Below are 62,170 nucleotides of genomic sequence, written 5' to 3'. Positions count from 1 at the left end.
ATTAATGTACAGTTCACTATCACTAGTTGTTTATTGAAAAGTTCACTATGACTAATTATTTAATGTCCTGTTCACTATCATTAATTATTTTATGTACATTCACTATCACTAATTATTTCATGCACATCTCACTATCAGCATTTGTGTATCAAATGTACTATAATATCAGTACTGTGTTGGATTCTGAAGATCTTTAGAAGTGATGTCACATCAATTTACACATCCCCAGAGATATTGTTGTATTGCATAAAATAGATACAGGTCATACTACTACTTAAACTATTGTTTACAATAAAAATAATAACAGGAATAGTATTAATAATAATAATAATAGTCATTATCAATAATAATATAAGGTTCATTTTACTAGTAGTTGTTTTGGCTCTAATTTCGAAGAGTTAAATGGAAATACGATTGCTTGCTAGTACTACTAGAGGTTGATTTACTAAAACTGGAGGGTGCAAAATCTGGTATAGCTCTGCATAGTAACCAATCAGATTCCATTTTTTTTTTTTTTTTTGTCAAAGCTTAATTAAACAAGCTGAAGTTAGAAGCGGATTGGTTACCATGCACAGTTGTGCATGTAGATTGTTAACAATTAGTATTATCAAGACTACTATCACTATTACTACATCTATTAGCACTACTACTAATATATGTGTGTGTGTGTTAACACCAACACATGTATAAGTCAGTTTTTCTAAGTACTTGCTCTGCAGCCTTTCATAATTACAAACTTGAGTCTTTACTACTACTAGAAAACATGATAACATCAATAATAAAAATAAAATGAACACTAACAAAAGTAATATTAATATACGCATTAGTTTATTGTACTGCAGCTCTATGAGTTGTACAAGTACCAATGAATATAGGTTTATTGCATAAAACAGGTACATCTCCTATACTTACATAACTATTTACAATAATAACAATAGGAATCATAATAATGTTCATCATAATAGTAGTAATAAAAACAATAACACACATTTGTTATCCAGTGTACGAATGTAATTATTTATAGTTACAAACCTGCTGTATGCACATTAATGCCACTATTAATGATTTCAAATAATATTATAAATATTAGCAAGTCTATTAATGATAAAGTGTAACAATTAGAAATGATCTCAGTGTAGCAATCTGAGAACAGCCATTCATACATGCAGACATTTTCGTCCAATCCCAATATATAGATTGTCTTCCTACTGTATGAGGTCATCTTAGTGACCGGCTCTGACAATCCATGTCCACCTTGACTCTTGAAACTGCTGTGACGTCAGCGGTGTAGAGAGTGAACAAACATGGCACATGTCACCTGTGATCGCCCATTGTTTATCTGAGAGGTGTGATGTCATAGTCCCCATAATGAGTAGAGTGGTTAGCTCAGCAAACGGAGAGTGATCACAGAGTGCAGGGACAATGAAATGATAGAGGATCCTGGAAAAGGACAGCAGATGGGCTGTGTAGAAAACAAGGTTTATTAGTGATGGAGCAGCGATCAGCCGTTTGCCACTAGTGGATATGTATGCCTATATTAGGTGAGCTGTCTCTTTGGCTTATGACGTCAGCGGGTCTCCGGTGACCAATGAGTAGAGGTGGCCCCTCCTCTGTGTGTCTTATGGTGAGGCAGAGAGGAGTAGAGGCAGCACTTAGTAGGTGAGCACGCTGCCATGGTCTGAGTGTGCCTGTCCTGTTCTACATCTGAGGAGGCTTCATGACTCTTCCCCGCTGCTGCCATCATGTTTGCTAGTCCAGTGACTTCTACTCCATTCTCTGTCAAAGACATCCTGAACCTGGAGCAACATCACACTGGCCTGGCAGCCATGGACATCTCTCCTAGGATGGACTCATCTTCCTGCATGTTGTCCAGCTTCAAGCAGGAGTCATACCCGGGTACCCCATGTCTGTCCGAGCTCAGTGATGACCTGACTCAGAGGGACACCTCCAAGGGTTCCTCTCCTTTCCCAGGATCCTTCTACGTCAAAAACTACCTGGAGATGGACTCCTCCAAGGAGCACAAGGAGGACAAAAAAGGTAATACAATAACCTCATGTGTTTATTCATATCATTGAGGGATCGGCTGAGCTAGGCCTAAAGATCCCATCTACAGAATATACAAAGAAAGCGATCCACCCCGATCCTGCACCTTACGATATCAGATGATGGCCGACATCACCACCCGCTACCGAATATCCGACCGCTGAGCCCTTCTAATTATTAATATTACCTTCATTGGACATTGTACAGTGAGCCATGCTGCAGGGAATAAAGAGAAAATGGCAATAATCCAGTCTAGGTTTGGTTTTCCTTTATCTAATTGCTATTTGGCATAGAATATTCTGTTTAGTAACTCAAACACGGTCCTGGAATCTGTATTATATTTATTCATTTATACATTTGCTAATAGATGTCCATAAATATTTTCGTTTCTTCATCAATACACATTATTATTTTAAATTATATATATTAATAAAATATATATTATATATAATTATTTTTACTAATATACACTATTATCTTTTATAAAATGTATATATATATATATATATATATATAGTATATACTGTATATATATATATACATACAGTATATACTGTATACTGTAATGTATACATTTATATATATATATATATATATATATATAATTTCAATTTATATAGGTATGGATATACATATATATATATATATATATATATATATATATATATCATAGCAATAATAGCAGCAATAGAACAATATTTTTTTCTTGGTGTGTGTATATATATATATATATATATATATATATATATATATATATATATATATATATATTTATTTATTACAGGTACTTTAATACCGTAGTCAATTTACACAGTGCTTAACACATAAATTGTACGTTCAAATCAGTTCCTACCTTTAAGGAGCTTACAATCAAACTAAACTAGTCCCTAACTCACATTCATACATACACATACATTTGGACAGGAGCCAATTAACCCCCTCATCATGCCTTTGGGATGTAGGAGCAAATAGTATATAATAGTATATAATATCTATCTATCTATCTATCTATCTATCTATCTATCTATCTATCTATCTATCTATCATATATATATATATATATATATATATATACATATATATTCTCTTTCATATATTTTTTTACATACACTGTATTTATGAAGTTACAGATGCATCCTTGTTTAATGTAAACAATATATATATATATATATATATATATATATATATATATATATATATAGGTAGTTTTAGTAACAAAATTGTTTCAGCACTGTCACAAGTACAATAAATGAGTGTAAGTTCACCAAACTAGAAAATAGCTCAAGAAATATATTTTTTCCAGTGAATTTGTATATATATATATATATATATATATATATATTCTCTTTCATATAATTTTACATACACTGTATTTATGATATTTATGAATTTATGAAGTTACAGATGCATCCTTGTTTAATGTAAACAATAAATGAGTGTAAGTTCACCAAATAAGAAAATAGCTCAAGAAATATATTTTTTTCAGTGAATTAGAAGTATTTGTATTAGGCATTAATGAAAATACTTGATGAGCACTGACTGTTGGTGACTAAGTGATGCTATAAATGAACTAATTTGTTGGCTATGGCATCAATTACTGTTAACTTTGTACTTTTCTTTCCCAGACCTCTGCTCCTTGCAGAAAACCATGGAAAGTGACAAGAGAGACATGGAGGACCCAGACCGACCAAGGCAGAGAAAAAGAAGGAAGCCCAGGGTCCTCTTCTCTCAGGCCCAAGTCTATGAACTCGAGAGAAGGTTCAAGCAGCAGAAATACCTATCTGCTCCAGAGAGAGACCATTTAGCTAACGTATTAAAGCTCACATCCACCCAGGTGAAAATCTGGTTCCAGAACAGAAGATACAAATGTAAAAGACAAAGACAAGACCAGACTCTTGAAATGGTGGGCCTACCACCTCCAAGAAGGATAGCTGTTCCAGTTTTGGTGAGAGATGGCAAGCCTTGTTTAGGAGATTCATCTCCATACAACTCACCGTACAATGTCAGCATTAACCCTTACAGTTATAACACTTATCCCTCCTACTCCAACTATAGCAACCCAGCCTGTAACGGCAGCTACAATTGCAGCTATACGTCAATGCCAAGCATGCAACCCACCTCAGCCAGCAATAATTTTATGAATTTCAGTGTGGGGGACTTGAACACAGTGCAGACACCGATACAACAGGCAAACAGTGTCAGTGCACTTCATGGCATTCGAGCCTGGTAGAACTTTATTAAAAGGATTCAACAAAGCACTAAGCATGGTGGCAAGGACATCATAGACTGGAAAGAAGCAGAAGAAAAAAAACTATGATCTTCTGCTGATGTGACTTTTGGCCCATGGTGTGTGATTGTGCATGGTTTGCTAAAGGACGATGTGGTATACAGGACAGGACCAGCCAACAGAAGATTCACACCTTATTAAGGAGAGTTCCTTTTTTTCAATGTTTAGAGTTCACTTCTTGTGTCACCAAGCTATTTTCAGATTATCCTTGTGTGCCCTTTAATTAAAGTGAGTCTGTCATGTGTGTGGCAAGATCACAGTGCTGTAGATGATGAGGCTGAGATGATGTAGAAATCATTTTTACTTTTCTTATTTACCGGTTGCCTTAGCTGAGTAACCAGCAGTGGAAAAACAGCAGGGGCACCTTTTGTTTCAGCAAAATTTGTAATGAACAATATATCAGTTGAACATGGCAGTGAACCACTAGACACAGCTCTGCTCCTACATGCTGCTGAATATAATTTAACATGACCTGAGTGAAATTATAACATTGTAAGAGTAATCCAGATACTGGCAGACTTTGCTAAATATGTTCCTTTGTCTGATTGCTGCATCTGTTCCTCTTTTAGGTGACAGATTCACTTTAAGCTCATGAAGTCAGGAGGTTGCACCAGTCTCTTTCTCTTCTTGCCAAGTTGTTACATTTTCGACTACTACTGGGCAAATGTTTAAAGTGTACCAATAAATAAACTCCTGGGAGCTGTGCCTAGTAAATGTTTTTTCAAAGCCCCTTAGCAAAACATATTTTCTATTCAGGAAGCCATAATATAAGAACGACTGAATGTGATTATAGAAAATGGAAAATGATTTTTGCTTCTCGCTCTACTTACAATAAATTGACTGCAATACCTGAGCCACTCAGTACTGTGTTCATAACTTGGGAGCCCATAGTATGTCTGATTGAAGACTGGACAGCGGGTCTGTTAGTCTTTGGCTTTTGGTGTCACTCACTTTGTGGTCTCAGGGGATAAACTTAGGAGGTACTGCAAAATTCCCCATATTAGGCTAGCAAGATATATACATAGACATTGGTTATTTACTACAGAAGTACATTTTTTGAACCAATTATTTAACTAGAGGATTTGAAAATGTGGATATTAATTTGCATATGAATAGATTAAAGTGATTTCAGCTGAAAATGTTACTCCTTTAGTAAAAAAAAAAAAAAAACCCTAGAGAAACAATGAAAGTGTTATTGCAAGTGGCCTATTTGTTAATAAACTATATTAAGTTATTATTTGCTTTATTTAACCCTCAGCCAAAGCTTCAGGTTTCAATGGACAAAGCAATGTTGTGATTGTTTTTTTATTCTACATATACCAGATTGTTTTTTTTTTCTGTTTTGTGTTATTTTTTTTATTTTTATTTTGAAAAATGGTGTGACAATGTTTTAAATGCCAACATTCAAGTTAACTATGGGGCACATTTATCATAGAGGTGATTAGTTATCACAGCTAAATTTCCACTTTATTTTATCTTCCTTTGACTTTCATCTATTTATTTACTAGGGAGACCTTTATATTTTATGGGTATGGCCTTGTTCAGATGTTCGTATTTAAAAAGTATGCAAAATCTAAACATTTTTTTATCTAGTGTTTGAATGTAGATTTGTGAATCACGTGCAAAAACCACTGTACACGCGATGAGCGGTACTATTAAATAAATAGCACAGTATAGATACATGGGTTTTTTTTTTCGTTTTGTTTTTAGTGCAATGCACTGCTACACAAAAGTGTCTATAAATGATCAAAATCTTTAAATCAGTTTACAAATTAAGGATCAAAGCCTGTTGCCTCAATTCATAAAGTTAACATGCCAAGACAAGAATCCTTATTTTTAAAAAGAATATAATGAGATTTGCAATTTTTAATTTCACAAGTTTTACTGATTTCACAAATCTCCATTATGAAAATGATAAACAGTTTTACAAGCACCCAATTACCACTGGAATCATTTCATGCTTCCATTTTTTAAGGATTTAGGTTGCCTTTGCATTTTAACAACCTACTTTCATAATTTAGGGAATTTCCCCAATAAACTGGATGGTAAATGATAGGGATCAAATCACTGCTTTGATAAATGTGTCCCAATATCTTCATTTGCCATATTAAAATGAAGAGGCATAAAAAAGCACTGGGGTTTGGGCATAGGAAAATAATACAGTTTGTGTACATTTCATATATATTTTATACACTTTTACAATTCAGAGAAAAATAAATGAAAAAAATGGGAATGAAAGTATTTACAAAGCTTGGTTTGTTGGATGTAGACAGTACCTGTAAATTTTAGTAATAAAGTATTTTGTAATAATTGTTTTAACAAAAATGTAAAAGTATGTTGAAACAATTTGTTGACGTACTTGGTGATCACTGGGTTTTCCTAGCGGGATTCTTGACTTCACAGCTGACCTGACAATTTGTTTTTCATTTCTATTTATCGACATGGGTCATGGACAAGGGTTTCCCTCAATTTAATCTGAATTATGTGGATCATTTACTAACCTGCACACATTTTACCTTGGGTTTGTGGAACCTGTGTTTGCTCCCCAAAGCTTAATTGGAAAATTAATTAACGGAAATAAATAAATATTTTTTGAACTGATTGGGTGTATGAAATATTTAAAAATCTGAATTGATATAATTTAGTAAACCATACCATAGAAAAGCAAACAATATGGTTGGTTTAAGCATACTTGGACCACATAAAGATGAGGGAATGATTGTCCTAAATGTTGGCAATGATTGTTATCATGCGCTAGGGCTTATTTACTAAAGAGATATAGGCTGTTCACTAAGTGAAGTGTATTTGGGCAATGAACGCTGGTAAATAAGGTGAAGCAGAAATTATTATTTTGAATACCTAGTCATATGCTAGCAAAAAATAATATTTATGAACATTTAATGAGCAACGTTTTGCAATGAGCATGCACAACATCCATTTGATACAGAATCAGGAAGAAGGTCATAACCAGATGCCCTGCCACATATTTTGGTGAAACATTTGCCTATCTATAACTAGACATAGCAATTTGGTTCACAATTAGGTGAGGAAAATAAAATAATGTATTTTAAGTGTCCAGGGATCATAGTACAAAACAATAGACCAAATAGATATAAAGATAGATAGATGGATAAATACACAACTGGGTATTTGAATGAAAAACATGTACTAGTTTTACTGTTGGAAACATACATTTTGAAAATAATTGGGCTGATGTATATAAAGTTTGCCCATTAGAACCCATTGGCTCCCAATGCTCATAATTCTAAACTTCAGGCCTGAAAATAAAACAAGTATTCTAAATGGTATCTATGGGCTAAGAGAATAATTCTACTTAACATACTTTTAATAGGATCTGCCCCAGCATTTTATGTTCTTAATTCTGTAACGTATTACAAGAATTTGGAATGCATGTATGTTACCCTATATTTGTATGAGAAGTTAATTCTTTGTTTCTGGTACCATTTGTTTGCAGTTAGTTTCATGGGTACTATGTAAGGTGCTTAAAACCAGAGAATAAGGCTTAGATGTTGCATAGAATATTAGCAACATGAATTGATGGTTACAATAAAAAAAAAATGGAACAATCAAACCAGCAGATAAAGATAATAAAGCTTTAAAGAATTCAAATAACACAACGAAAAATTGCACGGGTTAGGCTAATGAAAATTCATGCTAGAACATTTTTTGTATTCATGGATGTAGAAAAGAAAATAGCAGCGTCATTCTAATGTTATATGATTGTATATGGCAAGTGAGTGTGTCTGTTGTGCAAACCAAGACATATTTTCCCATATATAATTTGACTAAGTTTAGCACTAATGTAATTAAATCAGATTTTAGCAGGTCTTTTTCTTCCCAGTTTTGATCCCAAATGTACACTCAGGAAACTGATCAGAGATATCTAGTGACTATCAATAAATCAGGCTTTTTTAACAAAAGATACTTTATTTTGTTAACAAGAAACATCGGAAAGCTGACCCACGACCTACACTTAGCTTAACATTAATAGGTCAACTGCCCATGGTACAACCTGTTCTTCAAGTATTCTTGTTTTTTTTAAAGGGGAGATCACTTAATTCTTCTGTTACCTGTGCTACTATTGTATTTCAGTTCCCTTGTTTTACCTACTGATTTAGTTATACTACACATTTCAGTTATATCACTCTCTCATACAAGTTTGTTTACAAAGGCAAATAAACTATATTTAACATAGCGGCCAATCACAATCATTCATCAACGTCTGTAAATTGTAAATTCATCTGTAAATTGTTGAAAGATGGCATATGATTGGTTGCTTCAGTGGAATTATTGCACTTTGCACATCACTATTCCTCTTTGCATTGGATAAGTAATCTTGTATTTTACAGAAACTTTATTCTGCTATATGAACTTCTAAACTCCATAGAGGTCATGTTATTTTACTATCAAATTAGAAAGTTATTTCCTAGATATTATGGTAATTACTTATTTAAATATTTTAGTATTAAAAAACAAAAAACAAGTCTTTGTTTTTATTTTGCTAGATTGGGTACTGAGCAGTTTGGGTTTCCAATTTAAATTGATAGGCACTTGAAAACAGGAGTTCAAAAAGTACAGGGCGATCTTCTCAGCAAGATGGTGCTGACATGATAGAGAGGTGTTAAACACAGAAAAAATGCAGGACAAGTAGCTCTCACAAATAGATCCAATGCAACGACTCTGCTAAATAGGTGAAACACTGCTGTACTTTGTGGGATGCAATTTTAATGCTAGTTTTAAACAGGACATGGAATGAAGCCTTACTTGCAACAATGGACACAAGAGATGTTAGAATTACGTGTTATGCTCCATACCTATGCTGATGTCTAATATAGGAACCAAGGGGACATCTGAAGGTCAAAGGTCTTTTAAGGCCTATCTACACTAATGCAGTGAAAATCATGGGTCATAGCTGATAATTATCTATGTATGTGTCCTTAGGGCAGTAAAAAACATCCTTGATAGTATTCTTTCCACTCTTGCCAATAGTCAGTATACTAAAACTGCAACTAGTGCTCCTTTTTTAACACCCAATCTTTGCTGAGCACAAATTTTGTTCTCTTTATGTACCCTGCAGGTCAATGGGTATTCAAAGTGATTACAACTTCCCCTTGATCATTACCAATCTGTCTGCAAAGTAATGTATACGGTGGTGTAGAGGCTATTCACTTTCACAAAGTTCAGTCAAATGCTAGGGTTCCTCCAGAGGTTGCTAGGATTTTCTTTCCAGTTAGCAATGTCTAATAGATCTTCCACCTGCACTGACCACCAGAATAAAGAGGCAATCTTCCATTGACCATACATGTAATGAGGTCATTTTCCATTGACCATCAATGTAAGGACCGAATTTTCCATTGACCTCAAATGTAAAGAGGCAATTTTCCATTGACCATCAATGTAAGGACCCAATTTTTCATTGACCTCAAATGTAAGGAGGCAATTTTCCATTGACCCTCAATGTAAGGACACAATTTTCCATTGACCACAAATGTAAGGAGGCAATTTTCCATTGACCCTTAATGTAAGGACACAATTTTCCATTGACCACATATGTAAGGATGCAATTTTCTATTGGCCACCAACGCAAGGAGGCATTTATCCATTGACCACCAATGTAAGGAGGCAATTTTCCATTTGCCACTAATGTAAGGAAGCAATTTTCCATTTGCTACCAATGTAAGAAGGCAATTTTCCACTAACTACCAACGTAAGGAGTTACTTCCACAATGCATTTCTGCATTTCTGTTATTATTTATTTAAAGTGGTTCTAAAGCCTGTCAGTACACTCCCCCCACAGTTAGAAACACCTTCCTAGGAAACCCTTAACCCCTTGATCGCCTCCTAGTGTTAACCCTTTTCCTGGGAGTGCCATTTATACCGTGATCAGTGGATATTTTTAGCTCTGATCATTGTAATAATGTCACTGGTCCCGAAAAAGTATCAAAAGTGTCCAATCTGTCCAGAACATTGTTGCAGTCCTGCTAAAAATTGCTGATTACCGCCATTACTAGAAAAATAAAAATAATAATAATAAAAATGCCATAAATATATCCCCTATTTTGTAGATGATATTACTTTTGCGCAAACTAATCAATATACCCTTATTGTGATTTTTTTTTACCAACAATATGTAGAAGAATACATATTGGCCTAAAGTGATGAAGAAAATATATATTTTTTTATTTTGGGATATTTATTATAGCAAAATTGTCTGTCTTTTTTGTTTATAGTGCAAAATATAAAAATCACAGAGGTGATCAAATGCCACGGGAAAAAAAGCTCTATTTGTTGGAAAAAAAGGACATCAATTTTTTTTTGTGTACAGCATCGCATGACCACGCAATTGTCAGTTAAAGCGATGCAGTGTCGTGTTGGAAAAAATGGCCTGGTCATTAAGGGAGTAAATCCTTCCAGGGTTGAAGTGGTTAATATCACTGTAATTTCAACATTGTAACTGAAAATAATTTTGTCCTATACAGCAGGTAGGTGTTAAAAATGTCTGTTCTAATTATATGTGGTAGTGTTGTATTAGTGCTGTTTTAAATATACATTGTATGTTCACATCAGTCCCTACCCTCAAGGAGCTTACAATCTAAGATCTCTAACTCACATTCATATACTAGGGACAGTTTAGACAGAAGCCAATTAACCTACCAGCATGTCTTTGGAGTATGGGAGGAAACCCACACAGGCACAGGGAGAACATGCAAACTCCAGGCAGGTAGGTAGTGCCATGTTGGGGATTTGAACCAGCAACCCATTTTATTGATAGGCAAGAGTGCTACCCACTACACCACTGTGACATATATATACATATATAAAAAATATATATATATATATAAAATTTGATTTTAAGACACCACTTACAGCAGTACACGTTTAAAATGTATTTTTTTTATTTATCTTAAAATTAAAACATTTTCTTAAGAGCACACATATTTAAAAATGAAGACAAAAAATATTCAAATCTAACACTTCTTTGCATAATTATGACTTCCTTATAGGCTCCTCAATTATCACTGCCCAGAAACTCTTGTATAACCCCAAACCTTGGGTACAAAAAGTATAGCAGTGGGGTGGGGGCCACACAGCTCGATGCATTTCTCAGTTACATTTGTTTCCATTTCTTCAGGAGTATTGCAGTGGTGAATCTAAAATAAATCATAAAACAACATATTAGGAATGCCATATTCAACTTAAAAAGCATATGTGAATGACAATGCATATCAAAATTTAAATAAATAAATAGAAAAAAAATATACATACATACTAATAACTGTCCATCCCAGGAGCTGTACCAGTGTAAACATCAATGTTTTCTAGGTTCTAAACTGATAAAAATTCAAGAAAAAAAGTTGCTGATTTACTAAAGGAGCAGAGGATTTTAACTCGAGTGACTAGAATGTGTAAATATGGCTCACTAATTTTTACTTCAATCATCCACTTATGTATTAGCAATAAAAACATGCACTCACTTACAGTAGCTTAGTGAATAAGGTAAAGCTGTGTCCACGTCAATCATCCAATCCAGTGCAAACAAAATGAATTACGTTATTTTTTTTGCACAAAAGTGGCTACTAAAAGTAAAACTGTTTCATCCCATCAATTAGGAGAATATTCTTTACCCAGTCAGTAATCAACCTCTATATTTGTGTATTTTAGCGCATTGTCATTTATATATATATATATATATATGGGCCCCCAGAGCACATGGCAACATGTAGAAATTCAGGAAAGCCGAATTTTAAGTGGCATGCAGTATTGCTGTGCAGGTATCTGAACATTGCACATCTACTTGCATTGTGACTTTTTCTGTACTTTAATAGCTGATATGGTATTTCCGGAAGCCACTTGGATATGAACATAGTCTTGGTAGCTGTGCTTTCTATAACTTGCCTGCAGTAGCTGACTGTAGTATATTGCTGGGATCTGTAGCTCATTATGTGTAGTAAATATAAACAGATTTGAAGTAACTGTATTTGTACACCGATCTCCATTTAATTTTATTGTAACCTACCCTTCACTAAGAGACAGATGAGTACTACAGAAAGTTATACACTAGAGTTATAATTTCTCATTTACATAATTACAATTCTAGCAAGTGGTGACATGTTCATGAGTACTTCAGGGCTGGTGCTATCTACTAGGCCTCATGTAGCCCTCATAATTTATTGAAGCTCATACACAAAAATTGAGTTCTTCCCCTTTACTAAATTATCAACAGAGGAAATACAACATCACTATTGCCACGAACCTAAAGAGTAAAGAGTGCTTGCCTATGGTTGAAAAAGTATCAGGGCTACCTTTTACAATGGGTCCAGCATTACATCGTAGTTGGTTTATTAAAGAGGTAGTGGTGGAGATTAATTAAACTGGTGCACACAAAATCTGGTGCAGCTGTACATAGTAACCAATCAGCTTCTAGGTTTTATTGTCAAAGCTTAACCCTCCTGGCGGTATTCCCGAGTGTGGTTTGGGGTTAAATTTCAATCCCATTAACGGTAACCCCCCAGCTACACTCGGGATTGCATTGCAGAATCCTGGTACACAAGGATCCTGCGATGTCTCCCTCGCTGTGTCCTCCGCCGGATCATCCGCTCGGTGCTCTGTGTTCCGAGCTCCATTCCCTGCAAGCAACATGACGCATGGGGGCAGAGCCCGACGGCAAATTAAAAAAGTACAAAACACATAACACATACAGTACACTGTAATCTTACAGATTACATTACTGTATCAAATCATCTCACATCCCTTTTGTTCCTAGTGCTTTGTCCAGTGCTCTGCATGCACCTTTATATTATACATACTGTTCTTTCTGCCTGGAAACTTGAGATTGTCCATAGCAACCAAAAAGTGTCCCTTTACTTCAAAAGTGGTTTTAGACCAGCTAGAAAACAGTGATAGTAAATTAGAACACTTGCAGAATTGAGTGATAGTGAATCGTGGAGAAATTAATTTTATTATTATTATATTATTATTTTTTAGAATTATTTATAGTTATTTATTATATTATAATTTATGATTTCATGTTTCAAACATTATCATACCTGGGGTGTCTACTAGACTCTTGTTTTGACAGATTTAAGTGTGTTATTGCTAAGAATTGCAGGCCTACAATATAAAACGCCAAATTTCTATGCAAAACAATGTACCGTTTTGAGATTCAAAAATCAGACATAATCATACCACCAGGGAGGTTAAAGAGTAACTCCACTTTTGTTAAGAAAAAAACATTCCCCTATGGGTGATCTATGTACATTGCAAGGATTATAACAACCTTTGTTGCAGATTGCTACCTTTTGTTTTTCTGAATTAATCCCTGTACGTTCCCCTGAGCCTCAGAGTGAGTTTAATGGGAGTGGTTTCACAATTATATTATCAGGTGTGCACCTGCAGGGCTCTAATGAGGAAATCTGCTGGGCCTGCATCCCTTTAGATGTGTTTGGGGATGCCTGAAAACTCACTTGTATCTCAGACTTCTGGGAAAATTGGTGAGCCAATCACAAAAGCAGGAAATTATATTTCTGGGGAGTGATCAGTAGAAACTCTGTGTACAGAACAACTCAGGGTAGCCATATTGCATTGCATTTCCAGAAAATTACAGTGGCTGCAGGTTGAAAAGGAAAGGTCATTTTTAATAACATTCAATTACAATATGACTTGTGCCGTAATTGTATAAGCTATAATATTTTTTCTTTATTTGCTATTTTTTTCCCACAAAAGTGGAGATACTCTTTAATTGAACAAGCAGAAGTTAGAAATTGATTGGTTACTATGCACAGTGGCACCAGATTCTGTGTGCACTAGTTTTAGTACATCCCCCCCCAGTGTTTGCTCACTTAGTTGAGTGAATAAAGTTGTGTTTATCTGAATAATTAATCCCGTGGAGGAGGATTAAAAAATGGATTTTTACTGTACACATGACCAGATTATTGAAGCGATCATCACTTTACTTTCATGAAGCTAAATGAACACCCTGTGATTCTTTAGTAAATGAATCCAAACATTTTAGGTGGCGAGCTGTAAACCCAACTTTCAAAGGACAAGAAGCAAGAGACTAAAATTTTTTTTTTTTTTACTGAAAACATCAGTCAGTGTTACTTTAGCATATTTGCATGTTTTTATTTTCCCCACTTTAAATCTGTGTTTAGTAATATACAGTGCTAATCATGTAAATATTAAGATACTAGTGGATAATTTTCGATCAACATTTTTACTGTCCCTGTCTCATTTCAGAGCTGTGGCAAACAAGAAGGCTGTAGTATACTGATTTATATTGGGGGTGTTAATTAGGTCCATCACAGCTGGTAGTTTGATGTCTTAGGGCACACAGAGTGCAGGGTGAACCTTCATAACTATACTATAAGGACAGTCAATATGCAACCAGGGTAGTATGCAGCATTTATAGGGCCTACCCACATGAAATACAATACATAGGAAAATGAATGAATGAATGAATGAATCATTAATTATTATATTATTAATTTAAATGTATATTAAAATACTTGCGTTGACATCTAACTAGAAAATTAAATTGAATTAAGTCAAACCTCCTTTTGGTGCTTTACTGTATGTGTCTTTTATCTTTTATCATTTCTTAGGTTCCCCCTTACATGTTGTAAAAGTAAGTTGCAAATTAATTTCTTTTTTTGCTCCTTGCTAGCATTGTATCATTAAAGTTTTGCCTATGCCATTTAATTCTCTAAGAATGGTAAGCCATGTTATACTGACTTTTTGTCATTGTACCCTTGTTATTTTCTTCCTCAATAAAAAAATAAAACATTAAAATGTAAAAAAAAAAATCTAGTTGATAATTTTACTTTAAACCAAAAACTAAATATTAGTTAAAGTGTATAATAGTAGTATATATATATATATATATATATATATATATATATATATATATATATATATATATATATATATTATATATATATATATAGCATGTAACAGATAGCTGCATGATAATTAAGTTAATACAAGGACCTGTAAATGCTGACAAGGGCCTTTTTTATGGAATGCCAGATAGTAGATATAGCAAAGCGATCAAGCAAACATTTAGGAAGGGAAAATCATTAAGTTCACTCAAAGTGTATGCAAATCCTAACAATTAACTTCTCTTATTTGCTAAATATACTACTGAAGCTGTTTTATATATGTAAATGCAAAAAATACAAAAACCTCTTTATATAGGCAATCCCCGGGTTACAAACAAGAAGGTTCTTAAAGCAATTGTAAAGGATTTTTTTTTTCTTTTTTTAAATGACAAACATGTCTATACTTACCTGCTCTTGCACAGAGTGGCTGCAAACCTCCTCTTCTCAGCTTCCCCGCCAGCGCTCCCCTCTGTCCAGTGCATACTCACTCCTGAGCCCCACTGCTGCATCCATTGACACAGACAGTGGTACCTGGCCCAACCCCCCCCCCCCCACACTCCCTCGTCACTGGCTTTGATTGACAGCACTGGGAGCCAATGGCTCCCGGTGCCCCAGCAAAGCCAGCAAGACCTGGAAGTGAGTGGAGAGAAGAGCTGCAGATGTGTAAAGCACAGGATCAAATGAGGGCCCAGGTAATTAAAAGGGGAAGGGAGGAGGAGCCTAAACATGTTTACCTTAATGCAAGGAATGCATTAAGGCAAAAAATATTTAAGCTTTAGAACCACTTTAAGCTGAATTTGTGTGCAAGTTGTAACAGGCAATTTTTTTAAGTGTAACTCCTGCCCCTTTACGTTTTTTTATAGCATAGGGAAGGGTTAACACCACTGTAATGTTTCTTTAGCTGCCTGTGCCCCTTTCAGAAGATTTCACCTCACATTCTATCCCTGTGACAACTGGATTTTAAAAACTTTGGGTTGTCGTGGAAACAAGGATTGGTGATAAAGCTTTAGTGGAGACACCTTTTTCCTATATTGACTCTTACAGGAGTGAATTTCCCTTCCTAGGGGTAGATTACCTTTCACTTCCTGTTGTCTCCCTCCGTTTGTAAGTAAGAGTCGTATGTAAGTCAGATGTTTGTAAAGGCCCATACACACGATCAGAATTTTTGACAACAAACATGCAAATTAGCTGTTTTGGAGCAACATCTGACCGTGTGTTGGAGCAACATCTGACCGTGTGTACGCTCCATCGGACAAACATTTTTGGTTTTCATCTGACTTTTGTTGGCTGTGCGAACGGACAAACTTTCTGTCAACAAACGTCCGATGGAGCAAAGTCTGATCGTGTGTACAGAAAACCATAGGACTTTTGTACAAAGTACAAACAGGCATGTTCAGAACCAATGCAAAAGATCAGACAACAATACAGAAGTTGACCAAAGGTGGCGGTAAAGAGCAGAAAAACCACGTGATTTGGTGAAAGTTGGCTGAAAAAGTCCTGCTGTGTGTATGCAATACAAGTTCAGGGCCGACGCCCTTTGTACAACAATCCAAGGAAAGTTTGTACAAAGTCCTATCGTGTGTATGAGGCTTTACTCAGAGAATGCCTGTACTGAAATTAAGTAGGTTGGGATGACACCACGTGCTTAGACATTCAGAGCTGGCTGTGTTGACACGTCAAAGATAAAGGTAGTAGCATATTATATCTATGGTTGATGAATTATCACATGATTCAGTCCTTTCCTTTGCGTCTGTGGTTGTCAGTTGAATGGAAATTGAAGCTTAGAGCTCCCAGGGAATAACATGTGTATTTAATTTTATGAAATTATGATATTTATAATAATGATCTATATACATGGTCTGAAGCCTAAATAAGATTACCAGCAGTAACATGACTTGGCTAGCCATTTGGTCCAATGGCACGTGTCTCTCATGTAAACCTACATTTGCTATAAATACACATTTATGGCTTCTTAATTTTATCAGTCAGGTAAACTTGTGAACAGTCAGAGAATTTGTTCAGTAAGTAGTTTGGACTGTTTTACAACGGGGTTAAGAAAATCACAGAAATACTACCATTTTAAAGTATATTATTAAAAGGTCAATTTCTTAACAGAAATTATGTTTACTCCTCTTTAATTTGCTGCACCATTTAGCATCTACTGAACCTTTTTTGCCCACCCACAGCACTGAAGCCAAAGAGGTTTTACTGGCACATTGCTGTGTTTTCTTGGATACAATGAGTTCCTTGTTTTGTATATGCTAATGTGAAGCACTCTCGCTTTTCAGTCATCTCTCAGATGACTAGCAGCACTGAGAACCGTGCTATGAACATGCATTTCATTTTGCTACAATTTGTCATGGTAAGAGGAGAATGTGCTGATGTTAAAAAAAAGAAAGTTGAGGAACTTCCCAATGTGCATTTTGTCATATTTTACATATTTTTTCATGATTTCATATTAGTAGTTTAAAGTAATGTATACAGTATCTGAAGTTAAATAATTTGAAATTTTCTGCTATTTGTTTGCATTTTCTAGCCAATAACCCAAAAGATAAGAAGATGATCTTGACCATATTCCAAGATAGTAGTTTTACCTTTAGTCATATTAGAGTTACATTTTTAAAGCCACTGATTGAAGGGGTTTTTTGTTTGATACTGACCACACTACTCACAGAAGCAGGCCCATGCTAGTGTGGTCAGATTGCTTGTAGTCCTGTAGTCATCTGGTGACATCACAGGTTGACAATTAATGGTAGCCATTGGGAGCATGGAAAGTAGTGTGGAATGCAGAATGTTCCCCGTTCCTAGCTACGTTCCTAACAGCGGCTGTATGCTTCATCTGTAACCCTGCCTCCTGCCTAGTTGAAGGGAATTGTAAAACCAGTACTTGCACCCACATGCCTGCTGGATTTAGCTAATATTACAAGGAATTAAACATCTTTTTTTTGGCATAATGTGAGGATTTCATAATAAGTAACTGAGACAAGTTCTATCTTAACTGGTGCCATTGCCCATATTAACCAATCAGCTTCTAGCATTCATTTTTTACACATAGAACACTTAGAAAATTAAACTGTAAAAGTTGGTTGGCTGCACTCCAGTTGAGACAAAGTTGGGACAAAGTTTGTCTTGGATACCTCTTTAATGATTCCCCCAGTGTGTTAAAGGTGTCCATCATGTGATGACTATGTTATGGATTAGCCTGATCGTTAGTTGTAGAGTTCACATAAGCTTTAAGCGACCTAACTGCCTGATTTACCTAGATGTGCAATCCATAAAAGATGCAACCTTGTCTACCTCAACTAAAAGTTTTGTAGCAGTGAAGACCTAATTTTGCCATTATCTGAAGGTTCCCCTAAAGGCGCTATCCTCAACCTCAGCAGCTCCTCCCGATGTGGTCACCTGAACTACATGGCACATTATCCTCCCACCTGATCTCTCAATCTTAATGACACGAGTAGTTTAAGTTATTGAAGTTTATAGATAAGTATAAATGTACAGGATTGTTTTATTGATTGTTACCTCAGCCGGGGTATGCCCTGAGGCTGTGTGATGTAACTTTTTTGTTTTATTTTGATGCAAACTCAATAAAAAGAATAAAAAAAAAAAAAAAAAGATGCGGCCTTTACAAATGACTGCAAAATGTGATTGCTAATCAGGAAATTGAAAAGCCTGCTATCTGAACATTTTCCTGAAAATTGTTTGTTGTTCTGATCATTTGTGCCAGAGATCTATCCAATTCTGCACATACAGCACCCCTACCCTCTGCAATCATTAACTTTTATAACTTTATCTGACAAAAATGATTTCCACCCTGTTGCAAAACCATTTTGTCCACTATGTGCATTAGTAATTTTTCAAACCTTGTTATAATGTCATATTGGACAAAGTGTGTTTTGGGATTTTGCACAGTACATGCACTCGTTTTTTTTTTTTTGTTTTTTTTTATAACAGAGTGTAACTAAAGTCTATCTAATGCCCACACATCTGACCTCTCATCAATATAGGGAAGCCCAATGACCACTTTTAGGGTTTCAGAGGGTTGTTTTCTTGGGTTTGTTGCTCCTGCGGTCAGCAGATTTCCATTAACTTTAACAGTGCAGAGTGGATGACAGCCTGTTTTGCATTTCTATGAAGGCAGCAGATCATATTGATATGCATTAGAACTGCAGGAAAGCAGGTTAAACACAGCCTTTTGCTTTACTTTGTGTTTAAACGCATATGTCTGAATAGCACTGGGTCTGAACGCAAAAGGTAGCATTTGACACCAGGGCCCGTCCAAACACACCCTTAGGCTACTCCTATATGAGATAATCAAACTGAACGGGGACACTTGGTGAAGTAAATAAAATCATATTTTTCATCATTTCTTTAGTTGTGCTAAAAGCAGCCTGGTTTTATTGGTAATATGTTGATTTGCATGTGTTTGAAAAGTGGCAAGCAACAGGTTTGTTTTAATGCCCCCTCCCCAGAAGCACTATCACCTTTTCTTCACTCTCCTGCTTCTCTGATCTTCTGTCAGCAGAAAGGAAAGGAATCCCTATATACACCTGTGAGTTACTTTAGTTAGAACTTATGCAGTTAATACTCCTCTACACCCAATGGTCCCGGTATTATTTTCATCCCATTATCAGATGTATTTTGTATAGGAGGCAGGTTATAAATATGATACAGGAATGTTACCTTTATCTTACAAAAATATATTAAAACTTTTGCTTACCTTTCCTGTCTTGCTTCATTGAAGCAGGCCATCTTATTTAAAACTGCATCTTGCATACAATGCCGTACAAGTTTAACAGAAAGGGTTTTCCGTGACCTAATGGTGAAGTAGGTCACTTAGATGAGATATATATATATATATATATATATATATATATATATATATATATACAGATATTTGGTCTGATTTAAGACCCATTCACACCAGAATGTGGTGTGTTTCCCACACCGCATGTGAACGCACTGCCCTTGCTAGACGCACGCGAGTGCCATTAATTGTTAATGGTACCCCAAATGCATCTAGCAAATGCAACATGTTTTCAACCACCAAGCCACATGGTACCACTGTAAATCTGGTTTGGTGTGGCTCAATTTGTAAAAGTATCGTCTGCTGAAAATTTTGGGCCTTCCCATCCATTTCAAAGGTTGAGCTGTGAAAAACAGAACATGCGCGAACATGCAAAAACATGTGTGTTCAAGTGTGAACTCTGGTGGGAGTGAAATGTGTTGGGGGTGTGGCCTGGCGGGGGTCCAGACTGAGACTGCCATTCACTACCACACAGCAGGTCTTGACCTGATGTACAGCTCCTGGGACACCTGACCACTCTCTACTAGTGGGAACCAGCCCTAACTAAGGTGTCCCTGTTTAAAGCAGTGGAAAATATCCACTGCTCCATTCTACAGCATTCACAAATGCTTCAAACAACGGAGAACACCCCGTAGTTCTGTAACCTCTTGAGACATAGCAAGATTACAATACCAGAAATTCACAGAAACACTTGAGGTGTCCGTTTATTAAATAGTGATAAATTATCACTGCTCAGTACACAGAACATTTCCAGAGGAAACGGCCCACCTTAATTAATAAAATAATTAGTCCCCCTACATAATATATATACCGATACACACATTTTATATATATATATATATATATATATATATATATATATATATATATATATATATATATATATATATATATATATATATATATATATATATATATATATATGTGTGTGTGTGTGTGTGTGTGTGTGTGTAAGCTCTAACGAGCAGGGCTCTCTGATTCCCCCTGTATTGAATTGTATTGTAATTGTACTGTCTGCCCTAATGTTGTAAAGCGCTGCGTAAACTGTCAGAGCTATATAAATCCCGTATAATAATGATAATATTATATATAGATAGATAGATAGATAGATATACATATATATATATAATGTATATATATATATATATATATATATATATATATATATATATATGCACACATTCTATATTAATATATATATATATATATATATTGCCAAATGCACCATTATTTTCAGACGTACCTTAGTTATACAGGTTTGGGAGCTAATTAGCTTCAATCATTGCCCTATGTGTATGTAATGAGCCCCAGAACCTGCTTTATTTATATGTGTCAATAATTAAAGGAAGTTGGCAACCCTGTTTGACCCATACTTGAACTCCAATGATATTTAAGGTCAGAACAGCCTTGAGTCCATTCTGAGCATTCTAGAATTCCCTAACCATATTAGCCTGTGCCATCTTTTTCAAACTAAGGAACAACAAATCCCCAAAGGCCAATATATGCAAGGAACCGGAATTCACTTAACATGTTTTGGAGATCTTACACAGCTGCGGGAACGATAATAAAAAATATGATACGCCCCGAGGTCTGTGTTCAGAAGCTATGACCGCTTTTCAGTCACTAATATTAATGTAACAAGATTCTTATTATAAGATGGATCTGTGAAGAATGATCTAGATAATTTACTATCTACTATCACTTCTTAGCCTATAATCTAAATTTAAGCAAGTGGTTTAATGAGAAATTCACCCTAAAATTAAAACTAGAAGATTAAAAGGTAATCTACACAATCTTCTCTGCAGTTGTGCCACTTAAAACATAACTGATCGATCATAAATTGGTTTTCCTCTTCTTATTAATCTATCTGAAAGGTTGATGAAAATATTCCTTTCTAGCAAGCCCTCAAAAAAGCTACAAAGATGTTTAAAATATTCAGAATGTTTTTTTCTTTTGTTTCATAACTATTGTGCGTTTTAGATCCTTAATAGTAGGAGTAGTTCTAGTGGTAGCAGTACTGGCAGTAGCTCCATTATCTTATAAACCACTACCAGCTCAGCAATACCAGTAAAAAGACTGCTCCTGTTAAAGCTTTTGCTTTCATCTTTCTTTATTTTTTCCTTTTACTTATTAAAAGTAAATGAATACATTTAAGTTTACCAAAAGAAGGATTGTGTATGCAATGTTTACATGGGAATAGAATTACCATTTTTAACTAAGCAGAAATCTAAAAGTCACTATTAACACTGCAAAATTCCAAAATAATAATTTTTTTATGCTAAATGTGAAGTTTTTTTTTAATTATGTGTTTTTTTATATATAATATTTGCATATGTGAGAAACTGGAAACATTTTTATACATTCAAGCACAGCACATATGTAAGGTATATTTAAAGTTAAGCTTCTATTATATGTATAGACACTTTCTAACCTATTATCTATTAAGGTGATCTGTCACCAAAAAATAAAGCTAACTATACAGCAATTACATTTTTTAATAATTAGATACAGTAGAATGAGCATGTAGTAAGGCATATGATTATGAAATGCCATGCTGCAAAAGGATCTGCAGTGTGCTCTTTAAAGGAAAGGTTACAAATCTACTAACTTTCCACCGCTGATTGCTCAACAATAACAGAATGAATTTAAAAAAAGGAAATTGATTATGCAGGTCAGTCCACTCCACAGCATCATTATTGTGCCTCTCATGTTAAAAATTCAGTTCAAAGTCATTATGCACTCCACTTGCTCTTAGTAATTGATACTTTCCTTGTGTGTATGGCATTTACTAATCACATTTACTAATCACACATTTTTCACAGTAATGTTACATAGTTAAAGTTGAAAAAAAAGTCCATCTAGTTCAACCAATGAAAAAAGAACCTTTTTTTTTTTACTTTTTAAATAATTTTACAATTTAAATATTTAAGCTCCAAAAGAATAAAAGTTGTTATTAAAAAATATATATATCTATACATATACGTATGTGTGTCTGTGTGTCTGTGTGTGTATTTTATTTTTATGATGCTGAAGATGATTACAAATTAATAAAAAATAAGTTTGGTTAATTTTCAACTAATCATTTTATTTCAAGAGAGAAATAAATGCAGCCAGTCATTAATTGGATAAAATGCTGTTTTAAAAAATTGCCAATATCCCAATTCATTTTACCATGTAGTAAAAATGTCCCTGTGTGCTGCCAACTTGAATTTCAGGCACAGAGCCACATCAAATTCTTCCATTTTAAGTTGTATCTATGTACTTCTCATGTAGCTTTGTGCAAAGAAGTCAGAGGGAGACACTTGGACATGCAGAAAATCAATAATTAGAAAAGTAACATGTTTTCACAGTCTGTCAGCACCTAGAATAATCCTACAATGTAATGATAAATTCATGCTGGGTGCTGCTAAGTTTTCTATTATCTATTTTCATCTAAGTTCAAGCACCAAGCAACATTAAGAGGTCCAAATTCACTCAACTCCAATGCAACTCAGACTTCTCTCCAAATATGTGTCGAAAGATTAAGAAAAAAAAAAAGACACCTACGAATAATCCAATAATGTATACATAAGTATTAAACGTTAAAGTGATTTTCGTAATCTCTTCACTAAGATATGTAAATATTATGATTTTTTTTTTTTTTTGTAATCATTGTTATACTATGGTGTAGAAGGGTGTAACTTTTCTCTAGGGTCAAAAGAAGTTGGGTCACTTCATAGGCCTAGCAGTTAAATTTAAAACGTAAAACGCTTTAAACGTTAAAGTGATTTTCTTAATCTCTTCCCTAAGACATGTGAATATTATGGGCCTAGCAGTTAAATTTAAAATGTAAAATGCATTAAACGTTAAAATATGATTTTCTTAATCTCTTCACTAAGATATATGAATATTATGATTATTTTTTTTTTGTAATCATTATTATACTATGGTGTAGAAGGGTGTAACTTTTCTCTAGGGCCAAAAGAAGTTGGGTCACTTCATAGGCCTAGCAGTTATATTTAAAATGTAAAGCACATTAAACGTTAAAGTGATTTTCTTAATCTCTTCACTAAGATATGTGAATATTATAATTTTTTTTTTTTGGTAATCATTGTTATACTATGGTGTAGAAGGATATAACTTTTCTCTAGGGCCAAAATACGTTGGGTCACTTTATAGCCCTAGCAGTTAAATTTAAAATGTAAAACGAAACGTAAAAGTAAAAAAAAAAAAAAGTAGAATTCCACCAGATCTTTAAATTAAATATGTTTTTTAATCTAAATAAAACATATTACCCTTTCACTTTATACTTATTCTCTTGTTATGATTTGTTTTTTCTGTATGAGGCTAATTCAAATTGTGTTCTAGATTTTCTCAAAGGGTATGCTGCGTAAAATCAGAACACTCTGAAAAAATAAAGTCGCAGAACTAGAGAGGGAGAGAGACTACAACTACAGTTGACCTTTTTATATTTTCACCCTTCTGGCAGTGAAAAGCTTGGTGCCATAGGTCTGTCTATATTCGCCATGTAGCCATTTAGCACAGGAGAGGTCTTAGTGAGTAAGGGATTTGCAGACAGACTCTTTGGTGATGTACTGGTTAAGCAGAGGAAGTTTCCCAGGAGCTAAGTGAAGAAGACCAGGAGATTCACCTAGGATAAAAAGGCGCTGACTTTAATTACCCTTAAGTATTACAGTAGTCACTATCAAATGTCAATTATTGGAGTGAGAAACAACAAACATTGTAATTCACATACAGTCAAAACATCCTCTAAGTGTTTGAGATGCTATCAGTTGTTGATAACGCAATTAGAGAGTCCTGTAGCAGCTCCTTGCTCTCCTATCTGCCCCATCAGTAAACAGAGCAGGAGACAGCATGGCTGTGTCCCTGGGACACAGGATGGGAAGCCGTGGGGGAACTGGAGCTTCTTTCCTGTCACTAACACTCACCCAAAGAGCTTGTCTGTAACACCTTCTTTACCATAGATACAGCCTTGGCTCTGGGGACTTGTGAAAGGTGATGGGACGTCACTGCTCTTAAATGGCTTCTACTTTAAATACATCAGAATCACCCCTCCTATTTTGAGGGATCGTCAATGGCTTGTAAAATTGTGTCTATAGAAAAAAAGTCTCAACATATAAATAGATCACGGCAAAGATGACACAACACCTCGCCATAACTTTTTAGGCCAAGCCCAGTTTTTAGATCACACAAATTTTCTGCATGCCATGCACCTTTGTTGAATGTATTAATGAGTTCTATGATAAATTGGTATGTGGAAAATAATAATTAAATCAGAATTAATTATAGACTGCAAAGCCATTTCAAATCCTACTTTTTTCTTATGTTTCCACTTTAATTTATGTAGATCTGAAAAGTCTGATTTCAAAGCTGAATATATTGTACAGCTTGCCATCCTTATTTGTGTGCGATGTTGTACTGAGGAAAAGAGCTTAACCTTTGTGTGTACAGGCATACCCCACTTTTAAGTACAAAATGGGGTTTATTTACTAAAGCTGGAAAGTGCAAAATCAGGCTCACTTCTGCATAGAAACCAATGAGCTTCTAACCCCAGCTTGATCAATTAAGCTTTGGTAATATAACCTGGAAGCTCATTGGTTTCTATGCAGAAGTGAGCCTGATTTTGCACTTTCTGGCTTTAGTAAATAAACCTCATTGTGTACTTAAAAGTGGGGTATGCCTATATATATATATATATATATATATATATATATATATATATATATATATATATATATATATATATATATATATACATATATATGTAGAGAGAGAGAGAGAGAGAGAGAGAGAGAGAGAGAGAGAAAGATAGATAGATACATAGATAGATAGATAGATAAATATATCTATATCTATCTATGGATATATATACTGTATAGATAGATAGATATATCTATCTATACAGTATATATTAAATTAATATTTTCTTTTGTTTTCAATTTGCTATATGACAGTAAAACGAGGAAATCATCTGTACAATTCCTGAAGCCAGCCATACATGGGTCGAACGCTGAAAAAATTTTCTTTCGCAAATCGGAAGTAAGAATTCTATTTAGAATTTTGCATCATTAGTGGTCCACAGCACAGAGCGATTTTCATGTGGCCATTGAATTTGAGGGATCAGGCATGTTGGAAATTTTTTTGAACAATGAACTAATTTCTAATCAATGATGGGAGAATTGTGTGAGAAATATAACAGAAAAAGAAATGTGCATGAGCTGTGACTTGAAAAGAAAAGAGGATTCCCAGCCACGAGAACTCTTTTCTGTAGCAACATGAGGGGAAATTGAAGGGTTGGTTGGTCAAATTTCTAAATCATTGGTGGCACCATCAGATTTTCTAAAGAAAATTAATTTAGAATTCGACCCATGTATATGGCCTGCTTTAGATGGCCTTTTCACATTTCTGAAATGATTGTGTTCATGCTGAGTAAAACTTAAACATAGACTAATCTTTAATTGGGCTTAGTCAAACAACTACATCTGAATGACAACAATGATGCTAAGTGAAATCTGGTCATGAATTGATATAGCTAATTTTCTAGGCTAACCTCATATTACCATACTGACACTAAATATGTTCTAAATTCTAATTAAATTAAGGCTATATTCATAACTTTGCTCTGCATTATAGGGTGGTGTATAACAACAATCCTGCTTGCAGCACCTTTGGTGTCCTTTCCAACAGGACACACCTGATATACAGGGACGGTAATGTAGGAGAAAACATCTAAAATGCACTACACTGCAATTCCAGTACATAAAAAACACAAAAGTGTGAATGTAGTAAATTGACTAATGGAGCCACAGAGATTACAGGGATGAGTCATTTTAGAGACACTCCAATCAGCAAAGAAAAGCCTGCTTTCAAGCTATTCCACATCCAGCCTGTAAAATCTTTTCTATTTCTGTCCAACTGGTCTTTGGCTCTGTCAAGGTTCCCTTGCAACACCACTGTCTGATTCGCCCTGCAAACACTCCAAATTTCTTAAAAAGCTATTCTATTTATACAGCAGCATTTCTCAACCTTTTTTTCACAGAATCAGTGGTTCATCGGTGGTCAGTAGGAAGAATGCAACTTTTACAGTAGTGGACGAAGTGCCACCTTTACAAACAGCTGAGAAGATAATTGTTTCTGGTTTTGCCAATTAACATTGGCTCTGTAAATATAAAGGCATCATCAGATGGGAAGCCACAAACCCACAACTCAGGGAACCCCAAGCAACTTCTGGGGAAAACCTAGGGTTCCATGGAACCTTGGTAAAGAATGGCAGTTCTAGATGTTTTAAATCTACTGGCATGTCTGAACCCTTCCTGAAATGTAACTATTGTCTAAACGTCTAATCCAGCACTCATCAATTCCAGCAACATGTACATTTTCAGCTGCAGATAGAAGAGACTGTAGATACAGTATGAGGTATATTGACAATTGAATATATTTTAATAGCAACTTTTTGGTGAATATACATTCATAGAAATTACGTTTTTATGAACAGATTTCTTCAACTTATGTATGGCAGTGTCATAATACTTGCCGAACCCAGTGCACGACTTGCATAGAACTGGCTGCTTAAAAATATCCACCAAATAGAAAAAGGTATGTATAGCACTATATGTCACCCCTAAAAATATTCACATAGCTTTTAACTAATTGTACACAAATAGTGAAATATAACTCAACAATATCCTGTGCTTGACATACACATGCATCAATTTTAAAGTGCTAGGAAATCCATCATATGTTTGTAGTAACAACTGTCTGTACAATCCATGCAACTTCTGCTTCAGCTCACAATCCTCACTGTATGAATAAAGTGTAACTTGAATCAGCATGTGATTCATATTCACAAAAGTGCAGCAATTCCATGATGTCTACATATCACCCACTTCACATGTAGCAAGAAGTAGCACCTATTGGTTCCACTGATGATCCCCACTCCTCTAGCCTTGTACCTTTGCTGGGAACATCAACTAAAACTAATTATATAGGTAGAATGCGCTCAGAGGGCTAAAGATGGCATCTGGTCAGGTCTGACCTGACCTTCACTCCTCCTACATCATCCACAGAGATCCTCCATAATGAGGGTCCTTAGAGACCCCCCCACATCAGGGTCCCCAGAGTTACCCCTCCTTACATCGGGGTCTCCAGACCTCCAGAGCTCTGTTCACATCAGGGCACCCAGAGCCCTCTCACAAATCAAGGTCCCCAAAGTTCAGTACCCTTACATCATGGTCCCATGAGTCTCCCCTTACATCAGAGTCCACAGAGTCTCCCCCTTACATCAGGATCCTCAGAACCCCTCTCTTACATAATGGTCCCCAGAGCCCAATCCACCTTACATTAGGGTCCTCAAAGTCTCCTCCTATACAGCAGGACCCCAAGAGTCCATTCCCCCATTAAACCAGGGTCCCCAGAGTCCCGCCTTAAATCAGAGTCCCCGAAGAGCCCTCTCTAATTACATCTGAGTAATCAGACTTTACCCTCTTACATCAGGGTCCCCGGAGCCCCCCTACACAAGGTCCCAGAGTCCCACCCCTCCATCGGGGTCTCCAGAGTTCCCCCACTTAACACTAGGGTCCCCGGTGTCCCCAGCCTTAAATCAGGTTCCCCAAAGTCTCATTGCTTATATCAGGGTCTCCAGAGCCACTTCATTAAAACAAGGGCCCAAGGTTTACTCCTCACCTGACATCAGGGCGCCCCCTCCTCCATACGGCTGGGTCACAATGTCCCATCCTTATGACAGAGTCCCCAGAGCCACCCCGTACATCAAGGTCCCCAGAGTTTCATACCTTACATAAGACTCCTCTTAAATCAAGGTCCCCAGAGTCCCTGCCCTTACATCAGGGTTGGCAGAGTCTTTCCCCTTACATCAAGTTCCCCAGCGTTCAACCACCCTTTCATCTGGGTACCCAGAGCCTCCCACCCCTTATTTCAAGGTCCCAAAAGTTCCTTTCCCTTTACATCAGGGTCACCAGAGCCCCATGCCTTACATTAGGGTCTCCAGATTCCTGCTTCTTTACATCAGGGTCCCCAGAGTCATCCCCTTAAACCAGGTTCTCCAGAGTTTCTCCCTTCCTGTACATCAGGGCCCACAGAGTCTTCCCTTAAATCAGCAAGTTTTAAAATGACTTGCTAAGCTATTGGTAGACTTGCCAGGCTTCACACGTTTGTTGCACTTTGCATGACTCCAGATCAACTTTCTTTGGAAACATTCTGCAAGTCTGCTGCAAGTTCGGGTTCAGTTATGTTGTGTAATAGGCATCCCACCACAGGGGTCACTGTTGCTGAATTTGGAAAAGTGTCAACTACAATTTGTGCTTCAAGGCCTCTGCAGCAAGTTAACAGGACTTACAATTCAACATTACCACAAATTTGTGGCAAGTTATCCCTGCTATCTGGGGTACGCAGAGCTTCCCTTCTCCATATATCTGGGTCCCAAGATCCCTCTCCTACATCAGGGTCCCCAGAGTTTCACCCCCTTACAGCAGGGTCCCCAGAGCTTCCCCTTATATTAGGGCCCCAGTGTCCCTTCCCTTACATCAGGGTCTCCAAGTCCCCCCTTAATACCAGGGTCCCCAGAATCCTCCCCTCTAAATCAGGGGTCCCAGAGTCCCTTACCTTGCATCAGGGTCCCCAAAGTCACCCATTAAATTAGGGTCCCCAAAAGTTCCCCCTCCCCTTACATCTGGGTCCCCATTTCCTCCCCTACATCAGGGTTCTCAGAGTCCCCCCTTCTCTATACACATGGATCCCAGTGTCACCCTAACATCAGAGTCCCAAGAGCCCCCTGTTACACTGGGGTCCCCAGAGTCCCCACCCTTATAGTAGTACACATTCTGTATGAACAGTTGATCAGCTTAAACATGTATTGCAATATGTGTTAACTAAAAAATTCCTGTTTTTCATTGCAAAGAAAGGGTATGTAGCAGTGTGCAGAGGGTTAATCCAGAATTTGCAGTGTTAACATGTGGTCACACCCCTTTAGCACCTGATAGATAATTTACATACCTATTGGGATCTGAACACCATTATAGCAGGGTCCCAAGAGTCCTTTCTCCAATTAAATTGGTGTCCCCAGAATCTCCCTCTAATATCAGGGACCCTAGAATCTTCCACACCCTTAGCCCTTGTACACATGGTCGGAGATTCCGACGGAATGTTTCCTATCGGACAGTTTTGTCGGATATTCCGACTGTGTGTGGTCTGTATCGGACTGTTTCCGTCGGAATATCCGACGGACCAAGTTTTCCAACTTGCCGGTAAAATTTTCAGACAAAATGCTCCTATCGGACATACTCCGATCATGTGTAGCCTACTCCGACGGACAAAGTGCCCCGCATGCTCAGATCAAATTCCTAGACCAAAGCTATTGGCTACTAGCCTGAACGTAGTCCCGTCGTAACGAAATAACATCATCACGTTATGTACAATCGGATTTTCCGACAACTTAGTCCGACCGTGTGTATGCAACATCACTTCCGGATCTCTTCCAGAATTAATCCGTCGCAATTACTCCGACGGATTTGGTTGTCGGAATCTCCGACCGTGTGTACAAGGGCTTACAGTAGGGTCCCCAGAGTTCACCCCCTAAATCAGGTTCCCCAAAGTCCCATTTCTTAAATCATGGTCTCTAGAGCCAACCCATTAAAACAAGGGCCCAGGGTTTACTGCTCCCCTTACATCAGGGCCCGCCCTCATCCATGCGGCTGGATCCCAATGACCCCCCCTATATCAGAGTCCCCAGAGCCCCCTTATATCAGGGGCTCCAGAGTCTTCCCCTTTACAGTAGGGTCCCCAGAGTTCACCACTTACATCAGGATCCCAAGAGTTTCCCCCTTTACATAAGGCCCCTCTTACATCAGGGTCCCAAGAGCCCCATCCCTTACATCAGGTCAGGGTCTCCACTAGGGTTGCACCGATACTGACACTAGTGCCGATACCGAGCATTTGCATGAGTACCTGTAAATGCAAATTCTCCGATGCTTAACCACTTGCTTAATGGACACTTAAACCCCCCTCCTGCCCAGACCAATTTTCAGCTTTCAGCGCTGATGCACTTTGAATGACAATTGCGCGGCCATACAACACTGTACCCAAATGAAATTTTTATCATTTTTTTCCCACAAATAGAGCTTTCTTTTGGTGGTATTTAATTACAGCTGGGAGTTTTATTTTTTGCTAAACAAACAAAAAAAGATGCAAAAAAAAAAATGTTCTTAGCGTGTTATAAAATTTTGCAAACAGGTCATTTTTCTCCTTCATTGAAATGTGCTGATGAGGCGGCACTGGTGGGCACTGATAGGCTGCACTGGTGGGCACTGATAGGCACAGTTAAGGTGGCACTAACAGGCACAGATAAGGTGGCGCCGATAGGCACAGATAAGGCAGTACTGATGGGCACAGATAAGGCGGCACTGATGGGCAAAGATGGGCACTGATGGGTGGCACTGATGGGTGGGACGGATGGGTGGCACTAAGGGGCACTGATAGGTACCACTGATAGATGGGACTGATGGGCACTGAGAGGGGGCACTGATAGGTGGCTCTGATAGGTGGCACTGCTGGGCACTGATGGGCGGCACTGATGGGCACTGATGGGCACTGGTAGATGACACTGATGGGCACGGATATGTGGCACTGGGGTGCAGCACTGTTGTTGGTTGCAGATTTTGGGCACTGATAGGTGGCACTGTGGGCACTGATAGGTGGCACTGTGGGCACTGATGGGTGGCACTGTGGGCACTGATGGGTGGCACTATGGGCACTGATGGGTAGCACTGATGGGGGGCACTTTTTTATTATTAGTTATTAGTTAGGTGGCACTGGCAGGGGGCAGGTGGGCACTGATAAGCTGGCCGTGATCGGGACAGCGCGAGGAGGAAAAATAGCCGATTACCGGCTCTGTTTTGTCACATGATCAGCTGTCATTGGCTGACAGCTGATCACATGATAAGGGGTCGGGATCCGTGATCAGGTGAGTCTCATAGACTCGCAGATCACAGGGCGCGCAGGCCGCTCGTGCACGGGACAACGTCAATAGTCCCGGCAAAGCAGGTCCGCGCTATAGCCGTCATTCGGCTATAGCGCGGATCTCTAGTGATTAACCTGATACTTGGACAGCCTCAAAGATGATCGGTATGGCCGCTGGGGAAGTTACAAGCACTGATCTCCCTGTATAGCTTTTCTAACAGCCGCTTCTCCTCCTTTCCCCCCATGGCTGCCATGGAGATTGGTGCTTCTAACTGCCCTCAACGTCGCACCAATCACCCCCGGCTGTCCCCCTCTGTTCTCCCCAGGTCCTTCTCTGGGCCCCCCTCTGTGCTCCCCGTGTCCCGATCCATTTAGTCCTTGAGTCCTCCTCTGTGTCCTACTACGGGTCCCCATGCATCCTCCCCGGCTCTCTGTGTCCTGCTCTGGGTCCCAATATGTTTCAGCCTCGGGTCCCCTCTGTGTCATCCTCCGGGTCCCCCTATGTCCTCCCCGGCTCTCTGTGTCCTGCTCTGGGTCCCGATCTGTTTTGTCCTCTGGGTCCCCCTCTGTGTCATTCTCTGGGCCCCTCAGCCTCCTCCCCAGCTCTCCGTGTGCTCCTCCGGTCCCCCTCTCTCCTTCTCTGGTGCCCCAATGTCCCGGATCTGTCAGGATCAGTTTATGAATGGAGTGGAGCCGCTGTCTCCTGTCCATTCATCTTCAGTGCAGCTGAGGCTGCAGAGAGAGGGACTAGGGAATCTGTGTCCTCAGTCCCTTTCCCTGTCTCAAAGGGGAGATGTCATAGGTCTGTTTAGACCCCTGATATCTCACCAAAGTCAAAGCTGTAGCTGTTGACTTTTAATATTAGAACACTTACCTGTCCAGACATCAAGCAGTGTCCTCACCTGAGCTGGCGCCACAATCCTGACAAAGGGAAACTGGCAGTGAAGCCTTGTGGCTTCACAGCTGGCTTCCTACTGCGCATGCGCAAAGCGTGCTGCTCTTAGTGAATAGGCCGCAGTCTTCTGGGACCTGTCAAGTGTCCCAGAAATCTGTGGTGGAAGGAGGAGGGGGCGAACTTCTGGCTCAGTTCGCCACAGTCAAAACCAGGTACCCCTCACACCAAAAGGTGCCAAATGTGGAAGAGGAGGGGGGGGGGGAGGCAGACAAGCAGAGATTCCGCTTTTGGGTGGTGCTCTGCTTTAATGTTATTTTTTTTTTAAATCTTTATTTGCTTTAAACAAAGTTGTTTACCAATCCTTCCCCTTAGCTCTCGTAATCCCTTCTATACCCACTACCTCATATTAGCTGGCAACCCCCTTCGCCTGCCATAAGCTAAGCCAGCTTTGGTGGTTCTGTAGTCATCTTGTATAGTTGACCGGCTGTGGCACATTGTGGCAAACACAACTTTTCTCTAAAGGTCCTTATTTCTCCACCAGATGAGACCAGAAAGAGAAGGAATTGGCTTGCTGATTTGAGGTCTGCAGTAGGGGGTATAGCAGGGATGTAAACTATATGGGGAAAGGGTTGGCAAAAAACTTTTTAAAAGGAAAGTAAATCCTTAAAGCTGAACTTAAAGTGGTTGTAAACCCTCACATATACCCAGTGAAGTGAACAGCCTCAGATGATACACAGAGATGAAACAAATCATCCAACATAAGTTTTACTTGCATATCTGCTGTCTTCATCTTGCAATATTCTTTAGAATTCTTACATCGGGTTAGAATTTTCACTTCCTCATTCAGCACTGGGAGTGTAGTCTTTGTTTACACTGGGAGACAGCTGATTGGAGAAAAGGCACCCCCCCCCCCCCGCCCCACATAGGTAGAAGAAGGAAGATACTTTCAGAGCTGTGCTGTTACAAGACAAGCTCTCTGCTAATCTATTATATGTTTTTAGCAACCTCCCCCGACACAAACTTCATGCTGCTTTTATCTCCTGTCTCAGAGAACTTGCCAGAAATTATCATGCTGATAACAGAGCAACGAAAAAGCAGAAACACACAGGACTCAGGGCTTTGGAGAGAGATAAGAAAACACTACAGATATATGTGCATAGGTCAAATTTCATGAATCAGGTTTACATACATTCTAAGTTTGCCTATACTCACCTCTACTTCAGTGAGATGTATTGACCTCTCCCGACAGTTAAGGGGTCGTCAATTGTCTAAATTAGCCAACACAAGATGACATAACTTTTGCATGAGGATAGGAGTTACAGTGCCTTGAAAAATAATTCATATCCCTTGAAATTTTCCACATTTTGTAATGTTACAACCAACAACGTAAATGTATTTTACTGGGTGTTATGTGATAGACCAACACAAAGTGGCACATAATTGTGAAATGGAAGGAAAATTATAAATGGTTTTCAAAGTTTTCTACAAATAAATATGTGAAAAGTGTGGCGTACGTTTGTATTCAGCCCCCCTTTACTCTGATACCCCTAACTAAAATCTAGGGGAACCAATTGTCTTCAGAAGTCACCTAATTACTCCAACTGTGTGTAATTTAATCTCAGTATAAATACAGATGTTCTGTGAAGCCCTCAGAGGTTTGTTAGAGAACCTTAGTGAACAAAAAGCATCATGAAGGCCAAGGAACACACCAGACAGGTCAGGGATAAAGTTGTGGAGAAGTTTAAAGCAGGGTTAGGTTATAAAAAAATATCCCAAGCTTTAAACATCTCACAGAGCATTGTTCAATCCATCATCCGAAAATGGAAAGAGTATGGAACCACTGCAAACCGACCAAGACAAAGTTCAGACCTAAATCCAATTGAGAATCTGTGGCAAGACTTGAAAATTGCTGTTCACAGACGCTCTCCATCCATTCTGAGAGAGTTTGAGCTATTTTTCAAAGAAGAATGTACAAATATTATTTTGTTGCAGTTGTAATTACAGAGAAAGGTGGTTCTACAAAGTATGACTACAAATGCACGCCACACTTTTGACACATTTATTTGTAAAAAATTTGGAAAACCATTTATCATTTTCCTTCCATTTCACAATTAAGTGCCCCTTTGTGTTGGTCTATCACAAAAAAATCACAATAAAATACATTTACATTTTTGGTTGTAACATGACAAAATGTGGAAAATTACTTTTTCAAGACACTGTAATAAGCTGCCAATACATAACATAATGTGGTTGATTTTACTAAAACTGGAAGAGCACAACTGGAACCTGATTTCTATGCAGAGCTGCACCAGAGTTTGACCTCTCCAGTTTTAGTAAATCAATCCCATAGTGTACAGCCTGCAGTATAGCCCTCTTTGGGCTCCATATTGCCCCCCTGTACATGGTATTGCCTTTTACTGCCTGTTTAATAGTGGATAACCTCAAAGCGCTATTTAGTGTTGTAGCCCTTCTGACTCCCTAGAAAGCTGTGCCTCTCTGCAACACCCAATATAAAGAGTTTTTAGTTATGTTTAGCCTTCATCTCACAGATAAAGTGTTCCAGTTGCTGCTGGTTTTCAGAGAAGTATTTGGGAGAGCAATTCTGTTTTGTTCTCTGGCCAAGCAGTCCATTTGAAGGAAGTCCCAGCGCATGTTGTGCTAGTAGTGGCAATCATTCAAGAGCATAATATCTGGGGGGGGGTGGGACCTCGTCTTAACTCCTGTGTTGCTGGACAGTTCTTCAGGGAAAGCAACATCCATCTAAACGCCGGTGTGTTCCTTCTTAAAGAAACACAGTATGTGTTGGCTATTGCACCGAATCACATTGCACTGCTGCAGTATAAGTTAGGAAAACTGAACAAGATGCTGAGCACAGATTATTTCAGAAAGTTTTTTGATGGTAGCATAACATTCCTAAAAGGGGAGAACCATCATGGATTGAGAGTTTTAGCTTTGCAAACTGAATACAGTAAAACCTCAGATTGCAAGTAACGCGGTTTACGAGCCTTTCACGTTTTTTTTTTTAAATCCTGACTCGGTTTGCAAGCAGTATTCAAGCCTCTGGGGCGTGCAGTACTGCATATGGCCAGAGGAGCCACTTGGAGACATTTGGAAACACTCAGAAACACTCCATTCCCGAATGTCTTTGAGAGTCTCCAAGTGTCTCCAATTGTCTCCGAGCTTCTCTGAGTGTTTCCAAGTGTCTCCAGCACCCCCCAACCTCTGGCCACATGCGGTACTGCACAGATAAGCAGTGGCTGTGGAACTAATTATCTTAGTTTCAATTGATTCCTATGGGGAAACTCGCTTTGATATACGAGTCCTTTGGATTACAAGTATTCTTCTGAAACGGATTGTGCTCGTAATCCAAGATACTACTGTAGATCACATTTCAAAAAGAAAATATGTTGGCTGTCATTGCTTACCTCTCTCTCTTTTATTAAATGCTAGTAGTAAATCAATATTTTTGACTACAATCTTAAACCTATCAATACATTCATTTTGAAAGGGCAGACCTTAAAGGGTTGTAAAGGTTTTTGTTTTGTTTTTTACCTTAATGCATCCTATGCATTAAGGTGAAAAAAAAACTGCCAGTGACCGTCCCTCTAGTCTCCCCTGTTTTACTTACTTGAGACCTCAAACTTCATCCAGCGGGCACGTGTTCTTCCTCTGCCCGGGTTCTCAGCTCTTGATTGGATAGATTGATAGCAGCGCAGCCATTGGCACCCACTGCTGTCAATCAAATTCAATGACGCAGGTGCCGGAGGGCAGGAACCAAGTCATATATTCGCTATGGACGCTGAATGATGGAATCGGGAGCACGCCTGCAAGGTAACCCCTCGGGAGAGCACTTCTCCTAGGGGTTATCTGATGTGGGGAGCCACCAAGGGACCCCAGAAGACAGTGTTCGTGCAGAAGACAGTGTTTGTGCAAAATGAGCTGCACGGTGTAGGTAAGTATGAAATGTTTGTTCTTTTTTTTTATTGTTATTTTTATTGAGGGAATTTAACTTGGATGGGGTTTGGGAAATATGGGATGCCCAATGAAATAATAGCAAAGTTGCTAGGGACAACTATGTACACTCTTTGTACACTTCTGCCCACTCCTCCAGCACAACTCTTCCCTTTCTATCTTTTGGTTCCAGGAACAGATAGCACATGGTGGTTAGGTTTGACACTGGCTCAACCAGGCCTTAGCAATAACCTTTTGCAGGCAGGCCCCTATAATGTAGCAGAAATATAGAAAGTCTCTTTAATGCTAGCTGTCCTACTGGTGTACTACTGCTCCCAGTCAGTCCTCCTCAGGCCCTGCCAGCCCCCCTGGCTGCAGCTGCCTGACTTCACTTCCCATGATATTGCAATCCTCCCTACTGTCTCCACACCCAGCTCTGACCATTTCCTCTCAGTCCTCTCTGGCATGCCTCTCCAGTCCTCCTGACTGCACATTTCACTCATCAGCCCTCCTGGCTGCAACCGGTGGTTCCCTCCTTAAGACTTGCCCGGCAGTACTAGCTCCTGCTGTCTTCTCTGACTCCCCCTGTGCCTCCTGTCTATATCTTTCATGCTTTCTTGAAGGGTTTCATCCTGCACCCGAGTACCAGGTCCAAGATCACCCCTCTCCAGACTGAGAAGCTCCCTCAAAGGCCCTGACAGCCTAGTAGTCCATTCTCAGTTCTTCCACCCGACAACTCCTCCCCAGCTGGGCTGATCCTGGGTATTTCAAGGAGGCCCGCCCCCTGCCAATCCTAGTTGGGGATTCGTCAGGGCTCCCTGAGAGACCTCAGACAGCTCCACCTCTCTTCCCCTCCTCTTTTTCTAGAATCCTCTACAAGAAAGAGGAAGGTGACAGTGGAGTGATGTTGTCTGTGAGTCACAGCTGCTGCTCTGAGCCACTCCCAGCCCACATAGATCAAAACAAACAGGCCTAATTTCCAGCTAGGCCTGCCTAAATTTGCCTTGTATTTACTACAAATATCCTGACTTCTAGCACCTACCTAGGTAGAGGGTGCTAAATTTGCATATGTGAACTGCTTTAGAACTCTTAGGCTGGTTCACACTTCTACCAGATGCTCGTAGCAGGGGGTCCCGCGCGTCCCTGTTCTCTATTTCAGGGATGAATCAGGGCTGAATTTTTGCCTGAATTCGGCCCTGAAACAATGCCAAAGATGCACAGGACTCTTGTCCAAGCCGCTCCTCAGCTGCCCTGGACATATGTGAACCAACTCCATAGAGAGCTGGTCACAAACTCCTGTCATGCGAATAGGATGCAGGGAAATCGCACTAGTGTGAACCTGGCCTCAATTTTAAATAAACGGGCCCTTAGTTTCTATTAGCTTCTCATAGGTAACAGAGGAGCTGAAAGGGGATATCTTAACCCCTTCCCGCCGAGCGTACGCAGATGTGCGTACTCGGCTTTCGGGGGTTATACCGGGATGATGCCCGCACCTGCAGCCATCATCCTGGTACTGTTTTTCAGAGCCAGCGATCGGCTTTCGAGCCATAACAACCGATGCACTAAAAGCCGCTCGGCTGTTATGCCGGAGGAGCATGAGGGGACGTCCCCCCTCCCGCCGCCTCCTGCTGCTCTTACCGGGGCTCCCGTTCAATCGGGAGCTTCGATCGAACATCCGCTGCTTCTGGTGGCTAGGGAGAGACTGGCTTGAAGCCGTAAGTGGCTTCATTCCAGTCTCCTAATCGTAAACACGGAAGCGACGTCATGACGTCACTTCCTGTTTACTCGGCTGCCAATGGCCGCGATTTAAAAAAAAATACAGTATTCAGAATCGCCGAAAACAGCGATCTGAATACTTTGAAAGAGTACATGTCACCACCTATTACTGTCACAAAGGATGTTTACATCTGTAACTCTAACCTGGTAACCGGAATTTTTTTTTTCTAAAGCGTCGCCTATGGAGATTTAGGTACCGTAGTTTGTCGTCATTCCACGAGTGCGTGCAATTATAAAGCGTGACATGTTTGGTATCTATTTACTCGGCGTAACATTATCTTTCACATTATGCAAAAAAATTGGGCTAATTTTACTGTTTAGTTTTTTTTTTAATTAATGAAAGTGTCCCTTTTCCCAAAAAGTTGTGTTTAAAACACCGCTGCACAAATACTGAGTGACATAAAATATTGAAACAATCTCCATTTTATTCTCTAGAGTCTCTGCTAAAAATATATATATAATGTTTGGGGGTTCCAAGTAATTTTCTAGCAAAAAATATGGATTTTAACTTGTAAACACCAAATGTCAAAAATAGGCTTAGTCATGAAAGGGTTAAAGTTGACCTCTGGGTACAATCTTTATTGCATACTTTCTTTGGCCCAGCTTGGAACAATGCATGTATGCAAATTTCATACATGGTAGAAGGCTGGGGAGGTTAAAAAGCTGCAGTTTTTTGGGTCCTGCGCTCAGCACCTGCACCATTCACAGAAAGATTTGCATTTTTCCACTGAACACACAAGTCATTCTCTGTTTGGATGAGGTGGAGAGGGGGGGCGGTGACTACTACAGTGATTGTCATCTTCTGCAACAGAACCCCATATATGAGATTCACATACTTACAATGGTCCAACCTGGACCATTATAACTATGCAAATTAGATCATACGTGGAGGTCAGCTTTAAGGTAGTAGCGATCTTGTTTACGTTTTCTTTATGGTAAGGACTAAGGGCACATTGGAATGTGGTGGTGGAAAGGTATGTTCCGTGCATATTTCCCACTTCACCACCTTTGTGAGGCACATGTAGGTGCCATTAATTGTTAATGGTATCCAAATGAATCTTGCAAGCCCAGCGTGTTTGTTACAGCCATCAAGCCACGTGGTGCTGCAGTACCATGCGGTTTAGTGCAACGCAACCTGAAAAAGTAGTGCTTGCACTACTTTTTCTGTATTCCAGAACGATTGGCAGCCCATTAAAATTAATTTGCTGTCAAAACTAGAACGCATGGGCCCGCAAGGGAATGTGCAAATTCTAGTATGAAACCAATTCTTAAAATGAAATATTTAAAAGCATGTTTTTTTTTTGTAAATAATAACAATAGGATTATATATTCTCATTTCAGAACTAGCATTTTGAGCTCTAAGCTCCGTTTCACATTACTGGAGCACTTCTTTGCATCGCTGTTGCAAAAAAGGCTGTTGTTTATTACCAAGCTCAATAGTTAAACATGTATAATCATAATTAAATATGTCAGAGCAGTGGCTAATCCCCATCTCTACTGAACACCTCCATTCAAGATTTCAATTTGAGACAGCATTACCCAAAAGAAGATAACTACTGTGCTCTTTCTTTAAAAATTAAAAATATCACCCTGTACGCTCTTCAAGTTCTTCAGCAATAAAAATCATAAAAGACATCCCCTAGACTGACTAATGAGGCGGAGTGAATGAACTATTGCTGTGTACCTGACTATCTCTGCATTTACTCTGAGTAAGAACCAATTAAATTACAGCGGCTCCTTTAGGGGTAGAGGGGGTAGCGCTACGCTACACTTCTTCAGGGGTAGTGCTATGTTACAATAAACCAGAATTCCTCAGATTGTTCTCAGGATCCACTAATAGTTAAGGTTTTGCAGCTTTCTCCTTAAAATCACAGATATAATAAACATACTAGTAACTCAGAGCGTCATCAATTAGCATACATGTGTTCTGACCTCTGGTGGTCCATTCAGTGCGGTTTGTAAACAGTGGTGCATGCTGGGAAATGCCTACACTGCCAAACCAAAGAAGCACGGTGATCACATTCTGACCTGGCAAAGGCTCAGCTTATTCTCCCATGAATTTTTATGAATAATATTCATACAGACATGTAAAAGGGTGAATATAGAGGAAACTGGAGTACTGAGATATATAGTGGACTGTCCCATCCATCTCGTTCTCTTAAAACTCAATATTTTCCTGGGACAGGGAGTGTGGTACCAGCAGAATCACCAAGTGGAAAGTAATGGTAAGCTGCAATGTATTACATTTTATTTCTTGTAGTTAGATATACCGGTACTTTAAATGTTATAAGGGAAAAACTGAACTGCAGACAAACAGCTAAATACACAATTGGAATGCATGTATATAAATATTATTATTATTATACAGGATTTATATAGCGCCAACGGTTTGCTCAGCACTTAACAAAATAAAGGCAGACATTACAGTTACATTACAGTTACAGTACAAGAGGAATCAGAGGGCCCTGCTCATTAGAGCTTACAATCTAAAAAGGGAGGATCAATTGATACAAAAGGTAAAAGCTGTGGGGGATGAGTTGATGGAGGAAGTAAAACAGTGTCTTAGAAGAAGGATAGGCTTCTTTGAAGAGAAGAGTTTTCATGAATCGTCTGGGTTAGGGATTTCCAAAGAATGGGAGAAACTCTGGAGAAATCCTGGAGATGAGCATGGGAGGAGGTGACAAGGGAGCTAGAGAGCAGAAGGTCTTGATAGGACCGAAGAGACAGGCTTGGTTTGTATCTTGGGACTAGGTAAGTGATGTAGCTGGGGGCAGAGTTATGGATGGCTTTGTAATTATCGTTAGTACTTTTAATTTTATTCATTGGGTGAGTGGAAGCCAGTGGAGGGATTGGCAGAGAGAGGTGGAGGACACTGAAGGGTTGGTAAGGTGGTTGAGTCTTGCAGCGGCATTCATTATGGACTGAAGGGGGGATAGTCTATGTAAGGTAATCCAATGAGGAGTGAGTTGCAGCAGTCGATAATCAGAGAGTGAATTAAAAGCTTGGTAGTGTTATTAGTTAAAAAGGGGCGTATTCTAGAAATGTTAGGAGGCTAAGGTGGCATGATTTGGACAGGGATTGTATGTGGGCCTGAAAGGACAGTTCAGAGTCAATGGTTACCCCTAGCACCCTGGTATGTGGGGATGGACTGATAGATATGCCATTGATCTTGACAGAGAAGTCAGGGGTAGGGGCACGTGGGGGAGGAAATATTAAGAGCTCGGTTCTAGATAGATTCAGTTTGAGGAAGTGGTTTGACATCCAGGCTGATATGTCTATTAGTAAATCAGTGATCCGTGAGGAGACTGATGGGGTGCGCTGAGGGGCAGAGAGATAGATTTGAGCTGGGGGACACCAACGGTATGAGGAGTTGGAGAAGAGGAAGTAGAGTTGTAAGTGACACTAAAGGTGCGATAAGATAGGTAAGATTCGAACCAACGGAGATCGCAGCCATGGAGACCAGTATATATATATATATATATATATATATATATATATATATATATATATATATATATGTATATATATATACTCAAAGGTCAGAGGAAAATTAGCAGACGAGTTTGAGATTGACAGTGGGTGAAGGATTGTGTATATGGGATTGTATGATTTTATTTTTTTTCATTGATTGATCTAGATGGACTTGTGTCTTTTTTCAACTTGACTAACTATGTAACTATGTAACTATGAAATGATAGAAAGGCAACAGTAGGTATTCAGAATACCATCTTTGAATGCACAATACATCGAACCTTGAAGAAGTTGGTCTACAGCAGCAGAAGACCACGAGTGCCACTCCAGTCAGCTAAGAACAGAAAACTGAGGCTACAATTCACACAGGCTCTCCAAAATTGGACAATAAAAGATTGGAAAAACATTGCCTGGTCTGACGAGTCTCAATTTCAGTGGCAATATTCAGATGGTAGGGTCATATTTTAGCGAAAACAACATGAAAGCATGGATCCATCCTGCCTTGTATCAATGGTTCAGGCTGGTGGTGATGTTGTAATGATGTGGGAGATATTTTCTTGACACACTTTGGGCCCCCAGGTACCAATTGAGCATCATTAAAACACCACAGCCTACCTGAGTATTTTTGCTGACCGTGTCCATCCCTTTATGACTACAGTGTGCCCATCTTCTTCCAGCAGGATAATGTATCATGTCACAAAGCTCAAATCATCTCAAACCGGTTGAATGAGTTCTGCTGAGGGATCTATTGTCACTGGGGTGGATTATTTATTGCTGGGGAGGTCTATTGTTGCTGGTGGGAGATCTAGTTTTGCTGGGGGGGGTATATGTTGCTAGAGGGTCAATTGTTGCTGGGAGGGATGGAGGAACTTGACTGGCCTGCACAGAGTCCTGACCTCAACCCGATAGAACACCTTTGGGATGAATTAGAGTGGAGACTGTGAGCTAGGCCTTCTTGTCCACATCAATGCCTGACCTCACAAATGCACTTCTAGAAGAATAGTAAAACATTCCCATAGACACATTTCTAAACCTTGTGGACAGCCTTCCCAGAAGAGTTGAAGCGGTTATAGCTTCAAATGGTGATCTTGAACCCTATGGATCAAGACTGGGATGCCATTAAAGTTCATGCGCGTGTAAAAACAGGTGTCCCAATACTTTTGGTAATATAGTGAATATGTCCTTCAAAAAAGGAAGGGAGAGTTGCTCATCATAGAAGCCAATATACATTTATGGAACTCAAAAGGATGCAAGTATAAAGTCCACCTGGTGCAGTAGTTACTCTCATGCCGCGTACACATGATCAGGCAGTCCGGCAGACTTAGCCCGGACTTTGAAGCGGAGGTCCGCCGGACTTTCCGAACGAGCGGACCTGCCCGCACACAACCGGACTTTTCCAGCGGACTAGGTCCGCCGGACTTTTGGCAGGAGTCCGCCGTACTTTTGAAAATGAATGGACTTGCCCACACACGGAGGAAAGTCCGTTCAATTTGAACGCGGCTCCAGGTAGCCGGGACTAGCGAAGGAGGTCAATGTCGCCACCTTCTGCGGTGAGATTGACACATCGCTGGCCCCGTCACCTGGTATGGCAACTGCTAGTAAAAAAGCTAAAGGAAGAAAGCGGAGGCCCAGCAAGAAGAACCAAAGAGGGGGACAAGACCCCCGAAGAGGGGGATAAGACCCCCGAAGTCAGAAGAAGACCCCCGGGGGCGGCGACAAAGAAGAAAGCTGGGCTCCTCCACTAGTAAAAGAGCTAGCAGAAGCAGAGGAGTTCGGCGAGAAGACCCCCCAAGACGGAAGAAGACCCCGGAGCTGTGCAATAAATTATTTTAAACCCTTGTGTGGTTTTTTTTTTTACATTTTTTTTCACAGGTGAATGGGTAGGGGTACATTGTACCCCATATTCATTTACATAGGGTGGGGGGCCGGTATCTGGGGGCCCCCTTATTAAAGGGGTATTCCGATAAGCCCCCTGCCCGCAGACCTCGGCAACCAAGGGCCAGGGTTGTCGGGAAGAGGCCCTTGTCCTCATCAATATGGGGACAAGGTGCTTTGGGGTGGGGGGGCCGCACGGCCCCCCTTTCCCAAAGCACCCGCCCATGTTGAGGGCACGGGGCCTGGTACAGCTCAGGAGGGGGCGCTCGCTCGTCCCCACCCCCTTTCCTGTCAGGCCGGGTTGCGTGCTCGGATAAGGGTCTTATATGGACCTGAGGGGGACCCCCACGCCGTTTTTTCGGCGTAGGGCTTCCCCTTTAAGTCCATACCAGGTGACGGGGCTAGCGACGTGTCAATCTCGCCACCAAAGGCTGCGACATTGACTTCCTTCGCTAGTCCCGGCTACCTGGAGCCGCGTTCAAAATGAACAGACTTTTCTCCATGTGCGGAAAAGTCCGTTCATTTCAAAAGTCTGGCGGACTAGCACACACACGGCCGGATGAGTCAAAACTACTTTCTAAGTCTGCCGGACTTTTGGGAAAAAAAAGTCCGCCGGAGCCCACACACGGGCGGATTGCGGACTAAGTCCGCTGGATAGTTTGATCGTGTGTACTCGGCATCATGTGTTTCACTCTACAAAAGGAGCTTAAAGTGTTTTTAAAGGTATTTTTTTGTACAAAAATAACAAACATGTCATACTTAACTGCTCTGTGTAATGGTTTTGCACAGAGCAGCCCTGATCCTCCTCTTCTTGTGTCCCCCACCAACACTACTGGTTCCTTCTCTCCACCCAGTGCCCCCAAAGGAAGCTGCTTCCTACGGGGGCACTCATGAGGGGTCACTTCTGAGCCTTGCTGCCTGTGTTTATAGACACAGATAGTGAGGCCCCACCCCCACTCCCTCATCACTGAGTTTGATTGACAGTAGTGGGAGCCAATCTCTCTCACTGCTATGGATCTGCCCTGTGAGGAGCGAGAGAGAAGAGAGAAGCTGCTGTCATGAACAGTGCTGGATTGCGATGGGGCTTTGGTAAGTATAAGAGGGGGCTTTGAGGAGGAGCTACATACAGATTTTTTTTTACCTTCTTGGATAGAATGCATTAAGGTAAAAAAATCTTCAGCCTTTTGAACCACTTTAATCATAGAGCATATACTCACCTCAGCAGACATTCCCCCATCCATGCTATTTATTTAGCAAGTGCCTTAAAGTGGTAGTAAACTCTTGTTAAAAATAAATAAAAAGTTTCTTCCTGCAAGGCAATATCATAATGTGCTAGTATGCCCCGCATACTAGCAATTAATGAGAGACTTACCTTGAAACAAAGCCCTCCAGTGGTGCGTTGTCACCTCTGCAGAGGCTTCCATCTTCACCCGGTCTTCCTTCTGGGTTCACAGGCTGCAGCGGCTTGAATGAGATGACATGGCACACACGGATATGCTGTTCGTTCAGAGCACATGTATCGGTGACATCACCGGCTGCTGCCTAGTTAGAATATCTCCTAAACAGTGCACTGTCTCCTAATCCAGCCATTTTTAGAGGATCCCCGAAAACCCTTCACTTTGAAGAAGCATCCATGCTTTTAACTAATACACTGTTTTACTGTTTTACCTTCTCCATCAGCTCATCCCCCACAGCTATCAATTGACCCTTCCTCTTAGATTGTAAGCTCTAATGAGCAGTGTCGTCTGATTCCTCTTGTACCAAATTGTCAGGGCAAAAGGGGCAGCTGCCCTGGGCCCTGTCATTGTTGTGGGGCCCAAAGAAGCTGCCTCATACTTGCCAACTATCCTGGTTTAAATTCCCTCATCCCTCAAGGTTTTAGTCCCCTGCTGTGCCCCAATATCTCAGTGTGAAGTGCTGCTACTAATGCTGCCCAGCTCTGCCCTATTGTTGTGTACAGATGACTCACCTTCCAGACCCTGTGTTTACATGTAAATACCGGCATTCATATGTAATTAGCGGCAGCTGGCAGCATTGATATGTATATCATGCCCCCTGAGGTCATATCTACAATAATCTCTAGCAACTAATTAACAAGCAGAAATCATGTGCTGTAACCTCTAGTAACTAATCAGTGAACCGTAATGTGTGCTGTAACCTCTAGAAACCAGTCAGTGAGTGGTAATGATACTGTAACCTCTGGCAGCCAATCACAATAGCTGCTTGATCTGATTCTGTAAACTGGTTTTGAGTCTAGCTACTATTTATTGTATGTCTCAGAGCAGGTGGAGAGCGAAACTGCATGGGGGTGGGGGGGCAAGAAAAGTTTTGCCCAGGGTCCAATCAATATTAAAGACGGCCCTGCAATTGTAATGTAACTGTAATGTCTGCCTTCATTTTATAAAGCGATGCACAAACAGTTGTCGCTATATAAATCCTGTATAATAATAATATTAATTTTATCTACAGATAAAAAAAAATTAGTCTATTAAAGTATGTATTCATAACTCAAAAAATATCTTCTATATTCAGCCTCCTCCAAATTTCCAAAATCTTTTATTTATTTATTTTTATTTATTTTTTCTGCAGTGATCTGACTTCCTGTTAGAGGGTGGCTCCATTCATTCTCCATGGTCCCACTGTATGTAGGAATGTAGCCACCCTCTCTTGTATGCTTTTAGGATGGACTAAGGACTATGGGCTATGGGATTTGTAGTGTACAGCAGGGCATATGATCGCAACTAACTTTCTCTACTCATTCCAAACAAGCTAAAGTAAGGAGTGGGAAAAAAGAGGTTCAAAATCTCACAAAGGACATCAAAAGGAGGCAGAAAAACACAGCGAGCCCTTGTACACACGGTCGCACATTCCGATGGAAAATGTCCGATCGGACCGTGTTGTCGGATAATCCGACCGTGTGTGGGCTCCATCGGACTGTTTCCGTCGGAATATCCGACCGACAAAGTTTTAGAGCTGGGCTATAAAACTTTCCAACAACATGATCTGATCGGACTTTGTCCGATTGTGTGTAGTGAATTCTGATCGGACAAAGTGCCACGCATGCTCAGATCAAATTCCTAGGCCAAAGCTATTGGCTACTAGCCTGAACGTAGTCCTGTCGTAACTAAATAACGTCATCGCGTTATGTACGATCGGATTTTCGGACAACTTTGTCCGACCGTGTATATGCAACACCAGTTTCGGACAAAATCCGTCGGACAAAATACGAGCTGGGCTATAAAACTTTTCAACAACATGATCCGATCGGACTTTGTCCGATTGTGTGTAGAGAATTCCGATCGGACAAAGTGCCACGCATGCTCAGATCAAATTTCTAGACCAAAGCTATTGGCTACTAGCCTGAACGTAGTCCTGTCGTAACTAAATAACGTCATTGCGTTATGTACGATCGGATTTTCGGACAACTTTGTCCGACCATGTATATGCAACACCAGTTTCGGACAAAATCCGTCGGACAAAATACGACGGATTTTGTTGTCGGAATGTCCGACCGTGTGTACAAGGGCTAAGAAACAATTTAATAAAAAATAGTTCACAGGGCCATTAAGTAGTGGATGTGCATTAGCAAATAGGAATTTTGATTAGTGTCGCTTTAAATTGAACTTTCATTTTGGTAAAGATTTTGAAGAGATTGGTAAGAACCATGTACAAGCGTAATAAAATTATAGGTGAGAGCCAACATGGATTTATGAAAGACAGATGTTGTCTAACAAATTTACTTTGTGTTTATGGGAACGTAAGCAGAAACTTGGACAGAGTGGTGGCTGTAGATGTAGTATATTTGGACTTTGCTAAAGTGTTTGTCACAGTTTCTCACAGATGGCTAATATGTAAATTTTAGTCTTTAAGTTTAGAAATTTCGGTTTGCAAATGGATAGACAAATGGCTCATAGACCAAATCCAGAGAGTCATGATCAACGATTCATATAGTGAATGGTTCGCAAACCTCTGTTTTTAAGGCCATAACTCATTTATAAATTTGTACACAGTTTGGGATTAAAAAAAAAACACACAATTTCTGTGCTGGCAGAGGACACAAAGCTTTGTCATGGAATACAGTCCTTGCAAGATATCTGTTTTCATTGACTGGGCAGCTACATTACAAATGGAGTTCAGTGTGGATAAAGTTATGCATTTTGGGCAAAGAGATGCAGGAAATGTACACTGCTCCAAAACAAAATAGGGTAAAGGTAAAGCAGAGCTAAATTCAACGACTTCAATCTTATGTAAGCTTTAAGATATTAGCCACTTGCCCCCCTGGAAAGGTGTTAGGCAATTTTTTGCTATGTACTGTGTTACTTTAATTTACAATTGCACGGTCATGCAACACCATACGCAAATGAAATTTATATAATTTTTATCAAACAAATAAAGCTTTCTGATTTCCACTGTGTTTTTTTTTTTTTTGCGCTATAAACACAATAAAAAATATAATATAAATAAAATAAAAACATTTTAAAAATCAAAATTCTTCTTGAATTTAGGCCAAAATGTATTCTGCTACATGTCTTTGGAAAAAATATTACAATGAGTATATATTATTTGGTTTGCATGAACGTTATAGCGTCTACAAACTGTGGTATATATATAGTACTGAAATGTTTATTTATTTAGACTAGTGGTGGTGATCAACGACTTATAGTGGGACATTGATAGTGTGGCGGACAATCTGACACTAGCTGATGCTAGCTGGGGAGTACAATAACTGACTAATACAGTGATCAGTGCTAACTGTCACTGTACTAATGACACTGGCAGGGAAGAGGTTAACATCTAGGGGCAATCAAGGGGTTAACTGTGTACCTAATAATGTGTAATGTGTTTAATATGTGCTTCTTTTACTAAGCACCCTTGTTGTTGTTTTTCCCCCTTCTTTGCAGGGAATAAAAATATATCAAGATTGCCTGTCAGTGTACAGATCTCTGTGTTGTTTATAACACAGAGCTCTCTTGCGTTAATGCTGAAACTGATCAGTGGGTCCCGGTGATCAATCATTGGCAGGGACCCGCAGGGAGCACCTTACACGGAAGCACTTAACGGCTATTATAATATATCCAAACAACCACTGCGCAGACCTCCCTAATGTGATAGCTAATGAGTGACTGCCAGCATAAACACATGTCTCCACATCAAATGAATTAACAAAAATAAAGGCAATGTGGCGCTACGACATACCAGATATGTGATCCAGCAGCCGCCCTGCAGCAGTAGATGTACGTAGGTCAGTCGCTAAGCAGTTAAAGTAATTTAAAGCCATTTTAAATTTTTTTTTCAATCTATAACTTTCATTAAAGTAGATCTAAAAGCAAAACTTGTTTCATTTTGGATGGAGTGCAGGTGTGTTATAACCCCTGACAGTTTTTTTTTATTTGTTTGCCACCTGTATCCTATTGGGGAGATTTCCCTTCACTTCCTGTCCCATAGCCAAAACAGGAAGTGAGAGGAAATCCGAGAGTCACCAGGACTAGTATCTTCGTTGGAATATTTCCCGTTTTATTGTTCTGTGTAAAACCCAAAATTAAGGATTTTCTTTTACTTTTACTTTCAGTGATAACAGAAAACATGACAAATTGAGGCCGCGTACACACGGGCGGACTGTCTGCCCAACTTAGTCCGCCGAAACACATTTGAGCGGACAGTCCGCTCGTGTGTGGGCTTCAGCGGACAGTCTGACGAACAAAGTCTTACGGAATTTCCGTAAGATTGTCCGTCCAAACTTGGTTTGAGCGGACAGTCCGCCCGTGTGTGTGCCAGTCCGCTGTACTTTCGAAATGAGCGGACTTTTCCCGCCCGGAGAAAAGTCCGCTCATTTCGAGCGGTTATCCAGGTAGGCGGAGCACGCGACGGAGACGTCGCGGGCCCCGCCGCCTGGTATGGACTTAAAGGGGAACCCCAACGCCGAAAAAAATCGGCGTGGGGGTGCCCCCCAAGTCCTCAACAGACCCTTGTCCGAGCACGCTACCCGGCCGGCCAGGAAAGAAGAAGAAGAAGAAGAACGGAAGGCGGCGGCGGCGACAGCGGCGACAGAAGACCGGGCCACCGCCTGTAAAAGAGCTATAAGAAGGCGCGGTGGCACGGCAGAAGAACCGAAGAGGGGGACAAGACCCCCGAAGTCGGGAGAAGAGGCCGGCGGCGGGGAGGAAGAAAGCCGGACTCCTCCGCTAGCAAAAGAGCTACAAGAAGATAGCGGAGGAGTCCGGCGAGAAGACCCCCAAAGACGGAAGACCCCCGGAGCTGTGCAATAAAATATTTTATCTCGTGTGTTGTGTTTTTTTTGGTACTTTTATTTTACAGGTGAATGGGTAGGGGTACATTGTACCCCATACTCATTCACATAGGGTGGGGGGCCGGTATCCGGGGGCCCCCTTATTAAAGGGGGCTCCCGGATTCCGATAAGCCCCCCGCCCGCAGACCCCGACAACCAACGGCCAGGGTTGTCGGGAAGAGGCCCTTGTCCTCATCAACATGGGGACAAGGTGCTTTGGGGTGGGGGGGCCACGCGGCCTGGTACGGCTCAGGAGGGGGGGGGGGGCGCTCGCTCGCCCCTTTTTCCTGGCCGGCCGGGTAGCGTGCTCGGACAAGGGTCTGTTGTGGACTTGGGGGGCACCCCCACGCCGATTTTTTTCGGCGTTGGGGTTCCCCTTTAAGTCCATTCCAGGCGGCGGGGCCAGCGACGTCTCCTTCGCGGGCCCCGCCTACCTGGAGACGCGCTCGAAATGAGCGGACTTTCCTCCGCGTGTGTGGGCGAGTCCGTTCATTTCAAAAGTAGAGCGGATTGTATGGCGGACTTAGTCCGCCGTATTAGTCCGCTCAAAAAGTGCCGTGTGTGGGCAAGTCCGTTCATTCAAAAGTTTGGACGGACTGTCTGTCGGATTGTCTGACGAACTTAGTTGGCCAGACAATCCGCCCGTGTGTACGCGGCCTGAGAGGGCAAATCTCCTTAAAGGGGACATATCACCAATAGATACCCGACAGGTGTTCTAATCTCTCTGCACTCTGTCTAAAAAAATAGAAGTTTTGCCTTTAGTTATAGTTTACAAGAATGACCATGGATCCTGCCATAAATGTCCTTTTTTAGAAACATCCTGTTACAAGGTAACAACAAGGCCTGGTTTTGAATATATAGATCAATTTTGGGCTGCAGCTCACACAAAAGATGTAATGAAACTGGAAAGTAATCACAGGAGGGCAACTGATATAGGGGTATTGAAATCAGGGACCTTAGCTAACAAGACAAATGAATTGAACTGAATTTATTAATTCTTGAGGCATTAAATACGATTGGAATGTTATTTATTCTAAGGTTAATTAAGGTCATTCCTGATACTGGAAGAAAGAGGTCAAACCTGCCAGTTTTTTCTTTTCTTTCTTTCTACTACTACTGTATTCTTTCTATTACTATTATTATTATTCAGTAAAATGTTACTATTTTATTTTATTTTACTGCTACTGTTATTATAATTTTTATTATTATTACTATTCTTTGAAATTGTAATATTACTATTATTATTATTTTACTATTACTATTCTTTGAAATTCTTTGAAATTTTAATATTACTATTTTTATTATTATTTTAATATTACTATTACTATTCTTTGACATTTTGGAAAATTCTTGCACAGGGACTGGTTCTAATAAATTCAGCAGTGTGCACAGAGAAGAAGTGGCTGGTTACATTTAAAAGAAATACATTTTAGAATTTTGATCCAGTACCACATTTCTTGTTCTAGGGTAACAATTCACACTCACTGCAGTGTGGGGTTGATTTACTAAAATTGAAGTTTAAAATGTGGTGCAGCTGTGAATGATAGTCAGTCAGCTTCTAAGTTCAGTTTGTTCAACGAAGCTTTGACAATAAAGCCTGGAAGCTGATTGGTTAACACGCATAGCTGCACCAAATTTTTCACAGTCCATTTTTAGTAAATAAACCCCTGTACCTTTGGAGGAGCAATGTCGTCACCGTATGACAGGAAGTATGCTTACTCATCTACATAACATAAGGGGAACATGTTTTGTAGTTCACAGAGATAACTTGGGGAAAGTTAGGGGCTCATTAAATTTCTGGCAGGATCAACATGTTTTTTCCTCCTTATTGAAACATTGCAAAACACGATTAATGGTATATTTAACAGACCAAAGGTAGCAAATATGAGAAGTGTGTTATTATATTTCACATACACTTTAACATTTTAAAAGTCACAATCTCTTTAAGTTTTCTGTGTTTTTACTATTTTTACGGCAATATAAGTATAAGCAGGTACGTCAGTGGACTTTTTCAGATCGTTCTTGCAGAGGGTTTTTTTTTTTTACTTTCCACATCGACAAGCACATTCTGATAAACATAGCTTCGCTATCTCAATCCTACGCAGACAGAAATACACTGGCACAGGCAGCTTGGCGCCCCCGTATCCATTCCAGCATCCACGTCATTGCATTTCTTGACATGTGCATGCTAACCATGGTGCCCACAAGTTCAACATGGATTCCCAGCTGGTGTCATGCTGGCACCATCACATGTTCCTCTGAACTAACCTTTTTTGCACCACCATTCACACGTGTGCCAGGATTTGCTCATGAGTTGACAGCAGATAAGGGCCACTTAGCTTTCTTGGCCCATTTGTCATATCTGCTTTAATGCCATGGATCTTTCTTGGTCTTATTATTAATCCTAGGCTTCTGGGGTGTGCTGAGACCACACACATGGGATACGAATACAGCTCACAACTGACGGGCTAATGAACTGAGGGGTAATGGGAAAGAACTGTCCCCACATAACCACTGAAGACTAACAGGCAGACAAGAATCATATGATGAAAATAGATGTCAAGTATATTCTATTCTTTGAGGGATACTTCACTGCTGTTATCACTTTTATCTAAATATACGTACAAAGAAAGATTAAAGACTTTAACTGAGAAAAAATGTTGACTAATAAAGAACTATAAAGCTAGCTTTGACACAGCAGCAAATATGTTAAGAGCCATAACAGGAGACTCATTCAAAGCATATCAATAGAAGCTGACTGCCTGGCACATACTAAATCAACACTTTTGCTTTAGTGGTGAAGATAATGCTCATTTGTGCCACATCACACTGTAAAGCTGGCCATTCACTTGTAGATTTTCTAATGAAAATCGATGACTTGACAAATTTCATTCAAAAGTACTTCCACAAACATTTGTTTTAACATTTGATTTTGGAGCAAATAGACTTTCCAATATGAAAACTACATTTCCTGTTTGTTCGTTTGAGAACATTTTTCCATCATAATCTTTCCAATTCTCTCATCACTGTAATAAAAAATGTACGCCAATCTGACTCCACTACCAATCAAAAGAATTGAACAAATGTTCTTAAAATGAAAATTTTCTAACAAAATTCTATTACTGTATGGCCAGCTTAAGGCTGAGTGCTTAACACTTCTCAACAGGTAAATAAATATACAAAAATGACCAGTATGTAGAGCAACTTTATAGAAAAGTACTATGGGGGTTATTTACTAAAGGAAAATCCACTTTGCACTGCAAGTGCACTTGAAAGTAAAGTCGCTGTAGATCCGAGGGGGGCATGGAAGGAAAATAAAAAACAACATTTTAGCTTGCAAATGATTGAATGATAAAATCAGCAGAGCTTCCACTCATTTTAGATCTACCCCTTAGATTTAGAGCGACTGCACTTCCAAGTGCACTTGCAGTGCAAAGTGGATTTGCCTTTCAGAAATAACCCCCTATTTCTTTCTTTTGAAACATAATAAAAAAAGAAACCACAAAAATGTATATATTTGCAACCACCAATGTAAAAATAGTGCACAATACGTTCAAACGATCATGTGTCTATTGTGCCATGCGAGCATCCACCTTGTGCTGGAAATTAAATGCTCACCTCCATTTTTGACATCTGAAGATATAGTGAGGTCAAAATGTGCTTTCTGCCACCCTCATGGCAATCTCTGAGATTAGATGTCAAGCGTACTGGTTATCCTCACCACATACACCATTCAGGAATATACAATATATGGCACATGAAAACAAAGTATAGGACCAATAGTGTTCTCTGTCTATAGTATTTATTAACGTTAGAGGATTAAAAACACTCACAATGCACTCCAAGTTGTTAGAGAATCGTATAAAAAACATTTATAGTTCCAATTCAGTCTCACCACTCCACTCTTCCTTAAACAATATGGCTACAGGATGACGTTACTTGTGTGGCTCCCGCCCCCTCCCAAATATGCATTACATCCTCTTCAAAGGATTTCCTCAGTAGCTTATTGGTTTGTAGCTTGTAGCTGTGCTGATTTCTTTATTATTATTATTTGCTTAGCAAGTCTGCCTTGCAGCATTATGCAGGCCATACACGGTTCAAATCGTGTATGTTCAGGCTGAATGTACCAAGCTGATCGATTGATCAACGTGGGTACAACCAGACTGCCAGATTTTACTTGCGGTTATCCCTAGAGTCTGGTATAGCCGATTGCAATAATAATTGTCTTCTCCTGACCCTTCCCCCACCCCCCGCCAGGAGAATACAATGGCTTGGCAGGAGGGATTCCCGCATCAACACTGTCGGTTGATGGGGGAATTAAATGAATTTCTTTCATGCAACCTGTGAAATGTGCACCATCAATGGCCGGTCTTAGGGGTCATTGTTCAACTCCCAACCACAACACTTGTGGGTTTACTCCCACACTCCAAAGACATGTTGATAGGTAATGTGGCCATAGTATATGTATGCCTATAAGGAAGGGACCTTAGAAGGTAAGCTATTTTAGGGCAGGAGCCTAAATAAGTAACTAATAAATAAAGTCAAACTATATTCCAAGCAATGTAGAGTAGACTACGGGTCAGGGAAACTTTACAAATAGGTCTTAGAATATGAGATGGCAATCCAAAAGCCGTTTCCCCATAGTTTTGAGTCTGGACTCTGTGCAATCACTTCCTGAATGTAGAGTGACTGAGCTCTAAAGCAAATCAAATCATCTTGAGATGGAGGGCGTGGCTAGCCAGCGGAGCGGATGGACTCTCACTGAGAGAGCTCCTCACTGCCACAGGCCATCATGGCAGAGAGGAGTCCCTTAAATCCACTATACCCAACATAAGGCTTCACAAGTGGGTGGAACATAACACTAGTAAACATTGCCAGTGGAGATAAATTACTCCCATTCGCCACAACACAACAGAAATTTTAAATCCCTAACTCAGAATTTTTGATGTATACACAAATATCCTCGTATTTTCAAACAATAAAAGCCACTCATTTCCCACTTTTAGAAAAAGTATGGTCTTATACTCAATCCTGCAACACAAAACTGAAAGGCATAACACTAATTTATAATTCACTGAAATCAAAAGATGCATTTACCAAGCATAAGCCATTCATAAACTGGGAAAAAGAAATTGGTAAGGAATTTTCAGATCTCCAGTGGAAAAACACAATTAAAAACAATTATAAGTAATCAAAAGGCTCAAATTATGAAGAACTAACACAAAAACTCATGCTGAGGTGGTATTATAATCCATATATAACATCTAAATTCTCAAGGGACAACTTAAACCTATGTTGGAGAGGATATGGAAGGGTGGGGACACTGGCACATATGCTATGGGCATGTCCAAAACTACAAACCTTCTGGCTAGATGTCTATAACTTGATATCAACAATGACAGGGCACCAGGTAAAACCAAACCTAGAGCAAGCTATCCTAAGCATAAATCTGAATGAGTTCCAGACCTAATTTAGATCCACAGCCACACACATCTTACTAGCAGCACAATCTGCAATAATGTGTGGATGGAAATCTATGGAAATCCCAAGCCTCAGAGACATCAATATCAAAATAAATACAATAGCAGAGTATGAATGAATATTAGCTCACAGAGATGGAAACATAATTAAATATGAAACGAACTGGTCCCCATAGAAGTCCATATCCATATCGTCATTCCTACATATTGGTTAGCTGAACAAAGGTCATAATCTCTCTTGACCATAGTCACTTTGCACCGCTTTAATATGTTTATTTTTTTAAACATATCCAGTTTACGCAGTCAATCCCCAAGGATAATGACTATGCGGGGGGGCGGGCTCCTCTGAGGGCACAGATAGATCCCAAGGGGGTGCGGGAGGGGGGGGGGCCTTCGCCCTCTCTCTCCCTGTGTGCTATTCATTGGTACAGTGATTGTTGCATAATCCCGGTATATCCGATTCAAGAGGAAACTGGAAAACATGTTGATTGTTCTATACTATGTGTTAAACTGTATCAGTGATCAAAACCCATATGTTCGTATGTAAACATGATTGTATAACTGGATATAATACTGTATGTATATTTTTCAACAAATGTTCAATAAAAACGATTGAAACAAATCATCTTGGGATGTGTAGTTCAGAAAGCTGGGATTTCACTTCTAACTGGACTGTTTTGAACTACAACCAGCTGGCTGGGAGAGAAAACCAGACTGCTGTGAGAGCTTATAAAAAGGCTGTGCTAGGCCTAGATCACTCTCTTGGGACCTTGGCCTGGATCTGCAAGCAAGGACTCTGTATCTGTGGGTGCCGAGGCCGGATGGTGGCCTGTGCAAGGAAGAGTCATCACATGTGTGTTCGAGAGTCATCGAGCATCAGCATCATCTGGTTGATCAGGCGGAAGCCTGGAGGCCGCTCCTGCTCCATACACATCAGATCCAGCTGGGCCACGGCACAATGCAAGATCGAACTCTGGAGAAGTCACTGTAAAGACTCACAGTTATCGCTGATACCACCAGCCGTAGGGATCGGTGAGTGGGCACCTGCCCAATTCTCCTGATAGACACTGCCAGCAGGCAGGATTGTTCCTATTGCTGCCTATATCTTTGTGTCACATTACACCTGGCCAAGCAGCCACAGCGTTCATCTTGTGTTAGCATATCACAGATACCTTCTACACCTCCCTTGCATGCTAAAATACAGCAGTCTGAGCTGCTTTGAATTATTCTGTGCACAGAACAACATCTAATATAAAACACCTAAAGTGCTAGCTGAAGACCTGAGGACTCCAGTTCCTTAAAGGGACTGCATCTAACCTCCCCCCTTTCTGTAGGAGTTTTACATTGCTGTGCCATAAAGTCCTTGTTTACCTAGAACTAGGACTCTGATTCTCATAAGAACAGGTTAACATTTGCAAGTTAACCGTTTATTATGAACTCCATGCTATAATACACTATTCTGGGGCCTGTGAGTTGAGGTCCAGGAGGGAGTGGTCTGACACTGTCAGAGGTCATTCACCTGCCCTCCTCCTGCTTGTTCGCATAGGTTTCCTATTTCTAAACAGGGTTTGACTATATCTAATAGTTCCTTTTATTTTGCCTTCATTACTACTCTATTATACAAGCTCATGACATTTATCTTATATTAATTGGTTTATCAGATGTGTGTGTTTTCGTTATCTTTGTCATTGATAAAAATGGCTGAACCCAGTGTGTCTGAGTTGGCAGAGGACTTGCAGGGTCGGGGCAACCAGTGGGGTACCAATTCAACTAGCAACCCTCAAGGGGGTAACGCTACACTTCTTTTATTGTTGCACATACTGCTGTAAAACAAGGCATGCTCACTGTATACTCACTGCTCTTCTGTTACAGCACAGAAATGTAAATCTAACACCTTAACTGGCCACACAAATTATAGTCTTTGTCAAAATGATGTACAAACTTGTTTGGCTTTACTTAAAACAATGTACTGTGAGAGCTAACCTAAACAAGTCCTTTGACTACATTGTTATTCGTATATGTAAAGATACATGCATTTACTTTTCTTGTGATGATCCAGTCACTTTAATTGATCAAATACCTAAAACAATCATTTGACGCAATACAATTGGTATAACTGACCACACTGATTTGTAGAGGCACCTATGTATTATTAGCCCCATGCACTTACAAGAGTCCCCAGGCATTAATTAGGAGCAATAGCAAAAGTGCAATAACCCCCTGTAGGGAAGCCAATGCTCCTTTAAGTAATAACCCAGATAGCATTGAGGGCACAAAGACGCAGTAGAGGCACCTAGTCATTTCTAGCCCCATGCACTTACAAGATGACAATGTAATTAAGTTGGGAAGAGGGTCTATTAAATACAAGGAAAATTTCACTGGGACATCCCCAGGCTAGGCAAAAAGGATGAAATGCCTTTGGTTAGCCACCATATACACAAAAAGGACACTATCAGGTGACAAACAACACTGGAACTATTAATGAGAAATAAAAATCTATATAAAAAACCGCGCTAATCAGCACCAGGAGAGGCTTAAGCCAAATCAAAATAAAAAGCTCTGTATGAATCTAAGGTACCTGCATGTAAAAACACTACATAGGCTGCTGCCCCCCGGACGAAAGGAAACCCCTTAGAAGGGTTCCTTTTAAAAGTGAAATAATAAGAATATTATCGGGTTAATTGGCGCTACCTAGAAAACAGGTCTCCATTACAAGAAGGGTCTTATGGAGAATCAATGAATGGGGAGCCAGGGTACGGTCTTTGCAAAAAGCACAGTATTCCCTCTCACCCTATTTATAATGACACTGTTTACTGCCGACCCCAGAATCACATAAAGAGCTAAGGACACCAAGAAAAGCCCCAGCTCCGCCCAAAGGAAGATTTGAATCAAACACTAAATGTAATAAATCTGTGGGCCATCATAGAAAAAAAAAGGGGTCCCAAAACATTAATTACTAATGACGGGAATTACCAATCAGACTCATTAAAATAATACTACAAAACAGTAGAAAATCAGGAACTAATGATGTTAGAACAGGCTAGGATCCTTCCCTAAAGAATATCTATTCAAACACACACTCTTATATCCTTCCCTAAAGAATATCTATTCAAACACACATTCTCAAGTATGTTAGAAACACAGGCCAAAAGATCATATGTGCCAAACTACATATGCAACCTGATGAAATTAAAATTAAAAGTCAAATCGCCTGAGATGCGACAAATTACATTCAGTGGCAGGCCTATTAGCAACAATGAAGGAACCCTTTATCAGTATAAGTGAAAAAAGATATATATGTATATTTAAAGTACCGTGCGCTAATGGGCAAACTGGGGCCACATAAGTGTACCCACCAGTGTGTAGTGCCGAAAGATGACAGGCCTATTAGCAAACAGTAATGAAAAACCCTTTAACAGTATAAAGTGAAAAATATATATATATATATATTTAAAATGCCGTGCACTAATGAACAAACTGGGGCCACATAGGTGTACCCACCAGTGTGTAATGCCGGAAAGAATATATATTTGTGTATATAACCTCAAACAGTATTAATATTAAATCTGTGTATAGTGAAAACCAAAAGGAAATTGAATGTGTAAACAAATAACTGAAAATGTGAGCTTTTCACACCCCAGAACCCAAATGGTTAAAAAATATATATGTGTGTGTATGTGTTAGTGCATAAAAAATGAAAATGCAATAATGCAAAATTTTTTGGCGATAAAGGCTAAAAAACACATGTGCGAAGTGCAATAACACCTAAAATGGAAAAAGTGAAATAAATGAAAAAAATGAAAAAATAAAAATAAAAATAAAAATAACAATAAAAATAAAATCTGAGGATGAGTAACAAAAACTATATATAGAACATAAGCAAAATGGCAAATATATATATGTGAAAAATAAGTCCCAAAAAAATGAAAGTTCAATGGTATTAGTCCAAGGGATCCTAGAAAAATCCTTATAGTGACTTTTGTGCTTCCTATTCAGTCTTCACTGTGACTTCTGTGCTCCCCCACCAGGAATCCTACTCACCAGAAGTAGATACCCCTACAGGGGTTAAGAGCCTTAAGAATCAATCTCCAGATATCCCGTTCTTGGTTTAGTGATAGATGCCCGAGCCTGTGTCAGCTTGGATTCCTCAAGTCCTCATGGGGAAAAAAATGGAAGCCTCCATAGTGTAATCCGTAAAAAAGGTTTATTGGCACAATAAAAAATATGTATATAAGAGGCAAAAACAGCAAAAAATCAAAAATAATAAAAAATAAACAACCAAAAAAATATAAAAAGTATACAAAATACCCACAATTCTCATAAAGTGGGCTATTGTATAGAACCACAGTTGATCAGGGGATTAAAATGAGAAACTCCCCCAAAAAATTCCAGATTAACCCCAAAAACTACCATGGGCCATATGTAATAGCTTTAAGAACACAAGCGGAAAATGGAAACACTAGTTCATATACCAGGACAAACCTCCCTATAGAGGTGGTAGATCACGGCTGTGTTCCCCCTAGGATAGGGCCCTTTCCGTAGTGTTCAAAAGCGCAAACAAATCCTTCCTTCGGGGGCCGTGTGATAGATACGCGGTTTGCGTTCCACCTGCGTACCAGAACAACAACGGCAACCCGGAAGTGACGTAACAGCGTGGTTCCGTCGGACGCGTTTCGTCATAGACGTCTTCAATAACAATAACAATAAATTGTTATTTTTATTTTTATTTTTATTTTTTCATTTTTTTCATTTATTTCACTTTTTCCATTTTAGGTGTTATTGCACTTCGCACATGTGTTTTTTAGCCTTTATCGCCAAAAAATTTTGCATTATTGCATTTTCATTTTTTATGCACTAACACATACACACACATATATATTTTTTAACCATTTGGGTTCTGGGGTGTGAAAAGCTCACATTTTCAGTTATTTGTTTACACATTCAATTTCCTTTTGGTTTTCACTATACACAGATTTAATATTAATACTGTTTGAGGTTATATACACAAATATATATTCTTTCCGGCATTACACACTGGTGGGTACACCTATGTGGCCCCAGTTTGTTCATTAGTGCACGGCATTTTAAATATATATATATATATATTTTTCACTTTATACTGTTAAAGGGTTTTTCATTACTGTTTGCTAATAGGCCTGTCATCTTTCGGCACTACACACTGGTGGGTACACTTATGTGGCCCCAGTTTGCCCATTAGCGCACGGTACTTTAAATATACATATATATCTTTTTTCACTTATACTGATAAAGGGTTCCTTCATTGTTGCTAATAGGCCTGCCACTGAATGTAATTTGTCGCATCTCAGGCGATTTGACTTTTAATTTTAATTTCATCAGGTTGCATATGTAGTTTGGCACATATGATCTTTTGGCCTGTGTTTCTAACATACTTGAGAATGTGTGTTTGAATAGATATTCTTTAGGGAAGGATATAAGAGTGTGTGTTTGAATAGATATTCTTTAGGGAAGGATCCTAGCCTGTTCTAACATCATTAGTTCCTGATTTTCTACTGTTTTGTAGTATTATTTTAATGAGTCTGATTGGTAATTCCCGTCATTAGTAATTAATGTTTTGGGACCCCTTTTTTTTTCTATGATGGCCCACAGATTTATTACATTTAGTGTTTGATTCAAATCTTCCTTTGGGCGGAGCTGGGGCTTTTCTTGGTGTCCTTAGCTCTTTATGTGATTCTGGGGTCGGCAGTATACAGTGTCATTATAAATAGGGTGAGAGGGAATACTGTGCTTTTTGCAAAGACCGTACCCTGGCTCCCCATTCATTGATTCTCCATAAGACCCTTCTTGTAATGGAGACCTGTTTTCTAGGTAGCGCCAATTAACACTGGAACTATACAATGGAAAAGGGATGTATGGTCCCTGGGCAGTGAGTCCGATGACTAGGAGCTCACAGTAATAGTGCAAGCCCAATAACCCCTTGTAGGGGAGTCAATGCTCCTTTGGCTAATAACTAGGATAGCTGTCAGGCCACACAGATGAAGTAGATACACCTACGCTTTGTTAGCATCATGCACTTGCAAGAGTTCACTTTCCAATTTAGTAGGCTTGGATGTGACTGAGGGGGGCAGAGGGCATCATAACTACAAGGTAAAATTTACTGGGATGTCCCCTAGGAGAACAAACAGTTGAATTGTCATAGGATAGCCATCATATCAACCAATAGGGCACTATAGGCTGACAAATTGATAAGATGGCTTCTCTCTACTTCTGAGAAAGGATTTGTGGTTCCTTTAGAAAGCAGCAGAGCAGTTAACCACAGTAATGCTGGACCCCTCAGAGCAAATAGGCCATAGGCAAAATGCCTTCAACTGCATCTCAGTAAAACTGGAACTATAAAACTAAATAGGGGTGTTAGGTCCCTGGGCTGTTTGTACACTGACCAGGAGTTCACG

The 62,170-nt window shown here is 39.6% G+C and overlaps 1 protein-coding gene across 1 annotated transcript; it reads left to right on the top strand.

The window, feature by feature from the left end:
* The first annotated feature begins 1,633 nt into the window (after nucleotides 1-1,633).
* On the top strand, nucleotides 1,634-6,927 carry NKX2-5 (NK2 homeobox 5). The gene is made up of 2 exons (XM_077472819.1): nucleotides 1,634-2,037; nucleotides 3,669-6,927. The coding sequence occupies exons 1-2, from the start codon at nucleotides 1,743-1,745 to the stop codon at nucleotides 4,271-4,273; spliced, it is 900 nt and encodes a 299-aa protein (XP_077328945.1). The 5' UTR covers nucleotides 1,634-1,742; the 3' UTR covers nucleotides 4,274-6,927.
* Nucleotides 6,928-62,170: the final 55,243 nt, after the last annotated feature.

The sequence above is a fragment of the Lithobates pipiens genome, unplaced genomic scaffold (genome assembly GCF_037356315.1).
Source record: "Lithobates pipiens isolate NorthernLeopardFrog02 unplaced genomic scaffold, aLitPip1_a1.2 Scaffold_8, whole genome shotgun sequence".
Lineage (NCBI taxonomy): Eukaryota > Metazoa > Chordata > Amphibia > Anura > Ranidae > Lithobates > Lithobates pipiens.
The sequence above is the reverse complement of the archived record's forward strand: the minus strand, read 5'-3'. Positions and strand labels throughout refer to the sequence as shown.

Bases quoted from the DNA above. Each gene is read 5' to 3' on its own strand.
- NKX2-5 (XM_077472819.1), top strand. From the start codon at position 1,743: ATGTTTGCTAGTCCAGTGACTTCTACTCCATTCTCTGTCAAAGACATC. The intron at 2,038-3,668 runs GTAATACAATAA...TTTCTTTCCCAG, and splicing joins GCACAAGGAGGACAAAAAAG to ACCTCTGCTCCTTGCAGAAA.